Source organism: Lathyrus oleraceus, chromosome 1 (assembly GCF_024323335.1).
Source record: "Lathyrus oleraceus cultivar Zhongwan6 chromosome 1, CAAS_Psat_ZW6_1.0, whole genome shotgun sequence".
In the NCBI taxonomy this organism is placed as follows: Eukaryota; Viridiplantae; Streptophyta; class Magnoliopsida; order Fabales; family Fabaceae; genus Lathyrus; species Lathyrus oleraceus.
In genome coordinates this window covers 182,750,659-182,822,747 of record NC_066579.1, presented here as the reverse complement: position 1 = coordinate 182,822,747, position 72,089 = coordinate 182,750,659, and the positions used below count along the sequence as shown (strand labels likewise).

Here is a 72,089-nt window from a genome sequence, read left to right as displayed (position 1 = left end):
TGACAAATGTTGTTGAGGGACAAGTGCTCCCATTACCAGACATCTTCACTAGCATAGGACACCTTGTGGATGGACAAATAAGTGTGATGGAGGAAGAAGAAAATGATGTTGCTGACAAAGTAGGACTTGTTTATCAGAATCTGGAAGACTAGGAGCTTGCAAATTGGACATCGACAGAGATGCCCGAAGTTACCATGATCGAGAAGTAATTTTCCTTTGTTTGTTTTGCTTTGAAAAAAGTACCATGCTCTGCCCAAGGCATGATGAACCATTTGTAGGGACCCCTTTAAAATTTTCAAATCAATAATAATTAATGAAATCATCATTTTACATCCAAATTGTGCTCCTTGTCTTTCATTGTTTTTTACTTTTCATTTTACAAAAAAAATGGCAATGCTTTCTTATTCTCTTTTTAAATTTCCATTCATTATTCTTCTTCCTCATAAAAATAAAAGTATGAACCATGAATTGTGCATATTCCCCTTGATTTTCATAGATAACAGTACTGCTATGGCCCATTATGACTTTGAAAATCCTATCTTTCGGGCTGACAAAGACTGTGAATAATATTGTGAACTCCCAAAAGAGTTAGCCCGACTACTGCGGCAAGAGTCAAACGTTATCCAACCGTATCAAGAATCAGTAGAAGTTGTCAACCTTGGGACTGAGGAGGATCTAAAAGAGGTCAGAATAGGCACAACCCTAAGAGATTATGTGAAGGAAAATCTGATCAAGCTCCTACAAGAATACATGTATGTGTTTGCTTGGTCTTACCAAGATATACCCGACCTCGACATAGGAATTGTGGAGCATAGGCTACCCCTCAAAGAAGATTTCTCTCCAGTAAAGTAGAAATTGAGGAGAACTTGGCCCGATATGGCGATAAAAGTCAAGGAGGAGGTTCAAAAGCAGCTTGACACATGCTTTCTAGCAGTGGAAAACTACCCCCGGTGGATTGCAAACATCGTGCCCGTACCCAAGAAGGATGGAAATGTGTGTATGTGTATGGATTATAGATATTTGAATAGAGCTAGCCCAAAAGACGACTTCCCATTGCCCCACATTGATGTGCTAGTGGATAATACATCTCAATTCTCTGTATTCTCTTTCATGGATGGCTTCTCCAGCTACAACCAAATTAGAATGGCCATGAACGACATGGAGAAAACTACCTTCATCACCCCGTGGGGAACTTTTTTTCTATAAGGTTATGCCCTTTGGTCTAAAGAATGTTGGCACAACATACCAACATGCAATGGTGACACTCTTTCATGACATGATTTATAAAGAGATCGAAGTCTACGTTGACGATATGATTGCCAAATCCCAAACCAAAAAGGAGCATGTAGTCAATCTAGAGAAATTATTTGCATGCCTAAGGAAGTTTAGATTTAGGCTAAACCCCAGCAAATGCACATTTGGGGTAAGATCTGGCAAGTTTCTATGATTCATTGTCAGCCAACGAGGGATTAAAGTCGATCTTGAAAATGTTAAAGCCATACAAGTTATGCCCGTACAGAAAACTGAGAAAGAGGTCAGTGGATTTCTAGAGAGATTAAATTACATCGCCAGATTCATATCTCACCTCACGGCCACCTGTGAGCCAATCTTCAAGCTGCTTCACAAAGATCAGACAGTCGTGTGGCATGACAAATGCCAAAATGATTTTTAGAAGATCAAGGAGTACTTGCAAGAACCTCTAGTCTTGATGCCTCATGTTCCAGGCAAACCTCTAATGATGTAGTTGACGGTCCTCGAAGGGTCAATGGGATGTGTTCTAAGCCAACACGATGAAACTAGAAGGAAAGAGAATGTTGTATACTACTTAAGCAAGAAGTTTACCGATTGCGAGAGTAGATATTCAATGCTTGAAAAGGCATGTTGCACACTTGCTTGGGCTGCTAAACGCTTAAGGCAATACATGCTTACACCCATAACACTTTTAATCTCCAAAATTGCTCATGTCAAGTACATCTTTGAAAAACCTACTCTCACTAGAAGATTCGTCCATTGCAGATGGCCTTAACTGAGTATGACATTCAACATGTCACCCAAAAAGTTGTCAAAGGGAGTGTCTTGCCATACTATCTTGCCCATCAACCCTTGGAAGACTATCAGTCGATGCGCTTTGGATTCCCCGACGAGGATATCATATTTATAAGGGGTTGTAATATTCTTGGCCCCAAGGAAGGACCAGAACTTGGCTCACGTTGGACACTTGTATCCGATGGCGCTTCTAACGCTCAAGGCAATGGAATTGGGGCAGTTATTACATCCCCAACTGGTTTTCATCTACCCTTCACTATGAAGTTGTGCTTTGGTTGTACCAACAATATGGCGGAGTATGAGGCTTGTATCTTCGGCATTGAAGTTGATATTGATCTAAGGATCAAAATCCTCAAAGTTTATGGAAATTCAGCCTTGCTAAACATCCAAGTTAAAGGAGATTGGGAAGCTCATGGTCACAAACTGATCCCTTACAAGGAGCATGTCCTAAAGTTAATCCTATACTTAGATGAGATTACATTACATCACATCCCTCGAGAGGAGAATCAGTTGGCTGATGTCTTAGCTACTATACCATCCATGTTTAAGGTCAAGTAGAAAAATGAAGCACCATCTATCCGCATTGACTACTTGGACGAACCAACCTACTGTTTGGCATCCGAAGACGAGTCTGATAGCCATCCCTGGTTTTATGACATCATGAGGTACTTAGAAATCCAATAATACCTAGAAAATGCATCCATCACGGACAAAAATTATCTCCGAAAGCTATCAGCCAAGTTCTTTTTGAATGGAGGGGTACTGTACAAGAGAAATTATGATTTGGTCTTGCTCAGATGCATAGACAAACATGAAGCAAACTGAATTATAATGGAAATCCATGAGGGTTCCTTTGGGACGCATGCCAATCAACATACAATGGTCAAGAAAATCTTGAGGGCTGATTATTACTAGATGACTATGGAGGTTGATTGCTACCACCACGTCCAAACATGCTATAAATGCCATATTTATGCTGACAAAATACACGTACCATCAGTGCCACTTGATTTCTTAACATCACCTTGGCCTTTCTCGATGTGGGACATTGAAGTGATTGGGCGCATTGAGCCAATTGCCTTAAACAGACACCGTTTTGTTTTGGTAGCCATAGACTATTTCACCAAATGGGTGGAAGTTGTCTCATACGCAAACGTCACTAGGCAAGTGGTGGCTCGTTTCTTGAAGAAAGAAATCATATGTCATTATGGGGTCCCAAACAAAATCATTATTGATAATGGTTCCAACCTCAACAACAAAATGATGAAAGAGTTGTGCAAGAACTTCAAGATAGAACACCATAATTAATCATCGTATCGACCAAAGATAAATGACATTGTTGAGGCAGCCAATAAGAGTATCAAGAAGATCATTCAAAATATGGTGGAAACCTACAAGGATTAGCATGAGATGCTCTCATTTGCTTTTCATGGCTATCGTACTTCAGTACGTACCTCCACTGGGACAACCCCATTTTCTCTTGTTTATAGCATGGATGTAGTTCTGCCTGTTGAAGTATAGATTCCTTCCTTGAGGATATTGACTGATGTCAAGCTCGACGAAGCTGAGTGGGTACAAGCAAGACTTGATTAGTTGAACCTCATTGGCGAAAAGCGCTTGGCATCCATCTGCCACGACCAACTATACCAAAAGCGTCTCAAGAGGGCATTCGACAAAAAGGTCTTTCCTCGAAGTCTCAAGGATGAAGATTTGGTTTTGAGAAAGATTCTACTGATTCACACCGACCCAAGGGGAAAATATACGCCTAACTATGAGGGCATATAAGTTGTAAGGAAGGTTTTCTCTAGAGGAGCATTAATACTCTCAACTATGGATGGTGAAGATCTTCCCTCCCATGTGAATGCGGATGCAATCAAAAAATACTATGCTTGAAAAAAGAAGAAGAAGTCGATAAGTTGAAAACCCAAAAGGGAGGCTTAGGCAAGAAAGGGTATCCCGGTAGGCTGAAAACCCGAAAGAGCGGTCTAGGCAAAAATTATGGATTCATAAAAGCGAGAGGCTGCAGTCTGCAAAGAATATTTTGAATATATCCATCATAATTCCGAATGGAGAATCAATCCAATCACCTTCTTCTAAAGCAAGACCCGAGGACCTTATAAGACATGGGGATTATAGCAAAAATTGGAACTCAGTGGAAATTCAAGTTTTTCTCATTGTCATTATATTTTTCATTTATTTTTGCAATCACCTCTTTTAGGAATTGCTTCCTCTTGTAAATGACCCATTTAAGGGATTACCTTTTATCAATAAAATCCTTTTCATCAAATGTGCTCAATATTTTTATTTTCTCTGCTTTGTTTGTGAAATGTGAATTCCTTTAATAAATATTGCATGCGAAATTTTTGGGGTTTAATAAATAAAAACTTTCAAAGGGAAACATCGAAGTTACTCTCCTTTCAAAGTCTCTAAGGGTAACCACAATTATAATGACCTTGGTATACCAAAACACCGTAAAGCCACACAGTCCCTTGGACTTGGCCAAATCAAGGTCTCCTCATCAAGATGATCATTAGTCAGCAGTAAATAAACCAGATGCAGCCTGAGCGTCATCCGATCCAGATCAAGATGTTGGGAAGTTAGTCCACTCCCCCATGCAAACTTAAAGTCCAACCTTGTTTTGCACCATTTCAAATCCCAATCACCATTGGCACCCCTCCAAAGCCCAATCGTTATTTTCAATCCCAACAAATCTTTACCACAAAGCTCAATCATTTGGCATAATCCATAAACCATACATTTGCATATCCCCAGTAGTCCAAGCATACATCGGAGTTTTGCATACATAATATTGCATAATAATATATCCTTTAAAATTGGGCATGCATGCATAAGCCACATTCAAATCTCACTCATTCCCAGCTGTTGCTATGGGTCATCTTTAGAAGTCAGGTATTCCAGTCGTTGCTAGGAATCGTTATTAAACCTAAATTTCCCTAGCCGTTGATATGGCCAACACCTTTAGGAGCCAGGTATTCCATCCTTCGCTAGGAATCATCACTGAACCTAAATTTCCCTAGTCGTTGCTAGGGCCAACACTTTTAGGAGTCAGGTACTCCATTCTCGCTAGGAATCGTCACTGAACCTAAATTTTTTCTAGCAGAAGTCAGGTATTCCCAGTCATTACTAAGAATCATCACTGAACCTAAATTCCCCCCAACCGATTTTAGGACCAAACCTTTAGGAGTCAAGTATTCCAGTTGTCGCTAGGAATCGTCACTGAATCTAAATTCTCCCAGCAGAAGACAGGTATTCCTAGCCGTCACTAGGAATCGTCACTGAACCTAAATTTTCCCCAACTGTTGCTAAGGGACCACCACCATTAGAAGCCAGGTATTCCCAGTCGATGCTAGGAATCGTCACTGAACCTAAATTTTCCCCAGTCGTTGCTAAGGGACCATCACCATTAGAAGTCAGGTATTCTTAGACATTGCTAGGAATCGTCACTGAAGTTAAACCTCCCCAACCATTTTTAGGGGCCGTTATCATTTTTTTAACCTTCCCATTCGTTGTTAGGGATTTTTGTCGCTAAATTCCATATTTTCCCAGCCGTTGCTAGGGATTGTCTTTGTTAGATTCAGATCTTCCTAGCCATTGCTAAGGATTATCACCACCTGTTACATAAGAAACTCATCTCCAACAAAGTCTTTTTTCCTTGACCTTTTGTCATTGAAATTTTCTCTTTGTTTTTCCATTTAAAGAAATACTTATGTTGTGTAGTATGCATTGCATCTCATACATAACATCATGCAGCTAACCCATATCCTCCCCATAGAACACCATATTCAATTCCCCAGCATATGACTTCATATCAAGGTCATTTGCCATCCCATAAACACTTCCTCACAAATTCCCATCAACTCATATCACCTTCGTTCCTAGTAGGGCAACTTTCTGGATACTTTTAGTATTTAATCCTCTCCTACCTTGAATGCATGAAAATCGTTGTTATTCATACATTCAGGTCCGTGAAGATTAAATAGAGACAGTTGTCATACCCCAAAATTTACCTTACCTCATTATACAAATTCCACAACCCTAATGCATAAGCATACATTCATCATCTCATCATCTCATTTGCATTTACACTCATAACAAGAAAGCATAAGCTCAAGGCACATTGTTCATATCTAAGAACCATCAAGGTATCTTGATCATGATGGGGTGTGCCCAATTCCTTAAACCCTAATTTCTATCTTCAAGAATTGTTTGACCTTGTGGGACTACATAAGTCACCTCACTCGCCTCCAAAACACTAATTGAAGGGTGGGCCTTGGTGGGAAGTTTTTCTTATTCATCTGGTCATCCATGGCCCTCAACCCTAATCCCTTGGTCCTCTGTGGCTTGTACAAGTCATCATTTAACTTTGTGCTTTGGCCTTTCCTTTTAGGAATCCCTAATATTCAAACATTTATTAAGCATCAACCTTGTGAGACTACTCCAAGACACCTCATCCACCCCAAACCCTAGTTTGTTTGACCTTGGCCTTTGAGGAACCTTTTGGCCCAAAATAAAACCCTAAATGGTGCCCCTTGCTTATATGCATTTCCTTTTCACTTGATTACCTCATCCTCCATTGTTACATTCACATCCAAATCAATCTAATTTCAATCGTCATCCTCCAAATATCCATCCATTTCATCCATAATTAGCAAGACAAGCGAGGGTTTGATTTTGGACTTTAAACTTTGAATCAAATTGGTTTCATCTACAAAAATAGCCCATAATCATCCCACAAAGCATCAAGGCTTGGTTTCTATCGAGATTTTATCATTTGAGCTTCAAATAATCATCATGGTGCCTTGGAATTCAAGAAACTTCATAATTTCATTTTAGGGCATGTTGGTTGGTCAAGTTTTGGCAAAGTTTGGCCTACCATTTGATCCAAACCCCATAAATTTTTCATATTTTAACCTTTTCAGGATCTAATTTTAGCCAAATGTCCTAAATGAACCCCTATCCAATTTTGTTTAAAGGCCCAAGACCTAATTCAATGCATAAGGATCTCAAAATATGGATTGGCCAGGCTAGTCAAGTTGCATAGTCAAGACTAAAATCATTTTCATAACCTCCACTTTACATCGTTTCCATTTCTACATTACAACTCCTTTTTACATGATTCTTTCTGAAACATGTTAAGGGTATGGAAAAGTTCATTTGGCTTATTTTTTACTCAAAATTCATGAGCCAATTTTAAAAGGCCCAAGTGCAAAGTTCATGCCACACCATGCTGCACATAGCCAGACCAGATCAGCCAAAACATGCATATTCATTCACGAAGCCTCTAATCCATGTTATTTAATTTCCTTTTGAACCAAGAATATGCTGCAAGCACTTTGTGACACTAAAATGTAAGCCAAAATAAGAGGATCAAAAGGACATGAGCAAGCGAACCCGAAATTTCAAAAAGCAAAACATTACCTAAAATGGATACAAGTCAAAACCACCTCAGCATTGTTGGGACCACCATGGTTTCACCTAAAGCACGTTGTCTGTAGAACAAATTGGAGGGAAGAGAATTGCATACCAAATATGGACCACCATAAGCCAACAAGTTTAGCTTTTTGTCATTTTTCTGGGTCCCAACCATTTCTGAGATTTCAACCCTAAAACTCCAAATAAACCATTCCATCAGATTCCCTATAAATACACAACCATGCTCCCTTTAAAAGACAAGCTTCCAAGCCATTAAAACCTTGTTGAAATTACCCCCCCCCCCCCCCCACACACACACACACACACACACCTCTTTGAAAAACAGACCAATCGTGTTTGAACTTTGATTTATTTCTAGCACCATAAAAACACTCAAACACCTTCATCAAACATCCCTGAAGCTAACTGAAACCTTAGAAGTGTTTGAAACCACCTCACATGAGCTACTCAAACCCATCGGAACCATAAACTGAAAACGATTCCGACAAGGTAGTTACCCCCATTGTTTCCTTCCAAATAAGTTACCATTGTACTCCTCATGATTCACTGATGCTAAGCCCCATGTTTTGAGTTTAAATTATTGTGTATACACCATTTAATTTAATTTTTAGGTTTTAGTTTTCATTCGGGTACATGTGAAATATTGTTCGCGAATATTATGAGTTTGTTGTATTAACTAACTACAAGTGTATAGTCTATCACGTAGTTTTAAAAGATATCGATCCCACAGAGACCAATAGTCAAATCTATCGTTTCTAATTGTTACAATGTTTATTTAACGCGAATGAATTAAGAATGGGAAAAGATGAAATAATAAACTTTAATAAACTCGGACAAGTAATACTAGAACGTGATTTACATCAATTAACATCACTCTAGATTGTTTCTAATGGGATTAATGTATGGGGCAATATTTTCTATCTAGAAAAGAATTCAATTAAACAGGAACTGTCGCTTTCGCGTGTTTAGGACCGAATTTTACTCCTTAATATATATCGTCCATTGTCACATACGACCGGTGCTTTTTGCGTTAAAGTAGTAAATCCTATTTTAAGGAATTAGACTCTTTACTTAGTTGAAAAGTGATTTTGATTGGTAAGTTTAAATAAAAAAGGGTCCCTAACTTCCGCTCAGGTGATCGAGTCCTAACACTATAGGCGCGCGCGTTCGCAAATAGTTTTAAAACCACCTTCTAGAAATATTAAACCTCCTAGATAATTAATAAAGTGCTTTCGCGGTATTTACTAACAAAAAATAAACCAATTTTAATCTTTAATGTTAGACGGATTTCGATCTTACCCGACGTTATCACTATCCTACGTTAGTAGTAACATATTTGATTAAGTTTGGAAAAATTGCGTTAAAACCAAAATAACCCATAATTGTAATCCCAAAGAAATAACGGATAGAGTACCGTCAAATGATGGTCTTCACATTCTAGTACGAACAAATTAGCTAGACATGATTATGATAAATAAAAAGGCATTTGGTTTGGATTTAGAATTAAACAAAACGACGGTTTTAAATAAAGTGGTTTAAAGGCAAAGACGGGGAAATTAAATAAGGGGAAATAAAATGCGGTAAATAAAATGAGGGGAAAGTAAAGCGAGGAAACTAAATAGACAAGTCAGTTAAAGTGTAAATAAAGTTGAATAAAATAAGAACCTGCTCCAATCAGAGACTTGAATCTGATATAATGCGGTTAGATGAAAATAAACTTCAACAGAATGTAAATGTGGGAAAATAAATAACCTTAAAAATAAAAGTGCTCCAAGCTTGATACACGAACAAAATGCGACAACTCTTTGGTGTGAGGAGTTAAAGCTCTAATGATACTGAATTTATGGCTTATGTTGGTGCTAAGCTTGGATGCCCTAAAAAGAAAAGTAAAATGACTATTTATAATAATTATAAGCCCTAAAATGTTATGTGAAACCTTCTTAATTCTTGGGAGAAAAAATAGGGAAACATGGGAAGAGTGAAAGACCAAGCAATGCCCTTTTCCAACTACAACATAAAAACAAAGGATTGCGAACGACATCCCCTGCATGGCGAACACCATCTTCGTAACGTGAGCGTGACCAAGTATTTTGACAGTTGAAACGTGGGACACATCATTCTCCTGATGACTACCTCTATGGAGAGCGCCATGTAGGCCGCCTTGAGTGAAAATTTCCATTTTTCATTGTTTTGCATCCGGATTACTTCCTTTCTTCGCACATGGCCCATTTATGGTTAACTACCTAAAATATAGATAAAGTACCCACATAACACTGAAAATAGAGGTAAAATAATAATAAATCATGTACAAAATGAGTCAAAGTAATGGTATAATATGGTGTTATCAAACTTTCCCACGCTTGAACCTTTGTTTGTCCTCAAGCAAATATTTATAAGCATATGAAGGAAACGGTGGTGCTCTTGTAATTATTCTAGGCTAAGATTCTAATTCGCTCAAGGCTATGTTGATAGGTACTAACTCACAAACTAAGGATATCGTAACGACACATTCCGCTTGCGGTCATAAATCTCCTTCCTATACAAACCAATTCGCATCATGTTGTTATGCCCAAGCCTAACTTACTCATCCCATTTTTTGTCCCTTTTTCATTCAGGCGCAATCACATTAAGACTGTTATCTGTTCACATACGACAGTCGAACCTGTTAGTGACCATGATCCACATTATGTCAAAACAATTCTGGTGCATATCCGATATTCTTACAGGTTTCACAGTCGTTAGGCTAAATGACCGGGTGAGGGTCACCTAACTTAGAAGGCAGATTCCTTTTCTATTTCTTACTTTTCCATATTTTTTCTTTCTTTTTATTTTTCTTTTTCTTTAATAAGGGATCACACACCTATTTGCATCGGTTCGCTTACTCGATGGTAAATTAGATGGTGCTGACTGCTAGGATAAACTACTCAAAGACTTATTTAGGGGCGAGATTTTAAAGCCATGGTATAACAAGTATCCAAATTGATCTTTATAATCAGAAGACTTACGGTGTTAAGACAATGCCGATCTTTTAGAGGTTTTCCCAAGTCTCTATAACCTGTCCGTACTTTGTCTAGTAGCCTAAAATTTCAACTTAAGCACCTGTTTTCTTTTTCAATTTTTTTTATGGCTCATGAAATGAAATAATTAATAAACAGCAGAAAAACCATGCATAAAGACTCGACATCACATTAATTGACATAATGGACAAACTAAACTAGTGAATAATAAAAGTAAAACAGTAAATCTAACTAAAAAATGAAAGTAAATAAGAAAAATGAAAATAGTAAAGTTCTTGTCCCACACTTAAACTGAACATTATCCTCAATGTTTTGATAAATGTAAAATAAAGGAACATAGAAACCTGGAGGAGATGCTACTGATGGCCCCCACTTCCCTCTCCTGGCTGGTCGAAATGTCGGGGATGACAACTTTGGCTCTGGTGGCGTGAACCCTGGGAGATATGGAGTTACTGGACTCAGGCTGAGAGTGAGGTGTTGGACTCCTGTAGACTATGGAGGTTACTTATTATGGATGTCTGGTTTGCATGCACAAGAGGATAGTCGTGTGCATGTGAAGCTTGCAGGCGCATTTATTGGGCTGCCATGGTGGCTTAGGCCTCCTCCACTGATATGAGGGAGCGATTTGTTTGGCGTTATGATTCCCGCATGAACTCCATCATATCCTATTTTTTTCATACATGGCATAAAATAAGCCATCACGCTCTGCTTCCCGTGCCATATGATCCCTACACATATCCTTAGTGTAAATAAAATCGGAAGAGGTACCTACAAAGGGTTAGAACAACCAGTGCAATGTGTGCATGTGGCCGAGGGGCATAATGAATGGGAGATATGTGTCTCCGTTCATACTAATCACCGGTCCCATCATCCTTGGCATTGACATTCTGAGGAATGTCCATCTGCATCGGGTCGGTGTAAGGTGGGGCCTGCAAATCAAAAGTCCAGTTGACCCTTTGACGTACATCTGTACGGGTGGGCCATGGCAAAATAAAACTTCTATTATCATGATTTATGACCATAAGATGGGATCCTCCTTCTCTCCTTACCTTGCAAAGCCTCATATGCCTCAAAAGAGTGAGATCCAAAAGCATAGCTAGCTCAGTATCAAGCCTTATATCACGGGTGGTGGAGGCAATCAATCCTCCAAAAGAGATGGTCCCCTTATTCTTCATAATAGCACACATGTGGGCTATCATGAAAGGGACCGAATTTAGTCGCCACTGAGTCAGAGCTGCCTCGTGGAGAAAACTTCTCAGGTCATTAATTCTTGATATTTCTGCATCTGCCTGTTGCCGCCCCTTCCCTCACGAAAGATAATTCCTCTGTTTCCCATGACTGCCATTGTTGTGGATAAATTAGGGTATTTTGGTGAAAAACGAAGAATGGGGTTTTTATTTTAGTGAGAAAATGGGGAATTTTAGAATGAATAGTGGGTGGATGAGTGGGGAAGGTAGTGGGTATTAGAGTTTTTGTGATTAGTGTGAGTAAGTGGGATTTGATGTGGGTTAAAGAGGAGAGAAACTGAGTTGAAGGAGGTTGAAGATGAGTGAAAATTGGGAGAAATGGGGTCTGTTCAATTTTGTTCTGTGTTTTTACCTTCAGACCCCATGGCGAACGCCATCTTTAAGAATTGGGCCTTCTTGGGCTTTGACTGCAGATTTGGGCTTTTGGGGGGTGTTTTTCCATTTTGATTCGAACGATTGATTGGTTAGCATAAATTTACCTTAAAGTAGACATATTAAAAAATGACACATACTATAATAAAAAAAAATAAAAATATGCAATACGGTAAAAGCAATTGGAAGTAACAAAAAAAACTGAAAAGATAATAAGTATGAATAACATTAATAGTAATGATAACAGTAGAAGTAAATTGTGCTTCCATCATGAATAAGTCTGTAGTGAAGGCTATTGGCGGGATTGCATTGGGTGTCCCAGAATCTGGGGTGGTCTGAGTGTCTGAGCTGCAGTAATCTGGAGTTGAAGGTTATGGATCTCACTACATAAGAAATCTATCTCCGTAGTATGAGTGGCGTTAGCCACTTCCATCTGTGAAGTGAGGCCGCAAACTTCTTCATGAAGGGAAACAATCTCCTGGCACATGACATTAAGCTCATAGTCAATGTTTCACCTTTGTGTTGATCCTGTGGAGGAAAACTCAGTGGACCTATCTGAGAGAGGTGATGGGTGGTATTCTGGAGTTAGAGGGGTGGTGGGTCTGGGCGATGTCTCTCCTTGTCCTTCCAGATCATATTTCTAATTCTCCATATTATAAATGTTGGTTCTCTCGGGGTTCGACAAGGTAAAATGGTGAACTACTTCATTATTAATGAGTAACTTGTACTCATTAATCCTGAAGTACACACGTCATACTAGGCCATGGTCTAAGCAATATCCTATATTGAGGAGGGTGAATCCACAATACGGTACTAGGTGAGAGAGTTGGTTTTGGAGTTTCAAGGCATAGGCTATTTGCATTACGGTTCCTCCCACATGGATTGGGCCTTCCGTAGACCTAGCAACACCTTCAAGGTTAGCTATAAAGAAAGTTTCAGATTCATCTAGTTCCAACTCGGCGACACGATAGAGAAATAATAATTCTTCTGCACTAATAGGCTCACTACCCTCACTCCTACCAAAGAAGGTTTGGGCTAAAATCATTTGGAAGTACCTAAGTGTTGGTTTGTGGATGTAAGTGAAGAGATGGATGGATGGGTAGGGATTACCTTCTATGGTAATAGCTCCCCCAAAAGTATCAAGCTTATCATGTGTATCCTTATCATAAGATACCACGGCTACATCGGTCATGCCATACTGAAATCCTAGCAGTTTTATAAAATCCCTATGCTTAAAGGTATATTCAGGTCCAAATAATCTGAATGTGATGTTGCCTTTGTTAAATCCACGACCACTATAAGGCTCGTAGGTAAGTGAACTCAGGAACTCAAGAGTAAGGTTCCGGTACGTTTTTCTCTTTGAGTATTCATCCCAATCTAACTGGATACACATGGATTTGATGTTAGGCTCTATCCCTAGGGTATCTAGGAAGTGAGAGTCAGGGTATCTGGTAGGTAGCATGGGTCTCTTAGATAATGCCACATAGAATTTCTTCTGGGCTTCATCTCTGAAGTGGACGTGCATATCATCCAAGTTCTGCATCCTGCAAATATGGTTAGTAGGAACAAAGAGTGATGATACCTGGGGTGAAATCAACCAGAAATTAGTCTCGTTAGTAGGAAGAAAATAAATCACTGTTATATATAAAGAAAGAAAATATGCATAATAAAGAAGATGAAATTATGGGTTGCCTCCCACGCAGTGCTTTGTTTAATGTCGGTGGCTCGACAAAGCTGAGAGATGTAGATGCTCATGGGGGTTCTTTAGAGGAAATTCCTCGATTGAACTTTCAATAGTCTTTGGTTTCCATGGCCACTTATCGAGCCATCTCTCATATCCTTCACCTTTTCTTTTTCCTTTTCTGCAAGGTGGTTCAGGTATGATTATATGTATTAGCTTTTTGAGTTCAGATTTTTCTTTCCCTGCCTTAAAAGCTAAAAAAAAATTCTATTTTCATTCGTTTTATGATCCTTTATTTTTCTACTTTTGTGCAAGACCTTGGATAGAGGCAGATTAGTGTGGATAGTTTTTAAAGTCTCTATTCTTTTCTCATTTAAAATTTCTTTAACCTCATTATTGCTATCCTTAGGATTTTCGACGAGTTTTTCACTACCGGTTGCTACTCTAATCATGTGTGCCTCAAGGGAAGGGCCTAAAGGTGTTTGTGCAAGTAGTGAGATTTTAGTCTCCAATGCTTTGCTTCCTATGACCAAGGAGTTGACCAGTGTGTCCAATTTTTTTAGGTTTTCCTTTGTGTTAAAAATTTGGTTTATAAACTCTTTATTTCGCATGGTTTGTGTTGCCATAAATCTTCGCATGGTACAATCTAGATTGGATAGAAATAGCGTTTTAACGTAATTATCCCATATAATTTTAAGATTGGATTTATGAGACTCGTGCGGGACTTCAAAATATTGATAACGGTAATTTTAAGAATTTTTTTGATGATGCATAGTGATAGAGATATGATGCCTTAATCTAGACGATGTAACAACAAGTTATGAAATTTTGACGTAATTGGTCCCTGAAAACGGTGCCAAAAACCTGTTCGCGAATATTATGAGTTTGTCGAATTAACTAACTACAAGTGTATAGTCTATCATGTAGTATTAAAAGATATTGATCTCACAGAGACCAATTGTCCAATCTATTGTTTCTAATTGTTATGGTGTTTATCTAAGGCGAATGAATTAAGAATGGGAAAAAAATGAAATAATAAACTTTAATAAATTCAGACAAGTAATACTAGAATGTGATTTACATCAATTAACATCACTCTAGATTGTTTATAAGAGAATTACTGTACGGGGCAATATTTTCTACCTAGAAAAGAATTCAGTTAAATAGGAACTGCGCTTTCGCGTGTTCAGAACCGAATTTTACTCTTTAATTTATACCGTCCATTGTCACATATGACCTATGCTTATTGCGTTAAAGTAGTAAATCCTATTTTAAGAAATTAGACTCTTTACTCATTTGAAAAGTGATTTTGATTGGTAAATTTAAATAAAAAGGGTCCCCAGCTTCCGCTCAGGTGATCGGGTCCTAACCCTATAGGCGCGCGCATTCGCAAATAGTTTTAGAACCCCCTTATAGAAATATTAAACCTCCTAGGTAATTAATAAAGTGTTTTCATGGTATTTACAAACCAAAAATAAACCAATTTTAATCTCTAGTGTCAGACGGTTTTCAATCTTACCTGACGTTATCACTATCCTACGTTAGTAGTAACATATTTGATTAAGTTTGAAAAAATTATGTTAAAACCAAAACAACCCATAATTATAATCCCAAAGAAATAATGGACAGAGTACCGTCAAATGACGGTCTTCACATTCTAGTACGAACAAATTAGCTAGACATGATTACGGTAAATAAAAAGACATTTGGTTTGGATTTAGAGTTAAACATAACGACGATTTTAAATAAAGCAGTTTAAAGGCAAAGACGAGGAAATTAAATAAGAGGAAATAAAATGTGGTAAATAAAATACGGGGAAAGTAAAGCAAGGAAACTAAATAGACAAGGCACTTAAAGTGTAAATAAAGCTGAATAAAATAAGAACCTGCTCCAATTGGAGACTTGAATGTAAATGCAGGAAGATAAATAACCTAAAAAATGCGGGAAGATAAATAACCTCAAAAATAAAAGTGCTTCAAGCTTGATACACAAACAAAATGCGACAACCCTTTGATGTAAGGAGTTAATGCTCTAATGATACTGAATTTATGGCTTATGTTGGTGCTAAGCTTGGATGTCCTAAAAAGCAAAGTAAAATGACTATTTATAATATTTATAATCCCTAAAATGTTATGTGAAACCTTCTCAATTCGTGGGAGAAAAAATAGGGAAACATGGGAAGAGTGGAAGACCAATCAATGCCCTTTTCCAACTGCAGCGCAAAAACAAAGGATGGTGAACGCCATCCCCTGCATGGCAAACACCATTTTTGTAATGTGAGCGTGACCAAGTATTTCTACCGTTGAAACGTGGGACACGTCATTATCTTGATGGATACCTCTAATGAGAACGCCATGCAGGTCACATTGAGTGCAAATTTCCATTTTTTTCATTGTTTTACATCTGAATTGCTTCCTTTCTTCGCACATGACCCCCTTTATGGTTAAATACCTGAAATATAGACCAAGTACCCACATAACACTGAAAATACAGAGAGAACTATAATAAATCATGTACGAAACGAGTCAAAATGATGGTATAATCTGGTGTTATTAAATACTCCATACTCAGAGTCAATCAATTGCTCACGAGTATGAAGGAGGCGACGATGAACAAAGGCTGAGTGAAATCCACGTTTGATTCCACTTAAAACTGTGAGTTGCAGAGTTTGATTTTCAGAACTTTCAAGGTTGAAGACGATGAACATGTTCGTTGCTTCGCGCATGTTCTTTTTGTTTTAAATTTTAAAAAAAGTGTTATCTTGTTTCCGTTGGTTGTTGGATTTGTGTTGACTCCTGAGTGTATGTATGTGTGCCTTCAGTCAATGCGTGTGTGTGCCTCATGATCCGAGCCTTCCATTTTACTTACTTACTTTAAGTAATCTGATCATGTTGTTGGAATTGGCCCATTTGTTTTTTTTTAATTTAAGTTATATTATTTATTTTTATTAAGCATACTTATTAACACCAAGAGCACTTGCCTCAGTGGAAAATGGGGTTGACCCATGACCCCAAGGTCAGGGGTTCAACCCCTAGCACTCCCCCTTGTATTTAATGGTGGTTGATGAGATTCTATTGCTCATGGTAATTGATCTTATGGTTGACTTAATCTTCAACACTTCAAATATGTTAATAAATGATCAAGGGATCATTCATGACACTTTAAGGTGTTGATAGATTGCCCCTATTTAACCATGTTTGAACCATTTGATGCATAAATGAGACCTTCACTTGTATGAGCCTTACTTGTTGAATCTTACTTGTTGAATCTATTTGGTTGTATTATAACCATTAACACTTGGACTATTTGGTTTACACACACAAGACTTTCTCTTGTATTACCTTACAATGAGACCATTTACTTCTTGTTTTGTTTCCTTGTAAATATTCATGTATATCATCATATCAAAACCAAAAGTAATAAACCATTGATCCAACGTCAAATGACATTTTCTTAATGAAACTTAAAAATACAATTAAAATACGATTAGAATTGTACGCCACGATGTTTAAGTGGTAGGGAATGAGTAAGGATGGAGCTTTCCTACCCTTACTCTAAGTATTTTGCACACAAGACGCTTGACTTGTTTGTATAAAATATTCACCTCTGCCCATAGTCTTTCGTGCAACTCTAACAAAAAAAATCCTTTTCAAAAACCATTAAAACAACATCAACTCATCAAACCTTATTTTTACGCCTTAGGACATCACACCGGAAACCCATTTTCAAGGTAAAATCAACCAATACACAAACATTTTCTACTCCAAACTACGGAGCTCTGATTCCTCATTCCCCCGATGAATGATACGTAGGCACAAGGACCCCAATCATTGGCGAACATAATAATAAAAAACCAAATCTCATTTCTTTCCCCATTTTTTCCTAATAATAAGATAAATTTAAAAGATAAATACCCATGCACGTAGACAACTTAAATGGTTCCCATAGAGTACCATGGACATGAGGGGTGCTACTATCTTTCCTTTGGGTAATCGACTTCTGAACCTATATTTGGTTGCGAGATCAATCCTTTTCCATATATTCTTTTATATTCTTTTAAGGGTTTTATCGACTATTTTCCCTTTCCTCTCTTAGGAATAAATAAAATCCGATGACGACTTTGTGTCATTTTTCTTTTGATGTAGTCGGTCAGTTTTTTCGCGGTAGCGACATATACGCATGTCATTTTAGTGAGTTTTATTCCTATTTTATGGTTTTATGTTGGTATATTGTGTTTATTTCAGGTATTTTCCAAGAAAGAGCTTTCGTGTGAGAAATCGGGACAAAAATAACAAAGAACGGAGAAAAAGAATACATATTGCACTCATGATGTTCACCATGACGTTTTCCATCGCGTTGGCCATAACGTGGCAGTCAAAAGAAAAATACCTGAAACTAACCAAATTATCATGATGTTCACATTTCAATTTTCGTTTACTTAAGTTTTAAAAAACTTCTATCATTTTACATCCATTCTCAAACTAACCAAATTCGATTAGCCTTAGATTTACAAAGCGACAATATTTTAATGTGTGTCATTTGTTAAAGTGATTTGAGGGAATTTCTTTAAATGCATAAGTCAAATATTGTTGTTATAATTAGAATGGTGTGTTTGATGTAGCTATTGCAAATTTGATGATTAATCCGGAACTGACAATAACCATGGTTTGAATATAGTTTTGAACGACGAAGATTGTCATGATTGTGATGAGGATGTTTTTGGAGGTTTGGACAACAAGGATGATTCGAAGGTTGATATATAGTTTAGGGCTTCTGATGGTGTGAAAGATGGATACTATTTACAATTTTTTTTATCTAAGGTTTGAACTCATTAAAAATAGCTCATTAAAAATCACTTGAAGATTTGAATAGTTATTATTATTATTATTATTATTATTCTTTTCAATAATTTTACAAGAGAAAAATTGCATGATAGATATAAATTATCTGTGTTCAATTGAATGTTGTTGTTGATGCATGAATTTGATCCTTCAATTGGATGCATCTAAATAATGATTGGGGATATAGGATGACGGTGAGATATGCAATTATTTCAACATTTCATGGCTTGGAAATTTGGTGTTAATTTGATGGATTTAGCTTTTGTTTATGTGTATGTGAAATATTTTGAGGAAAATAATGTTTAAAATAGTTAGCTTATGAAAATTTTGAGTGGAAAGTAAGAATAAGATTTTAGTTATTGGAAGTTAACGAAATGGTTTCTTATCATTTTCCGAAAACCCTTTTTTCTTAGTATTTTTTTTTCTTTTGATTTCATGGATTTGACAATGATTACTAACTAATTGTAAATTCAAATTGATTCAATAATTAATTTTTAAGATCACTATTTTATATTATATTATTTTTATTTTTATTTTTTTAAACGCATTCTGGATTTTTAAGATTACTACCTTTGCAATTTCAACACTTGTTATTCTTTTACATCTATCAATATTTATTTACGAATTTATCATCTTTTTCTTCTTTTACATTTGTTTAAATTTTAAAGTTTTAAAATAGATGTGATTGCGTGCAATTGAGTAGAGATTTTGAGAGTATTTTAAAATATTTGATGTTACAATAAATATGATGTGATTTCATTTACGAAGACCATAATTACTTATTAGAAATATTAATTCAATAAATTTTATTTAAGCATATTTTATCTTTTTTTATTTATGTGCTATCATAACTTTATTTTCATACATGTATTTTAAATTCTCTTAAATTCAATGAAATTGAATCAATAGTTTTTAATATACTTGATTCACTCAATTATTATTAGTAAACTATATAAAATAATAATTATTAATTGAAATATATAATTTGCTTGAATGTTTCTTTCCTATGATTAAATAAAAACTTTTATTTTATAATATTTATTGTCTTAAATAGTTATAATTAAAACAATAATTTTATTAGATACCTTTTTCATATACATGTTAAAATAAATAGTATAAATTATACAAAATAATAAAAAATGATATTCAAAAAATATAAAAAAAATCAACCTAACTTTAAGATTTAGAATTTAAAAAACCATTTTATAATAAACTAGAAATAAATGAATAATTAAAAAATATTTATTGCAGATTTAAATATATTTAAAAATAATATTTATATAATTGGTGGAAGAAAAATAAAATGAAAAAAAAAGATGGGCTATTGATCGTGTAAACTATTTTCTTGACAACCATCTATCTTATCAAATAAGTCATTAAATTTTAAATTTTTAAAATTTAAATTATTTATATGATTTGACATCTTAAAATATTTTAAGTGAATATATATAATAGTTTTTTTTACATTGATAATGCATTATCGATAAACTCAAAAAAAATTATTATTGATTAAAATTCATATAATTAAAATAATAATTACAATTAAATATGAGAGAAATTAAAAGTTGTTTTTAATTTAATAAAATTAAATAGTAGAATTTAGCATGTCCCAACAGAGTTATTTCATTATTTCATATCTAAATAATTGAAAGTTCAACAAAATTATTAATAGTTTACTCAATTCAACTAAAATTGTTTCTGTTAATTTTTTTTCTTCTATTTTTTTAACCAATAAATTTGATTCACAACAACTTTGATTTTAAAAGTTACATAGTACTTTTTGCTTTTACTTTTCATCTTTACACAGTCCCGATCAATCAAGTTAAAAATTACATTTATTATTAAAAAATCCAGCAAATTGATTTTAGAAAGAGAGAGTTCAAGAAAGAGTTAAAAAAAATCTTATAGTATTACACGACTGAAATATTAAATATAATTTCAGTCGTATTGGAACAACTAATTCATAGGTTTAATAAAAAAATTGGAAAATCAATATAAAAAAAATAAAGATGAAATATTGATTTAAATATTTTTATAAATAATATTAAATCAAAAATAATATTTATATAAAAAAATATATTTTTAATATATACAATAAAAATTACAGACACGAACTTATGATTTTTTTAAAATAATAAATTATAATTAATTTTAATTTGTTTAAATATTTTAAAAATATACTGTTCATCCAATTATTTTTATATATAAAAAAATATATTTATAATTTAAATATAAATCAAAATAAATCTTTTTAAAAAATAATAAATTATTTTTATAAAATATTTTTATTTTTTTATTTTACATTCTTACTATATTTTAAAAATAAATTCGCTATCAGTGTCTCCTTTTCCTCCTGCTTTACATTATATAAGAAGACGTTTTAGACGAGTGCCGCCGCGTCTCTCTCAGCATTCATTTCACTCACTGCTCTCTCTCTCTCACTCTCTCATATTTCCATTTCAACTTCTTCTGAAGCTCCTTCTTTCCAGGTTCCTTCATTTCTTCAATTTCATTCATCATCATTTTTTTTATTTCTATTTTTATTTTCACTTTTTCCACAATCTACAATTTACACCATTTCATTGTTTATTTTTCGCAGATCGAGCTTCGGAAACAAAAATAAATTATTAATTTAGATTCAGTTTTCATTTTCTTCATTCATGGCAACAAGTTCGTTACATCTTCAATACTACGGAGTGAACGTGAAACCGAATCTTCTACCAGTGACGTTGCCGCTGAGAACGAAGCTTTTTATCAACAATCATGAAACGACGCCGTCGTCGTCGTTGAAGGTCACATGCAAGTCTTCGAGCGACGTGTTGGAGAAGCACGTGATCGAGAATGGGAAGCACGTGACGAGTGAAGATGAAAACAGAAAGAGTTACACTTGTGTGATGAAATTCGGTGGCTCTTCAGTTGCTTCTGCGGAGAGGATCATGGAAGTTGCTACTCTTGTTATGAGTTTTCCTCAAGAGATTCCTATTGTTGTTCTTTCTGCCATGGGAAAAACCACTAACAAGCTTTTGCTGGTATAGTATTTCATTTCTCTTCTTTTTGTTTTATTTTATTTATTTATTATTAATTCAATTTTTTTTTTATAAATTTTTTCCAATTTATGTTTAGTATCTGTGCTTTAATGTAATCAAATGTATTGGTGACTTTGAATGTAAACATGAGTATAAGTTATTTTTTTAAAAATTTATTTTAGTTATTATTACTGTTGGAGTAGATTATTAATTTCTTTCAAAATAGAAAGTTATGATTGTGTTGAATAAACAATTTAAGTGAAGGTTATGATTGTGTTGAATAAACAATTTAAGTGAAGGTTTATTTGATAAGCGTTTATTAAATAAGTGTTTATGTATAAGCACTTTTAGAATTAAAGAGGAGATGTGCTTCAACTTTTGAATATAAGTTGTAAGTTGTTTTTATAATTAGTTGTTGAAGGCGAGGGAGCAGAGTGAGCGTAGCGATCGTTAATGGACATTCTTGTAATCTAGACTGGAACTACGGTTGCTTTGTAGTCGCAGACATAGACACACTTTGTTTAACTGCGTAACGAAGCGAACGTGTTTAGTGTTTGCGATTTACGTTTCCATTTTCTCTCGTGTTACTAGTTGCCCTTCTAACATTTATTATATAGAGTTTGTTGAGATAAGCTTAAAATAACTTAAATGTGCTTAAACTGTTTTTATAACTATTATGTGGAGTTTATAAACATGTGATAAAATGTTTTAATAAGCTCTCACAAACACTTGCATAAGTTGTTGGATAAATTCCAATTAAGGGTAAATAAACTAGTCTTAAATCCTAATGCATCCTAACTGCTACGTAAATACTATATTTGTTAATGATTCCTTTGCTTTCTGATGTTGAAGAACTCTTTTCAGAGAAATGATGTTGGTTTTGTTTTTATTTTGTTATTAGGCTGGAGAAAAAGCTGTGAGTTGCGGTGTTACTAATGTCTCTTGTATTGAAGAGCTTAGCTTTATAAAAGATCTGCATCATAGGTTAGAGCAACGAGGTCCTTTTTTCTTTTTTGTTTTTGTTTTTGCAATTATGACATAAAAGTTATGAATGAAAAACAATGAATGTTCACTTCTTTATATATTTAAAAATTATAGTATTTTCTATTGATGATATGTTCTTACCTGCATCTCAGGACTGTGGATCAGCTTGGAGTGGACAGATCTGTTATTGAGAGTGAGTTATTTCTTTTGGTCACATTATTGATCATTTGATTGTTAGACTGGAAGATTTGTTTGTTTTTTGATTAAAATGTTCTTCTCAGATCATATCAGCTGGCATGCTCTACTGTCTGGAGCAATTTAACTTGTAGGCTTATAGATGCTGAAAATGCACTTGGTGTTTTCTTTGTTCAAAATACATACTTGCATATTTGTTATTGTTGTCATCATTTCTTTAATCTTGTTGAAAGGTCTCGTATTGAATGAAATGCAGATTGAAAAAGTGTTTCTAAGTGGGGGAGACATTCCTTGTCTTACAAACCATTTTTGCATGGTTAAATTAGGCCTAATCCAAATTTGAAAGTCGTATCATAGTTTATCCAAGATCTGTTGAACCACCCATTATCGAGCCACTAGGTTAGGATCCAGATGTCTAATTCTAGGCATGAGGGGTGGGTGTTGGGAGTTCTACTTTGTGGATGAAATATGATATGAAAATGTATCGGAAGTTCATATGTCATTTTTATAAAACCAAAAGCAGCAGCTACATTGCATATGCACTAGTTTCCATGATAAATTGAATTTCACCCTTGCATGAGTGACATGAAAGTATATATTCCATAATTCTGATTTCTGTCTCAGTAGATATTGAAGCTTATAGTATGAGCTTTGTTATGTTATACAGTTTCAAGATGGATTAAGACTCTATAAATGATCCAGAAAAATAAGTTATTGCCGATGGATGACACTGTAGATCATAGAAATAGGATTGCTTATGTTTACCTGGATTCAGTAAAATGAATCAACTATCAAATTAAAGGTTTTAATCGTATAAATCTAACTATTGACTTATACAATGTACATTCTGCTGAATTTTTTACCAGGAAAACTTGGAAGATTGTGTAGCTAGTGAAATTTTGATGCATATATTAGTTATAACTGCTTAGATAGTTATATATAGTTAGTTTGGGTTGTTATAATTGCTTTTGACAGTTATAAATAGTTAGAAATTAACCATTCCATGTATGCTTTTATTGAATAAGTGAAATTCTCCCTTCCTATCTCTACTCTCTATTCTCTCTCTCTCTCTCTCTCTCTCTCTCTACATTCTCCATCTTTTCCCTATCATTGGTATCTAGAGCCTGTCGACCTCGGCCACACCATTCATGGCAGAAGCGACGCGACTGCAGAACGCCATTCGTGAGGCGGAGGAACGCATCATGGCGACAGTGGAGCCATGTATCACGAGGCAAATTCGTGAATTGGAGAATCGTTTCGAAACTCAATTCACCAATGTGCAAGAAGCCATGCACGGAATTGGATTGCAGATGTCGGAGTTAACGGCGGCGCGTCGCCATGGCGGCGCCGGCGACGGTGCAACTCGACCAGCAACGCGATTAACACGTCTGGATTTTCCAAAATTCACTCGAGACGATGTGGAATCTTGGATCGCGAAATGCAAACGTTTTTTTCGCTGGATGGAACGCAAGAAGGGGACAAGGTCTCGGTTGCGAGTATCGCTCATGATGATAACTCTTTTTGTTGGTTCCAAAGTCTAGAACAGGGATCGAATGGCCGATTGACATGACCGAATTTCACCGAGGCATTGAAGATGCGATTTAGCCTCGAGTTCGATTCACCTATGGAAGAACTCAAGAAATTGGTGCAAACTGGTTCGCTGGAAGCATATCAGGAATCGTTCGACAATCTGGCGGGTAGAACAGCGTTGACAGAATCTCAAAAGCTCCAGTGCTATTTGGGAGGCCTTCAACAGGAATTGTGTAATGGTGTGAAGATGTTCACCCCGCGTACGGTGTTGGAAGCTACTCGTATTGCAAAGTTGCAAGAACGAAGCTTGGATTTGTTGCAGAAACGGTTGGTGCCTGCAAATCGAACCCAAAGTTCTTGGAGTGAGAAGAAGAATACAATTTCTAACACCTTTGACAAGAAAGTGATGCCTCAAGAGAAGAAAGGGGTTGTCGAAGGTTCTCAGAAGAGCATTTTGGGAAAGCCGACATATACGTTTCAGAAGAAACTTTCCCCTAAAGAAATGGATGAACATAGGGCTCAAAACTTGTGTTTTTTCTGTCATGACAAATTCTTTCCTGGACATGATTGTCCCCAGAGGAAAAAATGCAAGTTTTCCTTATGGAGGTTGGGGAGGAAAATCAATTAGACTCAATTGAAGTTGATTCTGTTTCTGAGGAAGTGTCTAATGAGCCTATTCAAAGTGTTGATCCTACTGTTTCTCTTAATGCCATTCAGGGAGACTCTTCTCATCCTATGATGAGATTGATTGGCTGGCTGGGTAAAAAGAGAGTTCATGTACTCATAGACACTGGCAGCACTCATAATTTCATTAGCCAGAAATTATGTAAGGAGGGGCTTAATATTCTACAACCGATGCATCCCTTGCGGATAACTGTAGCTGATGGCGGGCTTATACATGGTGCAGGACGGTGTGAAGGCATCAGGTTAAAGCTTCAAGGGTATGACTTTCTTACTGACGTTATTGCTATACCATTGTCTAGTTGTGATGTTATATTGGGCATGCAATGGTTAAGGCAATGGGGTGTCATACAATGGGATTTTACCAATATGGCTATGGAATTCTCTATGAATGGTATGAATGTGAAGTTGCAGGCTGTTAAAGAAAATAAAAGTAAGGTGGTTTCTGCTTCTAAATTGCATCAATTAGTGGTGGAAGATAGCTTCTGTTACATGCTACAGCTACTACCTTGTTCAACAGAGGCAGTGTGTTGTTCTGTGACCACTAAGGAGCTAGAGGATCCTGTGATGACGGCGCATAGAGAATCTATTTTACAGGTGTTCCAGGAGGTCTTTGAAACACCTACTGAGCTGCCACCCTTTAGGGGTATTCATGATCATCAAATTGTGCTAAAGGAGGGTTCTAACCCAGTTAGTTTAAGACCTTATAGATATCCACCAGCTCAGAAGGATATCATTGATGGTATGGTTAGGGAGCTCTTGGATTCCGGAGTAATTCAACCAAGTTCTTCCCCTTTTGCTTCTCCAGTTGTGTTAGTCAAAAAGAAAGATGGGAGTTGGCGAATGTGTGTGGATTATAGGAGGTTGAATGAAATGACGGTGAAGGCTAAATTTCCAATTCCCTTGGTGGAGGATTTATTGGATGAATTAGGTGGTGCAGTGGTGTTTTCGAAACTGGATCTTAGGGCTGGATATCACCAAATAAGGATGAAAAGTGAGGACGTACCTAAGACAGCTTTTCAAACGCATGGGGGGCAGTATGAATATGTGGTGATGCCTTTTGGATTGTCCAACGCACTAGCTACTTTTCAGGGCACAATGAACACTATTTTTTCGGGATTATTGAGGAAGTGTGTTCTTATTTTCTTTGATGATATATTAGTGTACAACCCATCTTTGGAGGCACATGTGGATTATCTCCGACAAGTGTTTCAGATCCTCAAAACTCACACTTTCTATGTTAAGGAAAGTAAGTGTGCATTCTTCACTACACGGATCGAATACTTAGGTCATTTCATTACACCTACAGGAGTCACTACTGATCCAATTAAAGTTCAAGCTGTGAGAGCTTGGCCGGCACCTCAAACAGTTAAGCAATTGAGGGGATTTTTGGGATTGACGGGTTACTACAGGCGGTTCATTAAAGGTTACAGTATTATTGCCTCTCCTCTTACTGATTTACTCAAGCGGGATTCTTTCCATTGGCCCGAAGAGGCACATACCGCCTTCACTACATTGAAAGATGCTTTGAGTAATTCCTCGGTGTTGGCCATCCCTGATATGCAAAAGCCATTTGTGGTTGAAACAGATGCTTCAAGCACTGGAATTGGTGCTGTGCTAATGCAGGACAGGCACCCTGTGGCTTTTATTAGCTAGGTTTTATCTCTTAAAAATAGGCTTTTGTCAGTTTATGACAGGGAATTATTGGCATTGGTTTACTGTAGAAATATATTGTATATTTCCTTATGTTTTATGAGAATTACATATGCTGTATTTATAGACTGCATAAGGCAGGATTTGAAAGAGAAATCTGACCTAAGAATCGGGGGAATTAATTTCCCATGAATGCTAATTCTAATTACAGAAAAGAACAGGAAATAATAGCTAATTAATTACATTAATCATAATCCTTAATGAGCTGTACAAACAGAATCATTTGATTCTGTATTGATTATTCCATACTCCCCCTCAATCTGGGTGGTAGATGTCTATCATACCCAGATTGGATTTGATATTCTCGTATATGTTCCTTGGAAGGGCTTTTGTTAGAATGTCTGCAGTTTGCTGGCATGATGGAATATGATTAACACTTATAATTTCATGATCAATTTTCTCCTTGATGAAGTGTCGGTCTATCTCCACATGCTTTGTTCTATCATGCTGTACCGGGTTCTTAGCAATGCTAATAGCAGCCTTGTTATCACATAATATCTTCATGGGGTGATTGGTAGGAATTTTGATCTCATCTAGCATTCGCTTAAGCCAAATTCCTTCACAAATACCTTGTGACATAGCTCTGAATTCTGCTTCTGCGCTACTCCTAGCCACAACAGATTGTTTCTTGCTTCTCCAAGTTACCATATTACCCCATACAAATGTGCAGTAGCCTGTAGTTGATTTCCTGTCAGATAAACATCCTGCCCAATCAGAATCGGTGTAGACTTCAATGCCTCTGTTTGAGTTCTTTTGAAAATAAAGTCCTCGGCCTGGCGTACCTTTCAGGTACTGGAGAATTCTGTTCACATTTCTCATGTCAGTTTCAGTTGGATTTGACATATAACGACTAGCCATGCTTACAGCAAAACCAATGTCTGGTCTGGTGTGAGTTAGATAGATTAGTTTTCCGACTAGACTTTGATATCTATCTTTATTAGCCAGTACATTCTCATCTTCACTCCTTTTTACTTGTTCTATGGGAGTATTGGCAGCTTTGCATCCAAGCATACCTGTTTCTTGAAGTAAATCCAGAGTGTACTTCCTTTGAGAAACTGAAATACCATTCTTTGTTCGTGCAATTTCCATCCCTAGAAAATACTTGAGTTGTCCCAAGTCTTTGACTTCAAATTCTTTTGCTAGAAGTTTCTTTAACTGGTTGACTTGTTCATCATCGTCTCCCGTAATAACGATATCATCAACATAGACAATAAACAAAGCTATCTTCCCATCCAAAGAGTGCTTGACAAACATGGTATGGTCTGTTTGACATTGAACAAAACCATCTTGCTTGACAACTTTTGTTAGTCTATCAAACCATGCCCTTGGTGATTGTTTGAGGCCATATAGAGATTTGCGAAGTCGACACACCATGTTGGCGGTTCCAGGTGATTCAAGTCCCGGAGGAATTTGCATATATACCTCTTCTTCTAACTCTCCATTTAGAAATGCATTCTTTATGTCTAGTTGGTGTAGGGGCCAATCTAGATTTGCTGACAAAGATAGTAGAACCCGGACAGAATTGAGCTTCGCAACAGGTGCAAAAGTCTCCTCATAATCCACCCCATATGATTGTGTGAACCCCTTTGCAACCAACCGAGCTTTGTACCTGTTTATACTCCCATCAGCATTGTGTTTAATTGAAAATATCCACTTGCATCCTACTGCTTTCTTCCCTTCTGGTATAGCAGTGATCTCCCATGTGTCATTTCTTACAAGTGCTTGAACTTCTTCTGTTACAGCTGCTGCCCATTCAGGTTTCTGCAATGCTTCTTGAATATTATTTGGAATTTCTAAGTTGTCAACAGCTGCTACAAAGGACCTGTAACTTTGTGATAGTTTTCCATAGGAGATATATTTTTCAATAGGGTGTTTAGTGCAAGTTCTAACCCCTTTTCTCATAGCAATAGGAATATCAATATCTATTGTATCAACATGTTTAGAGTTAGGAAGAATATTACCTGTGGGAACTTCATTTTCTAGAGTCTGGTTTGACTCATGGCCTTGCATTGGAGCTTTGCTTGACTCTACCTCCTTCCTTTTATAACAAAAACCCTTCCACTTGCCTGTTTTTGGATCACAATCCTGTTGAGATGTGGTTGAAACTATAATTGGTTCTGTTTCCGTCACAACTTCTGTTGTCCTTTCACTCGGCTGAATGTTTGAGGTCTGGTCTGGTAATTTTTCAGCTGGTGTAGGCATAGGTTCAGCTGATTGAGTGTTGCCGGTTTGGTTTGGTATGATTTTGTCATGTTCGGTTAGTTCAAGAGGCAAAAGTTGGTATTCTGAATTTTCTATATGCTCCCCCTGAATACCAGTTTTGGTGTAATAGGGTTGATTTTCAAAGAAGGTTACATCCATAGTGTGGTAAAATTTTTTGGTATGGGGAGAGTAACACCTATATCCCTTTTGGTGAGGAGAGTAACCAAGAAAAATGCATTTGATGGATTTTGGGTCTAATTTGCTTCGGTGAGGGTTGAGGTTATGGACAAAAGTTGAGCATCCAAATATTTTTAATGGAATAGAGGAAAAGATTTTGCTGGTTGGAAATAGGTTTTGAAGTGTGGAGAGTGGGGTCTTAAAGTTAAGGATACGGGAGGGTGTTCGATTTATAAGGTGAGTTGCTGAAAGGACAGCTTCTCCCCAAAAGTGTTGTGGGACATTTGTGGCTAACATGATTGATCTAGTCACTTCCAAAAGGTGTCTATTCTTCCTTTCCGCAACTCCATTTTGTTGGGGAGTGTCCACACACGAGCTTTGGTGAACAATTCCAACCTTTTGAAGATAGGAACTTAGAGCAAGGTTGTAATACTCACGGCCATTGTCAGTTCTGAGTATCTGAATATTGCTTTGGAATTGTGTTTGTACCATCTTATGATAAATTTCAAATATTCTCCCTACTTCTGATTTTTCCTTCATTAGAAACACCCAGGTAACACGTGTGTGATCATCAATAAAGGTGACAAACCATCTGGAGCCTGTAATGTTGTGGACTCGTGATGGTCCCCATACATCACTATGAATTAATGAAAAAGGTTTTGAGGGTTTATTAGATTGGGGTGAGTAATGGTTTCGAGTATGTTTAGACAATTGGCAAATTTCACACTGAAAATGTTCCTTGTTTTTATTGAATAAAGAGGGAAACATTTTTTCCAAGTATATGAAATTTGGGTGGCCTAATCTGTAGTGCCACATCATTACAGGATTATTATCACTTGAAACTGCAGCTGCAACATGACAATTATTCTTGAGTTTTTCTTCTGATTTTTCCACTTGAAGGAGGTAGAGTCCAGCACACTCTTCAGCATTGCCAATCGTCTTCCCCGACTCCAAAGTCTGAAATTCACACAAGTTAGGGAAGAATTTAGTAACACATTTCAAATCTCTTGTAATCTTGCTAATAGACAGCAAGTTACAATCCAGTTTAGGCACATACAAAACAGAGTCAAGTGTAATATTTGATGAAATGATAATTGATCCTTTACCCATGACCTTAAAATGTGTACCATCAGCTATTCGAACATTATAGTTATAGGGACATGGAGAATAACTACTAAACAAAGTAAAATCTCCAGTCATGTGATCTGAAGCCCCTGAGTCAACAATCCATGATTTTATTTTTTCCTTACTAGTGTTTAGAGCATGTAAGTAATTACCTCTTTGAGCCACTACAACAGTACCACATTTTTCTACAGTTAACATGGTTTGCTGAAGGAGTTTTTGAAGAGCCTCCATTTGTTCTTTGCTAAAAAGAGATGAGTTAGAGTATACCTCAGCTTCTTGATTGTTAAATGCTGTGTTACCTCTTCCCTCCTTGCCTTTGAAAAATTTGGTCTCTGAAGGTTTTCCATGTATGATCCAACATGTTTCCTTTGTGTGGCCTGGTCTCTTGCAGTGTTCACACCAGGGGCGGGTTTTCTTTTGTGGTGGCCGAGGTTGATTCCCTCTTGCTGCCATTGCAGAGCTCTCGCTGTACAGAACTGAGCTAGGTGTTCCCAACATGATTTTCTTCCTGCTTTCTTCCCTTCTCACTTCTGAAAAGGCTTCTCGAATTTTGAGAAGTGGTTTGGTTCCAAGGATCCTTCCACGAACTTCATCTAGGTCCTTGTTTAGCCCCAATAGGAACTTGTAAATCCTATCTTTTTCCACCAGCTCCTTATATTTCTTTTGATCTTCTGTACAACACCATGTAACCTCTTCATATATGTCGAGTTGCTGCCAGTGTTTGTTAAGTATATTAAAATACTCGGTAACAGAAGATTCTCCCTGTCGAAGGTCATGAAGAATACTTTTAATCTCAAATATGACAGATGTATTGTCAACATTTGAGTATGTTTCCTTCACTGCATCCCATATCTCTTTTGCAGTGTCATAGAACATGAAATTTTCACCAATTTCGTTTGTCATGGTATTGAGCAGCCATGACATTACTTGGCTGTTCTCAAGTTTCCATTTCTGAAAGTTTTTGTCTCCTTTTTCGGGACATTTAGAATCCCCCGTTGTGTAGCCTTCCCTTCCTTTTCCTTCGAGGAAGATCTTGACTGACCTTACCCATTGGGTATAGTTTTGACCATTTAATTTATGGCCTGTGATGAGGTGAGTGAGCCCTTCGTGTGAACTGGTCGGAAATGATCCAGTCTCCACTTTGAGCGATTCATCAGATTTGGGATCCACCATAGTTTGGCGGCGCTAGGTTAGGGATGGTTCAGATCGTGCTCTGATACCATGTTAAGAATGTGTGATTGGGCCTAACTCAACCCTACAAAACCGGTTTTGGTAGAGTGAGGACTGCCCCCACTTATAAACACATGTTCAGGTCATATATTGTCCGATGTGGGACTCTTAACACACACCCTCACGTCCAGGACTGGACATCTGGAGTGTGGAAATAAATGGTGGGTGGCCCGATAGCGGAAACCATAGTAGGTGGCCCATTGGATCTTAAACGAGGCTCTGATACCATGTTAACTGTAGAAAAAGGTGGTACTGCTGTAGTGGCTCAAAGAGGTAATTACTTACATGCTCTAAACACTAGTAAGGAAAAAATAAAATCATGGATTGTTGACTCAGGGGCTTCAGATCACATGACTGGAGATTTTACTTTGTTTAGTAGTTATTCTCCATGTCCCTATAACTATAATGTTCGAATAGCTGATGGTACACATTCTAAGATCATGGGTAAAGGATCAATTATCATTTCATCAAAATATTACACTTGACTCTGTTTTGTATGTGCCTAAACTGGATTGTAACTTGCTGTCTATTAGCAAGATTACAAGAGATTTGAAATGTGTTACTAAATTCTTCCCTAACTTGTGTGAATTTCAGACTTTGGAGTCGGACGGTCAAAGCGAAGTCTTGAACCGTTGCTTAGAACATTACTTGCGGGCTATGACATGGCAGCAGCCTAAGGAATGGGTCAATTGGTTACCTTTGGCTGAGTGGTGGTACAATACCACTTACCATTCAGCTATTCAAGCTACCCCTTATGAGATTGTGTATGGCCAAGCACCACCACTGCATCTTCCTTATTGCCCTTAAAGTACCAAGGTCGAGGCGGTCGATCGAAGCTTCATTGTAAGGGAAGAAATGATCCAGAAATTACAGGGTAATTTGGTCCGGGCTCAAGCACGTATGAAGCGGCAGGCTGATAAACATCGCAGTGATCGGGAATTTAAGGAAGGAGATTGGATTTTCCTAAAGTTACAGCCCTATAGACAAGCTTCTGCTCAATATCGTGCTTCCGAAAAGCTTTCTCCTCGGTTTTATGGTCCTTATCAGGTGCTGCATAGGGTGGGAAAAGTTGCATACACCTTGATTCTTCCATCTACTTCGCGGATTCATCCTACGTTCCATGTATCTCTTTTGAAACCGTGTCCTGATGAGAACATTCCCGTGGTTGCACTTCCTGAGGAGTGGGGCAGTTTGGATGATCCTAAGGAACCATTTAAGATTTTGAAGAGGCGCTCCATTCAGAGGCACAATAGGGCGGTTACTGAGGTTTTGATTCAGTGGAAAGGAGAGGCTATGGAAGAGGCTACTTGGGAGTTGCTATACAAACTCAAACTCCAGTTTCCTTATTTTGATGTTACAGCTGTTCCTTGAGGACAAGGAAGATTTTAAGGGGCGGGATATGATGCATATATTAGTTATAACTGCTTAGACAGTTATATATAGTTAGTTTGAGTTGTTATAACTGCTTTTGACAATTATAAATAGTTAGAAACTAACCATTCCATGTATGCTTTTATTGAATAAATGAAATTCTCCCTTCCTATCTCTACTCTCTATTCTCTCTCTCTCTCTATTCTCCATCTTTTCCCTATCAAATTTGTAATAGATATTGTAAGAAAGTCGCGCAGACATCTGGGAATCTGTTAGACCTCTCATAAAGAATACTTATAAGAGGAAGGGGCACCAATAAAGCAAGATAAACGCTATCCAATGAAGAATACATATAAACAGTCATTTTCATGGTATCTATAGCAGTTACAGATTCTAAGGGGCAGCAATTATTATTATTACTAGAGTAACAATTATTATTAAGAATAGTTACAGAACTTAGGCAATATAAGAAGGGAAACAGAACTGTGTTTTGATCATCCTGCAGTTGTGAGTGTTAGACACTTTGGAGGGAGAGAACCAAGCTCTCGAATCTTGGTGTGTGTCCTAATATTTTGTACTATTTTCCTATAACTATTGTAAGCATAATATTCTGGTCTTTGAACTTCAACCAGAATTATTATCATTAAAGTATTCCTATTCTCTAAATTATTCTGTTCAGAGCCGGTTTCTATCAGAATCCATCTATCATTATGTATCTCTCAAACCAAGAAAAATCATACACTCAGTTTTTTATTAAAATTGCAACCTTAACAAGTTGCCAGCTTTTCATTTTGTTTTATTAATTTTGGACCTTCTTTATTCTCAATATGTCTGCTCTGTAATTTTCACATATTTTTATTCCTTTTTGTTGGTAACTTGGTTTATGCACGTCAAAATATTTTCAGAGCACCTCGAAGAATTGGAGCTACTTTTGAATGGGATAGCGATGATGAAAGAGCTAACTAAACGAACTCAAGACTATTTAGTTTCTTTTGGAGAATGCATGTCTACTAGGATCTTTGCTGCATATCTTAATAAATTGGGTGTTAAGGCCCGCCAAGTACGTGTTTTTATTGTTTATTTAAATTTAAATCTAATACATGCTGTACTGTAACTAAAAGGTTGTTAGTATTTATTTGTATTGCTGTTCATGATCATAGTTTGATGCTAATTTATTGGTCTGGCAGTATGACGCATTTGAGATTGGTTTTATAACAACCGATGACTTCACAAATGCGGATATTTTAGAAGCAACTTATCCAGCTGTTGCAAAGAGATTGAATGGTGACTGGCTCTCTGATCCTGCAATTGCAATTGTTACTGGCTTCCTCGGAAAGGTAATTATGATATCATGCTTTTCCAATGCTTCTTTTAACTTCTTCAGGATTTTGTGTAACAAAAATGATAATTTTCTGATGAAAATAAATGGAACTTGTTTTTCTTCTTGAAGGCCCAAAAATCATGTGCAGTGACAACACTAGGTAGAGGTGGTAGTGATTTGACAGCTACAACAATTGGGAAAGCGCTTGGCTTACCTGAGATTCAGGTTTGTGCATAATAACCCAGTTCTACATTTCAAAATTGAGACAAGAAAGACAAATTTAATTTCAATCACATACACAGGTATGGAAGGATGTCGATGGTGTCTTAACCTGTGACCCGAATATATACCCGAAGGCTGAACCTGTCCCCTTTTTGACCTTTGACGAGGCTGCTGAGCTAGCTTACTTTGGTGCTCAGGTATCATTACACTCACCTAGCTGCTCTTATTTATGACAAAAAGCCATACAATCTCTCTCTTATGGTTTGAAAATTTTTAGATTCTTATTCTAGCGTTCATTCTTGGATCTGCTTTTGTTTTGAATCATGTTTCTATGATGTTACTTCATAGGTGATGCTGTGCTTTTTTTATAAGCTTCATAAATGCTATGTGGTTTTATTGATTTTCTTGATAGAAGGAAAAACTTACTATTGAGGGGAAAAATTCAGTTGCACAACAACATGGTTCACTTACCTTTTTGTTCCACATTAGAGAACCACATAAAGTACAGGAATAAATTCTTTGAATCCATATTGATCTAAAGTCTTTCAATGTGCTAGAAGAGGAGGTTATTCCAAGGTGAAAGTGAAATCAATGTTACCCAAACAAGTTATTCTAATGTAGTTGCAAACAATGTGAAAGTAAGGGGATCATTGTTTTGAAGCTACACTTGTTCATAAATATTCATAAAAAGACCAGCTGTACTTTTTTGGTATGCTGTTGTCGACAAAAAGACATTATTTTGGGCTCCGACATAAGCATTCAGTAATATAAGATTTTTTCTTCTGTTAATAAAAATTGTATATGTCAATATTTCAATGTTATCATCTAATTTATTAGTGAGCGAGCCCGGTACAAAGGATGTTATCTCTGATAATCACCTTTCGTGCTGTGGCGAGGAGCTTGACTGTTGTGGATCAAATGGATAGACTAGCAAGTTGGGTTATCAGAATTATTTTATTTAGGCCGAGTCTAAATCATTTATTCTCTGATTAACAGGTTCTGCATCCGCAGTCTATGAGACCTGCTAGAGAAGGTGATATTCCAGTTAGGGTTAAAAATTCCTACAATCCTAAAGCTCCTGGTACTCTCATTACCAAGGAAAGGGATATGAGCAAGGTTTGTAGAATTTTGTTTTGCAATAAAAAGTAACTCATTATGTTGAGTAAGACTTGCACAATATTTAAGTTTTCCATTTTCAACCTACAGGCAATATTAACAAGCATTGTTTTAAAACGTAATGTGACCATGTTGGATATAGTGAGCACTCGCATGCTTGGTCAGTATGGTTTCCTTGCTAAGGTGAGAGTTCATGCCTTTCAGACCTGTCATCCTTGTCATTGAATGCCTTCTGTTTTTCATATTTTACATGTATACAACAGGTGTTTTCAATCTTTGAAGATTTAGGCATATCAGTTGATGTTGTTGCTACAAGCGAAGTCAGTGTTTCCTTGACTTTGGATCCATCAAAGTTATGGAGCAGGGAGCTAATACAGCAGGCAAGTGTAAGGCATTTCTATATCTTTGATCAGTTTGTTCACTGAGTGCAAATTTCCCTGATGAACTTATGTAGACAAATGCCTGCTCCATAAGGTGTTAGTCACAATATGGTGTTTTTTGTCCCCCAACAATGGCTTGTCTTTTGTTTTTAAGCAGGAACTTGACCATGTTGTTGAAGAACTAGAGAAAATTGCTGTGGTGAATCTCCTACAAAATAGATCCATCATCTCTCTCATTGGAAATGTTCAGCAATCATCATTGATTTTGGAGAAGGTTCTGTATTATTTGTTTAACTAGTTTAGTTGGTCACATAAGAAAACCACTGATTAACATTCTACTACAGGCATTTTGTGTTCTTCGAAGACTTGGTGTTACTGTTCAAATGATCTCTCAGGGTGCATCTAAGGTATGTATACACTTAATCAACTATATTATTCTTCCTAATATTTGATTCACTCTTTTCTTTTTGTGCTTCAAAGGTGGTGATGATGAAACATATTATCTTGGATTATAGGATAAACTTTCCTCCTCCATCAATATTATTTTGGCTTTCGAACACTGTCAGTTCAGGCATTTGACATACAAGACATCAAAATAGTTTCATTCTCATGTATTCTATCTGTTCTCTGTTTTGTTTTTGCCAGGTGAACATCTCATTGGTAGTAAATGATACTGAAGCAGATGAGTGTGTAAGAGCTCTCCATGAAGCTTTCTTCGAAACCAAGTTACAGAGGGATTACACAAATGGAAATGGTTATGTAGCTAAATCATCTTAGGAACACTTTTGAGCTTCAATTCTGTCCGGAATATATATATATCCAATCTTAAAATGCTTTGTCAACCAAGCAATTTTCTTCTCATAATCTTGTTCGATTGAGATGTTGCGATGGCAAAGCATAATAAGTGTACACTAGTCGAGTATTGCTAGAGAGTAGACTTGTAGTTGGCCTATATTTTAATAAACCATGACACGCCAGAAGCTCCTGAAGTTTTCTTCATGTTTTTTAACGAGTATGTATTATAGGGTTCTATTTGAGATTTTAACATTATTGATGTAGCCTATGTTATTGAACTGAAAAAGTTTATTTTTCAGGTTCAACTAGTTGGATATTTATTGTAATGATTCTTAGAATGTATTGATGGTGCTGGTGCTGGTGCATCTAAGTAATTCTTCCTCACAGTTTAAGTCGACAGCATGCAATGATCATACAAACATATTAGTAGTGACAACGGGTGAGAGAGAAAGTCTCACCCCTTTCAATTGTCTCTTTCTTCCGTTCATTCAACTTCACCATGCAATTAGTATTGTATTCAAAAATCGTGTAACTCTTATACAAGGATTGACATCTCAATCAGGTGCTTCTTAATTAGTACAAGTAGGGTTGGTATCTCAATCATTTGTACAGAGATTTTTGTTCCGTCATCTCACATATATGACACCATACAACTTTTTATAATATCCAAAATTTTAAATATTCGTACTTTTGATATGTTGCTTAGAAAAATGGGGTTGAACGTTTTATAAGTGAAAGGATTCATATATCTATCATCTTAAAATTTTGGGTGAATATTTGGTGTCTCTTTCACCTGTGTGTTACTTTTGACCTAATGTTGATGCTCCTCATGATGACTTCATAGTGGTATTAGAGTTGATGGTTCAATTAAGGGATCGACTTCTTGTATCGAAAGTCTTTCTGATAATATGGTGGTCAAGCGACGTATTCTGTTGTAGTGCCAGTGACGGTGCAAACGTATGTAGATGAAACAACTTCTCTTGAAACAACTTCTCTTTGAGGATAAATATAATGAGTGAACTCAAATTTGAGGGAAGAATGTTGTGTGAGTTGGAAGTCCCACATTGCTTAGAAAAGTGGAGGTCGAACACTTTATAAGTGAGAGGACCTATACACCTTAAGGTTTTAGGTGAATATGTGGTGTCTCTCTCACGTGTGTGTTGCTCTTGACCCAATGTTGATGCTTCTCATGATGACCTCATATTTTTATTTTTTTAAAAAACCGGAGTGTGAAAAATGTAATCTTTGACCTCGAGTGTTACATCTACTTTCCGTCCTCTTTGGTCTCACTGATACCACTATAACAATGATAACTTATGCCCTAGGGGCATCAGATAAGACACTTATTTGTAGAAAGTTTATATTGAAAAAAATAATTATAAAATTAATTTTATATCTTTATTAAAATTAATTCACAATTTTTAATATAAAATTACTTTATTTAGTTCTTATCTTGTGCTCCCTAGGATATAAGTTAACATTAATTTATTGATCTTATTGTTATTTTATTATCGTGAATATAAGATCAATATAATTTATAGTTTAACATTTCCAAATTAACACGTCAACGCATACACCATACTACATAGAATTATAAAAAAATATATTTAGGATGTTCTAGGTAATGAACAAAGACCGGTAGGAGAAAATGTATTTAGGAATGTAAAATCAATGGCATGTATGAGCAAGTGCGCCATTGTTGTTAATGTAAAAAATATTATCGTATGTAATAATATTTAAATTAAATATTAATATTTATTATTATTATTATTATTTTTTATATAATTTATTATTTTAATTAAAAAATTATTACACTATCAAATGTATTATCGTCTCCTCCTGAGTATCATATATAGACGCCAATTAAATTTGTTAGATTTATAAGAGACATTAATTCAATTGATGCTATTATAAGTTATCGATTTTTTTCGAATACTTTAAAAAGTATTGAAGAAAATTTATTATTTAAAAAATTAATTTGAAATTTTTGGTTTTTTTAATAAAGAAATTTCTTATTCATTCATATGATTAACTAAACAATACGAAAAAGAAATATACTATGTAATCACCATCATATATTCTATAAAATTAATTTAATAATTTTAAATTAATTATATAACATTAAATCAAGTGATTGAGACCGAATTATATAGCTTGGTCATTGACTTTTCTTGTGTATGGCAAAAAGTCCGTATAGTGGGGTGTTTGGAAAAACAATAAGAAATGCAAAAAGGGTATGTCGACAAAACCATTGTCTTTTAAGTCTGCCCACGCGGTTTTCGTGGCTTCAAAACAACAAGACATGATTAGACACTTTTTGAAATTTCATTAATCATAAACAAAAGCTTTTTAATTTCCATTTATTACAAATTAATCGATTTGTTCGTAAAAAATTGTTTTTTCTTAGAGGATTGACTTTTTTCATTTTTTAAATATGACTAGTTTTTTATAATTGACATTTTAATACTATTTACAGTATTAAAAGTTTTGAATGAGAATTGTGTCATTTTTATTATTCTCTTTAATTTAAGAAATCAATTTCTACATATGCACGTAGAGAAGTTTTACATTGTCATCCAATAGAAATATATCATTTTGTCATATTATATAAGTATTTTAAAATTTTCAGTTATAAATTAAATAAAAATAATTTATGAATATTATTTATAAATTTAATTATATAACTAACTTTTATTATATAATATCGAGTAAATTACCCACAATTTTTCGAAGACAACCTAAATCTTAGCCAAAAATATTATTTTTTCATAAATATATAAAATTTATTTACTTTTTAATCACTGTAATTTTATTAATTGTTTTTTATTTAAAGTTTAATTGAAATACACTAACAGTTTAAAAAGATTTTACACCGTCAGTTAATCATAGACGTCGGATGGTAAAAGAAGTTTGACTTTTATTTTAAAAATCTATAAAGTGTTGGTGCAAAGGTAGAATGAATGATGAATGGAAATATTCTATTAAGAGAATGACGGCTACAAAACATGATGATAAAAATTACAATGATTGTCACCCTATTTATAAGCTAAAACTAGGGTTACTAGAATAGGATAAAATACTAAAATACCCTCTAACAAACTTAGGGGCTAAGAAAATAGTACAACTAATAAATATGAATTACTTCTAATACCATCCCTTAATTCATATTCCATCAAAACTTGTAACACCAATTCCATCCCTTAATCTGAGAAATTGATCAGTCTTGATAGCTTTCGTCAGAACATCTGCCAATTGTTTCTGAGTGCTGCAGTGTACAACTTCTAACACTCCCCTCTGAACTTGATGTCTCAGAAAATGATACTTGGTCTCAATGTGCTTGCTTCTCCCATGCAACACTGGGTTTCTGGCAAGATTGATTGCAGACTTGTTGTCAATCATCAGCTTCAGAGGTTTGTTTACTTTAATCTTCAGATCCTGCAATAGATTCAGAATCCACACAGCTTGGCATGCAGTAACAACACCTGCAATGTATTCAGCTTCACAAGTTGACAACGCCACAACAGGTTGCTTCTTGGAACACCAAGAAATGGGACCTCCCAAAAATTTGAATAAGTACCCAGACGTACTTCTTCTGTCAACTCTATCTCCACACCAATCAGAATCTGAATAACTCAGAAGTTCTGACTCATCCTTTCTTCCAGAAGGAAATAATACTCCATACTTCAGAGTTCCCTTGATATACCTCAGAATCCTGACTGCAGCTTGGTAATGGGACCACTTAGGTTTACTCATGAACCTACTAACCATCCCAACTGAATAGCAAATATCAGGTCTGGTATTGCACAAATACCTCAGAGAACCAACCAACTGTTTGAAGGTTGTAGCGTCCACATCCTTTCCATCAGAGTCAGAATCCAGTTTCTGATTTGTATCAGAAGGTGTGACAACAATCTTACAATTCTTTTGATTAAATCTCTTCAGAATTTCTAATTCATACTTGAGCTGATGCAAAATAATACCTTTCTCAGAGTATCTGAATTCCATCCCTAGAAAGTATGTCATTTTGCCTAGATCAGTCATTTCGAATTCATTCATCAGAACTTTCTTGAACTTGGCTATCTCCTGTTCAGAACTTCCAGTCAGCAGTATATCATCAACATATAAACATACCAGAGTCATATTTCCTTCAGAAGTATGCTGAACATAGACACCGTACTCCATCTCACATTTCTGAAAGCATTGCTTCTTGAAAAATGAATCAATCTTCTGATTCCAAGCTCTGGGCGCTTGTTTCAATCCATATAGAGCTTTGTATAATCTGTACACCATCTCTTCCTGATTCTTTTTCACAAATCCAGGAGGTTGTGACACGTAAACTTCTTCTTCTAATGGACCGTTCAGAAATGCAGATTTTACATCTAAATGCATCAGAGTCCAATTCCTGTTAGCAGCTATTGCAATCACCATTCTGATTGTTTCATGTCTTGCTACAGGTGCAAACACTTCAGAGTAATCCAGCCCAGGTTTCTGTAGAAATCCTCTGGCTACCAACCTTGCTTTATGTTTGCCAATTGAACCATCTGGCTTTAACTTCTGCTTGAAAACCCATCTGACGCTGATGGCTTTCTTGTCTTTTGGAAGTTCTGTCAGCTTCCAAGTCTTGTTTCTCTCTATAGCATCAAGTTCTTCTTTCATGGCCTTCAGCCAGAGCTTCTGCTTAAGAGCCTCTTCTGTACTTATGGGTTCAGAGTCTACTAACATGACACACTGAATAACTTCTCCTTCAGAGTCTACTTCAGTGTCTTGCAGCATGTCAAATTCTGCATATCTTCTGGGAATGTTTCTGATTCTTTGTGGTCTCTGAACTTGTTCAGAGTCTTGAGCTTCAGAGTTTCTAGCTTCAGATGGTTGACTTCCTCCAGAGCTTTGACCATCTTCAGGGGCTGGCATATTTCCAGAGTCTGAATTGCCACCAGAATCTGGATTACCATCAGAGTCTGGGTCATCAGAGTCTGGATCATCAGAGTCACCTTCATCTTCTGAGTCTTCTCCAGAGTCAGAATCACTATCAAAATCAGAATCAACGTCAGAGTTTACTCCAACTTCAGAAATTCTTAACTCTGACCTTTCTTCAGAAGTTCTAACATCAGAATCGGATTGAGACTTATCCCAATTCCAAAATTCTGATTCCTTCACAATCACATCTCTGCTGAATTCAATTTTGTTGGTTTCTGGACAATATAGCTTGTATGCACCTGTACTGTGGTACCCTATCAGAATCATCACTTTGCTTCTATCATCCAGCTTCTGTCTTCTGGCTTCTGGAACATGTTTATAGCAAACAGAACCAAACACCTTCAGATGACTAACACTTTGCTTATCTCTAGTCCACTTCTGTATTGGAACTATTTCCTTCAACTTCTTCGTAGGACATCGGTTGAGTACATACGTTGCAGTGGCAACAGCTTCTCCCCAGAGCTTCTGAGGAAGTTTCTTCTCCTTTAGCATGCTTCTCACCATATCAAGCAAAGTGCGGTTTCTTCTTTCAGCAAGACCATTGTGTTGAGGGGTATAAGGAGCAGTAACCTCATGCTCAATTCCATTCTCCTCACAGAACTTCTGGAACTCTTTGGAGTTATACTCACCTCCACCGTCAGTTCTAAGAATCTTCAACTTCTGACCACTCTGATTCTCAGCCTTCATTCTGAACTTCTTGAATTCATCAAACACCTCGTGTTTAAACTTAATAAGGGATACCCATGTCATTCTTGTGAATTCATCAACAAATAACACAAAGTATTTATTCCCTCCAATCGATGCTACTGGAAATGGACCACACACATCAGAATGTACAACTCCCAAGGCATGTTTTGCTCTTGGAGCAGTTTCTGACGCAAATGGCAATCGTGGTTGTTTTCCTTCCATGCAAACTTTGCATGACTTTTCAGGCTTCTTAATTGCAGGAATTCCATGTACCAACTTCTTTGAATTCAGATGTTTTAAGCTTCTGAAATTCAAATGACCAAATCTTCTGTGCCACAACTCACTCTCCTTCTCAGCACTTGTTGCACTAAGACATTCTGAGTCTGTAGTTCTGACATTCACCTTGAATGTTCTATTCCTTCCCTGTTCTGACTCCATAATCAGCTTCTGATTGCAGTCATACAGCTTCAAAAGATTGTCCTTCATGGTAACTGAAAAACCTTTCTCAATTAATTGTCCCACACTCATCAGATTGCTTCTGATGCCAGGTACATACCACACGTTCTGAATCAATGCTGTTTTCCCATTGTTCAGAATCACTCTGACATTTCCCATACCTTCTGCATTAAGATATTTGTCATCAGCACATCTGATCTTTGTCCTCTTTTCAGAGTCAAAGTCAACCAGCCATTTCTTGTTTCCAGTAAGATGATTTGAACAACCAGTGTCCATATACCACCAGTTTATCAGATCCATATCATCAGATTCAGAGGCCATCAATAGCACAGATTCGTCATCAGAACTTCTGGCTATATTTGCTTCTTCTGATTTTCTCTCCTTGTTTGACCAACAGTCTCTAGCAAAGTGACCAAACTTCTTACAACAGTAACATTGGATCTTCTTCTTGTCATACTTCTCTTTTCCCTTTTGAGCATTCTTTTGTCTATCAGAGTTTGAGCTTTCTGACTTCTGACCACCATCAGATCTTCTCCTGGCTTCTGACTGCTTCTGATACCTCCTATCAGAAGTTGCTTTCAGAGCCTGCTGCTCTACTTCCCTTTCAGAAGTTCTCTCAGTCAAACGCAACTCTTGCGCTTCTAGACTGCTCTGCAGCTCTTCAATTCTCATGGTGCTCAGATCTTTGGAATGTTCTATTGCTACCACAATGTAATCAAATTGAGAGGTAAGGGATCTCAATACCTTCTCCATGATTGTTTCTTCAGAAAGAGTTTCTCCACACGCTTTCATCTCATTAGTGATCAGAATCACTCTGGAGATGTATTCAGAAACTTTCTCATTATTCTTCATGTTGAGATTCTCATATTGCTTTCTCAAGGACTGAAGCTTCACCTTCTTCACTGATGCGTCACCACCATAACATCTAACCAGTGTGTCCCACGCAGCCTTTGCTTTCGTTGAATCTGCAATCTTCTCAAACACATTTACATCAACACATTGATGAATGAAGAACAATGCTTTCTAATCCTTCTTCCTTACTTCCTTCTACGCGTTTTTCTGTTCATCCGTCGCATCTGCTGCTACCGGAACATAACCATCAGTGACAAGATCTAGAACATCTTGAGCACCGAACAGTACACGCATTTGGATCATCCAACGATTCCAGTTTTTACCGTCAAATACTGGAAGTTTGGTGTTCATGTTGCCGTTTCCGTTCATCTTTCTACCTTGCACAGTACACTCAGATTTCTCACACAGTGTTTCCCAACCCACAGAATTAAAATTCTGATCAGATTTTGTTCAAGATTCAACACGAATCTAAGAATCAAAATCAAACACACAAGACCTCACGTTCACTCGTGTTTCCCGTGTTTCCCAATGAATCCGAACCGGAGCTCTAGATACCAATTGTTGGTGCAAAGGTAGAATGAATGATGAATGGAAATATTCTATTAAGAGAATGACGGCTACAAAACATGATGATAAAAATTACAATGATTGTCACCCTATTTATAAGCTAAAACTAGGGTTACTAGAATAGGATAAAATACTAAAATACCCTCTAACAAACTTAGGGGCTAAGAAAATAGTACAACTAATAAATATGAATTACTTCTAATATAAAGTAATATAAACGGATGATGATGATTAATCGACAGTGTGAAATTTTTTACACTGACAGTGTATAGTAATTAATCTCTTTTATTATTGTAAATATACTACTATTTGCTTTTATTATCTCACATTTTATTTTACTTTTTGTAAAGTTTGTTTATATTAAAATTAGTTATGCAATACTTATTTTTAATTCTTATTTTAAAATGTCAAAACAAATATTATATATATTATAAAGTCAAAATCTAATATGGTTATTTTTGCAAGAATTAGAAAAAAGTAAGATATTTTTTAAAATTATTTTCTTGAATATATATCACCATTAAATTCATATATATATATATATATATATATATATATATATATATATATATATATATATATATATATATATATATATATATATATATATATATATATATTAAATATTCTCTACATGCATATGTAGAAATTGATTTCTTAAATTAAAGAGAATAACAAAAATGATAAAATTCTCATTCAAAACTTTTAATTAAGAGAAAAATTATCTTTATCATCTCACTTAAATAGTCTTAAGTCAATAAAAATCTTTACAAAAAAAATTTAAATATATTTTTAATTGGGTAAAAAAAATGTGGTTTTTTCTAGTCATCCTTAAGAATTATGGATTATATATTCTCTATTCAACAAAAAAAGTAGTAATATAAGTAAACTTATAAATAAAATAAAAAAAATTTATGAATATTATTTATAAATTTAATTATATAACTAACTTTTATTATATATGTTGGTCAAAATAAAAGAGAGATAAAGAGAGTATGAAGGAGAAACAAGAAAAATAATAGTAAAAAGAAATAATAATGGTTATGAGAACTTTGAGGAGATGTTAAATAATAATCATTCATCTTTCTTGTTTTATTGGCTATAAAAGCCTTATATCTTTCATTTGTAATCATCAAAACATAATTTCAATAAATTCCTTTAGTGTAATTGAGTTGTGAAATTTTCATGTGAGGAGAGGTTAACGAATTTATATATTTTATTTTCATTAAGTTTGTGTGCTTCCGCGTTAATTTGTTCTTCCACAAATCTGATAATATGGGGAAATTTTGCGTAGTTTCCTAACAACTGGTATCAGAGCCAGTTGGTTGATTTTTCTAATTTTTCTAGTAAAGAAATTTTTAGAGACGATCCTGAGAAAATCAGATTTAAGTGGGAGTGATGGCTGCAGACGAAGGAAAAATGAAAATTGAAAAGTTCGATGGTGTGGACTTTAGCTTTTGGAAGATGCAGATTGAAGATTATCTATATCAGAAAAAGCTACATCAACCTCTCATGGAATCGAAGCCAGATTCGATGAAGGAAGATGAGTGGAACCTTCTCGATAGGCAAGCACTTGGCGTTATCCGATTGTCGTTATCTCGAAATGTTGCTTTTAACATTGCGAAGGAGAAGACAACCGCTGGTCTTTTGAAGGCTCTTTCAAGCATGTATGAAAAGCCTTCAGCATCAAATAAAGTATATTTGATGAGACGGTTATTTATACTTCGGATGACAGAAGACACATCAATTGCACAACATATCAATGAACTCAATATTGTAACAACCCAATTGAGTTCAGTTGGAATTGAGTTTGACGATGAAGTACGAGCATTGATACTTTTGTCTTCCTTACCAGATAGTTGGAGTGCTACTGTCACGGCAGTGAGTAGCTCGTCAGGAAGTACAAAGATGAAATTTGATGATGTTCGTGATCTGGTTCTTAGTGAAGAGATCAGGCGAAGAGAGTTGGGTGAATCATCATCCTCTTCAGTATTACATACAGAGGAAAGAGGAAGAAATTCAACCAGGGGATATGGACGTGGTAAATCAAAGGACCGACGATCCAAATCCAGAAATCATCGTAGTTTCAATAATTCGAAGACTATCGAATGTTGGAATTGTGGAAAGAAAGGGCATTACAAAAATCAATGTAGACTCCCACCAAAGAATCAAGAGGTAAAGGATGAAGCAAATGTTGCTTCCACTTCAAGAGGAGAAGACGCGTTGATATGCTCTTTGGAGAATAAGGAAGAGTCTTCGGTGTTAGACTCTGGAGCATCCTTCCATGCCACTTCCCAGAAAGAATTCTTTAATAATTATGTCTCTGGAAACCTCGGTAAAGTTTACCTCGGTAATGAGCAATCATGTGAGATTGCAGGTAAAGGTGTAGTGAAGATTAAGTTAGGTGGGTCTAAATGGGAATTGAAAAATGTAAGACATATTCCCGACCTGACAAAGAACTTAATCTCAGTAGGCCAGTTGGCTAATGAAGGCTACGCAACAGTCTTTCATGGTGATCAATGGAAGATTTCAAAGGATGCAATGATAGTTGCTCGCGGTAAAAAGAGTGGTACTCTTTACAAGACAGCGGGAACTTGTCACTTGATTGCCGTTGCGAAAAATGAAAGTCCCAATCTATGACACCAAAGATTAGGCCATATGAGTGAGAAAGGGATGAAGATCATGCACTCAAACGGAAAACTACAAGGTCTTAGGTCAATAGAAATTGACATGTGTGAAGACTGTATACTTGGAAAACAAAAGCGAGTCAGCTTTCAGACAAATGGGAGAACCCCAAAGAAGGAAAGGCTTGAGCTTATTCACTCTGATGTTTGGGGTCCAACTACCGTCTCATCTATTGGCGGGAAGAAATACTTCGTGACTTTTATTGATGACCATTCCAGAAAGGTATGGGTATACTTTCTGAAATATAAGTCTGACGTATTTGAGGCTTTCAAGGTGTGGAAAGCGATGGTAGAAAACGAGACCGGATTGAAGATCAAAAAGCTCCGAACTGACAATGGTGGTGAATATATAGACACCAAGTTCAAGAATCTATGTTATGAGCACGGAATCAGAATGGAGAGGACTGTGCCAGGTACGCCTCAACAGAATGGTGTAGCTGAGCGTATGAATCGAACTTTGACTGAAAGATCCAGAAGCTTACGTGTGCAGTCAGGCTTACCGAAGCAGTTCTGGGCAGAGGCAGTCAACACATCAGCTTATTTAATCAACCGAGGTCCATCGGTACCATTGGAGCATAGAATACCAGAAGAGGTATGGAGCGAAAAAGAGGTAAAACTCTCACATCTTAGAGTTTTCGGATGTGTAGCATATGTGCACATTAGTGATCATGGCAGGAATAAGCTTGATCCCAAATCAAAGAAATGCATTTTCCTTGGTTATGGTGAGGATGAGTCTGGCTATCGACTATGGGATGATGAAAACAAGAAAATGATCCGCAGTAGAGATATGGTCTTTAATGAAAGAGTTATGTACAAAGATAGGCATAACAGAAGCACCAATGAATCAAAATTAAATGACCCAGTTTATGCAGAGGTTGATGATATCCCAGAAAGTCCTATAATTGAAAATCCTCAATTAGAGGAATCAACTGAACAAAGCAGTGAGCAACAATATGACGCATCAGAGACTTATACTCCAACTTCTATATTGAGAAGGTCTTCTCGACCTCATGTTCCCAATAGGAGATACATGGACTACATGTTGCTAACTGATGGAGGTGAGCCTGAAGACTATGCAGAAGCATGTCAGACCACAGATGCTAGTAAGTGGGAGCTTGCAATGAAAGATGAGATGAAGTTTTTAATCTCCAACCAGACATGGGAACTAGTTGAGTTACCTAGTGGAAAGAAGGCACTTCACAACAAATGGGTGTATCGAGTAAAAGAGGATCATGATGGTTCTAAGCGATACAAAGCTCGACTAGTTGTCAAAGGATTTCAGCAAAAAGAAGGAGTTGATTACACTGAAATCTTTGCTCCAGTTGTGAAACTCAATACTATCAGATCAATTTTAAGTATTATGGCCAGCAAAGAGCTCTACCTTGAGCAATTGGACGTGAAGACTGCATTTCTTCACGGAGACTTAGATGAGGAGATCTACATGCACCAACCTGAAGGTTTCTTAGAGGAAGGGAAACAGAATATGGTGTGCAGATTAAAGAAGAGCTTGTATGGCCTGAAACAAGCTCCAAGACAGTGGTATATGAAGTTTGAAAGCTTTATGCACAAGGAAGGTTTCCAGAAGTGCAATGCCGATCACTGTTGTTTCTTCAAGAGATATAAGTCCAATTACATCATTTTGCTACTCTATATTGATGATATGTTAGTAGCAGGTCCAAATATGGATGAAATCAGAAACTTGAAGATGCAGTTATCAAAGGAGTTTAACATGAAGGATTTCGGTCCAACAAAGAAGATTCTTGGAATGCAAATCATGAGAGATAAGCAAAGAGGAATTTTGCAGTTATCTCAGGAAGAGTACATCAATCGTATTTTGCAAAGGTTCAACATGGGCAATGCCAAACCGGTTAGCACACCTTTGGCAAGTCATTTTCACCTATCCAAGGACCAGTCTCCTCAGACGGAGGAAGAAATAGAATTCATGGATAAGATTCCGTATGCTTCAGCCATAGGAAGTTTGATGTACGCAATGGTATGTGCTAGGCCAGACATTGGCCATGCAATGGGAGTTGTAAGCAGGTTTATGGCAAATCCAGGAAAAGCTCATTGGGAAGCAGTCAAGTGGATTTTGCGGTATCTACGAGGCACTAAAAAGAAATGTCTATACTTTGGCAAAGGAGAAATAAAAGTACAAGGATACGTTGATGTAGACTTTGCCGGTGAAGTTGATCACCGAAGAAGTACGACTGGCTATATATTTACTGTTGGTACTGGAGCAGTTAGTTGGATATCGCGAATACAAAAGATTGTCGCTTTATCCACTATTGAGGCTGAGTATGTAGCAGTCACAGAAGCTACTAAGGAATTAATATGGCTTCAAGGATTGTTAACAGAGTTGGGTTTCATGCAGGAGAAGAGTGTTTTGTATAGTGACAGTCAAAGTGCAATACATCTAGCAAAGAATTCTGTATTTCATTCAAGAACAAAACACATTGGTCTTCGTTATCACTTCATTAGATCTCTTTTTGAGGATGAGGTACTAACATTGAGCAAGATACAAGGAAGTGAGAATCCAGCTGACATGTTAACAAATGTGGTGAGAATTGATAAACTGAAGTTGTGCTCTTCTTCAGTTGGTCTGCTAGAATAATAAATTGATAAACGTTGTTGTTTGACCAAGGTGTGAAGACTGATTAAAATCACTCTTCAAGTGAGAGATTGCTGGTCAAAATAAAAGAGAGATAAAGAGAGTATGAAGGAGAAACAAGAAAAATAATAGTAAAAAGAAACAATAATGGTTATGAGAACTTTGAGGAGATGTTAAATAATAACCATTCATCTTTCTTGTTTTATTGGCTATAAAAGCCTTATATCTTTAATTTGTAATCATCAGAACATAATTTCAATAAATTCTTTTAGTGTAATTGAGTTGTAAAATTTTCATGTGAGGAGAGGTTAATGAATTTATATATTTTATTTTCATTAAGTTTGTGTGCTTCCGCGTTAATTTGTTCTTCCACAAATCTGATAATATGGGGAAATTTTGCGTAGTTTCCTAACAATATAATATCGAGTAAATTACCCATAATTTTTCAAAGACAACCTAAATCTTAGCCAAAAATATTATTTTTTCATAAATATATAAAATTTATTTACTTTTTAATCACTGTAATTTTATTGATTGTTTTTTATTTATTGTAAATATACTACTATTTGCTTTTGTTATCTCACATTTTATTTTACTTTTTGTAAAGTTTGTTTATATTAAAATTAGTTTTGCAATACTTATTTTTAATTCTTATTTTAAAATGTCAAAACAAATATTATATATATTATAAAGTCAAAATCTAATATGGTTATTTTTGCAAGAATTAGAGAAAAGTAAGATATTTTTTAAAATTATTTTCTACAGAAAGGAGGAAAAGTGAGAACTTTGAAGGAGGAAAATAGGTAGAAATTGTAAAAATAATTTTTAATAAAATATTTATGTAGACACTAACAAATAAATATTTATTATCATTGTACTTTTACTTTTAAGAATATTATAGTAATTTTGAATTAAATTTGAAGTATTTATTGAAACTCTTCAGTGTATTAATATTTCTCAAACAAAACATTCAAGGTCAATCCATATGTGAAAATGCTAAGATATCGACAGTAGGCTTCACTTAAAAACCATAATTATTTAACATATTAAAAGTGTTTCTTTAACATTAAAAATAATTAATAAATATCACTTCTTAAAATACAAATTAAGTGGGAAACGGTTAAGACCACATATATGGGGCAAAAATCATAGGCCTTAGGAATTCTTATAAATGCATTATTCCTCAAGGGGATAAAGGAAGATTCTTAAGTCATACACATCTACAATTGCTCATAGAGTACTACGCTCCTATCATCCCTAACACCGTCACTCTAACTGCCCACTTGCAACCCAGCAATGCGGGCCACCAACAAGACATCTCACCTCACATGAGTTGGTCCCCCAAACTACCTTAAAAACCACCGTACAAGGCTACTCGCTACCAAGAGCTAGCCCTCACTCCCCCCCACCAAAATTATAATATACCTACTAAGACCTTTGAGTCTCTCTGCCTTTGCAGGGAGAACATGCACACCTTGTACTTTTTAGATAGTATAGTGGCGCCCACCATGGGCCCCCGATAAAACTAACTTGTCCCACACCCCTTTTTAATAACCATCACTTTTCCTGCCATACCCTAAACTCCATCACCTAACTATTATCGGCCATGGTGAACAGAAGAGCTCCATACCCTACTCTTGAGGGTATTAGCAGTACAGGCGATGCCAAGGCTATGACAGAGATGCGAGCCACCATGGATGAATTATGACGCCATAACCGGATGTTGGATAACGACGTCCAAAATATTAGGCAGCGCCAAAAGGAGGTCAATCCCCTGGAAGGGGTGGAACCGTAATCCTTAACCACTCTCGGATAAAATATGGGGGCCCCTGTCCCCGAAGGTTTCAAACCCCTGTCTTTGGCCAAGTTTGATAGGCACATTTATCCCTACGAACATGTTGCATCCATTTACACTCAGATGATCATCATAGGAGCACCAAACTCCCTAAAATGTAAGTTATTGTTAGGCACCTTCAGGAAGGCCACACTCATATGTTACATGGGACTTCCCCTTGCCTTTATTAACAACTATCAAGAATTGGTGAGAAAGTTGGTACAACAGTTCACTGTTAATCGTCACAGGAAGATGTCTACCACGATCCTATTCAACATCCTTCAAGGTCCATCAGAATCGATGAGGGACTATCTCGCCAGATTCAATGAGGCCACCATCAAGGTTTTCCATTCGAACCAAGAAATATTTATGGGGGAATTCCCAAATGAATTCAAGGTGTGACACTTTGATGAATCCCTCGCCCAAAAGCCACCGCTCATGCTAGCTGAGGTAGTTGTTAGGGCGGAGTGCTACATTAAAGGCGAAGAAAGTTATGCTAAAAAGAAGGCCCACGACGTCAATGAGCTCGTTCTCGGTGCCGAGATCTCTCATCCCTCAAGGAAAAATATTTATACCTCGTCCGTAAAGGATAAATCCACGTTCAAAGGGGTGGGGAAGGAGACATAGAGTTTCATGCTTTTGAACATCCTCCGAGAACAGATATGGCATTAGGTACTTGTCGCGACGCAAAAAATATATGAGCGTAAGGAACACTCGGAATATAATAAAAACAGAGTCGCCATCAAACTTTATTTATTCCCAAAGAGGGAAAATATCGATAAAACCAACAAAAAACAAAAGAAATGGTTGCCGCAACCAAATCAGATTTGGGAGTAGGTTATACAAGGGGAAGATATTAACACCCCTCACATCCGTTGTACTCAACGAGACCCATTTAATTAGTTTTATGTAAGAGTGTTAGCGTGATATTGTTTATGATCTTCTACTTATCGAGTGAGAAAAGAGAGAAGAAGGACATTTTTTTATTAAAGGGGTGCCTAAAAAGATTTCTCAATCCTGCTCCTACGTATCTCCAAGTGCTATGGAGAACTCAAGGCTACATAGCTCTATTCTGAAAGAACTACTGGGTTGATTACTTTTAAGGAGTGATCGTTTAGACATATCAAGTGATTAAACCTTTACTTACTGCTCGCTCTTGAAGGTGGAAGTCTTTGTTTGTTTCACGTCGAATATGGATAAAGCATACTCATTTCTGAAACAATTTTTGAAGGCGCATAAGGGCGAAAAACAAGTTTGATTTGTTTAAGTTGATTTTAAGTGGATACATGCATCCAAACAAGGAGATCTACTGCAGTACTCAAATGTCCGAAAAGGAAGAGGCCTAAGCCTAATCACTCTTTTTTCATCCAAAATCTTTTTCATGAAAAATGTATGGCGAATTAGGTCAAAGTTCTTTTAACATAAGACAATTATTCACACAGGAAGCTCTACTGCAATGCCCAAATAATTGGGAAAGACAAGGTCAGTAGCCAATCAATATTTTTCTTCTATAAGAGAAATGACCTTAATTCAGATAATTAATTTATTTTAAAATGGAAGTCGAAAGTTCAAACATGGAGCTCTACAACAATATCATAACATTCGAGAAAGAGAAAGTCTAAACCTAATCAAATTCTTCCATTTTTATTGTGAAAAAGCTTTAAAAAAGGAACGAGTTGAAGTTGTATCAAGTGCCTAAAGTCTACTTATGAAAATAATTTGGATTAATTGGGGGTGATGCTAGAGTTTTCTTTCAATTTGGATTTGATTTGGGAAAAAGATTTGACGTTGGATCGAGTGTTTTTTTGTTCTTTTCCGAAAAGGGATTATTTTAATCTTTGGTTAACAATCAACTAATACAATAAGAATAAGTAAAAGCGATAAACTTATTACACTTTACGGGGATGGGGGTACAATTTTGTCGAATGGGGATACAATACAACAATTAATAACGCAAGCTCAATAAACAATTGTAAATAACAAAAATCTCATTGTAAGAAGGCCCAAGAGAAAGCCAAAGGCCAAAATAAAAATCATAAATTTGAATTACAAAATTTAGCGCTATGTGTAGCGGTAAATTCATGACCATCGAGCTATTGATTAACTCGACGTCAATAAAACCAGAGTCGCCACCGTGATTTTAATGTTTCCAAAGGAAAAGGGCAAAAGTACGAACAAAACCCAAAGATAAGAAGTTTTCAAATCAAAACTAATAAAATGTCAGAGATTACAGGTAAGGGGGTTGGTTACACATGGGGAAGGTGTTAGCACCCAAAGTGTCCTAGGTACTCCTAGGGATCCCTTTTTTTTGTGCAAGTGTTTTGGTCAAAATGATGTTTGGTAAAAATATAGAGTGGGGGGTGAGGAAATAATTCATTAATTATATTTTTGTGTTTGACAAGACCTTCGGTCTTATGCCTACGTACCAACATAAAAAAATAAGGGATAAAAACCCCGTAGTTCGTGGTAAAAATTTCAAAGAAGTCGGTGAATTGATTTTAATCAAAAGTTTAAATGAAAATGCACAAAAGGCCAAAGATTTGAATGGGATTTTTAGTTATTTTTGTCTTTTTGAATTTAAAGTCAATATCATTAAGTTTGTTCACCAGTTTGATTTAAGAAAAAGTTTTTAAAAATTCAATGGCATAAGGCCAAAGTTTCTAGTCATTAAAACATGTCTAAATTTGAAATCACAAGCAAAGAAGGTTTTTGAAAAAAGGGAGGGATTTTAAAATTAAATAAGTGGGGGGAGATGAAAGGACTATCCTAAACAAAAATTAAAAGTTAAGAGTTGAAAAGATATGACCAATGGGATGCAATACACAAGACAAGAATGTCAGATAGAAACCCAATTTCCTTTGGACTTTAGCAAGCAACAAACATAAGCAATATCCAAGAAAACCATATGAAGAACAAGGAATCAAATAAAGATAGCCATAATATCCAAGCAAGCACTCCAATAGCTAACGGTCTTCAATGTCTTCCAATATATCAGATGAAATATTTCTTGGGGTAAACTCAGAAACAATCATCAGACATAAACAATAATAACAACATAATAAATTGAGCACATAGACAAAGTGACAGATGAACCAAGGGCACTTAAGGTCTACATCAGATGAAAGGAACAATAAAGGATACCTCAATCTCAGATGGTGACATTGACCAAGTCCTTAAAGCATAGGGAAGTTGCCTACTTCTAAGTCCAAAAGTTCAGATCAAGTCCATCGCTAACCATGATAGTTTTTAGGGTTTTTGTTGTTATTAGGTATTTTAAGGTCCTAAGACCACAAACAGAACAAAATCATAAGTACACAATATATACAATCACAAGATATGGCTCAAGTGAGTAAAGTAAAAAGGACTTGAAATATAAACAAGTTGCATAAAATTTAAATGGTAATGAATAATAAAGGTACTGGAATTTAAAGTGCATTAAGTAAATGACTTGAAAGTAAAGCAAAAATTAATAAAATAAGTTAGTCAAATGTTAGTGAAGAGTTCAATTGTTTAAGTCATTCCTTGGAGAGTACTCAACCAACCATTCACAAGTATGGATACATGAACCAAGACACCATCCATGAGAACGGATTCAACTTGGATAAATCAATAAGTATGCCACTAGCTCCCATGAAAGGAAAAAAGGTCAAGTTTTCACACAATGCCATGAAGAATGGGAGACTTACAATCTCACTTATAAGAATGTTGTGCCGTTTTGGATAAATTTAGCTCTATGTTAAGCAATCGTAATTGGACTTATGTAGAAGTCACAACTATCTGAGTCCGGGCAATAACAATACAGATGTTAATGCATGTTAGAGATTTGGTACAAAGAACCAAACTCCTAAAACATACGACAAAAAAAAAGGAGAGACCTATCTCAGTCAGGCTCATGTTGATTCATCTGACACAAGGTCATTGATGAATCAACTAGCATTAGACATGACGAGAACTCATTGGTCAAAGATGGATTTGGGAAGAATAGGGATGGAAATAAAGAGGGAAGAGGAAATAGAAACCCAAATTGACCATAGGAGGAATTTCATCTGATCAATACTATCCATTCATTTTGGGGGATGAAATGTACATTTCATCAACCCCCTAAATTCAATAGTATTACTGGTCAAACAAAAGTCAAATCAACCATGACCAAGGCTAAACAGAAAGTCAAACATCACAAGATCAATTAAATGGCTCAACACAATTTTCAAATAATTATTCAATAAAAAAACAAATTTAAAATGAATTAAAATACAATTTTAAATGGACAAATCCTCAAATCCCTTCAAAACACCAAATAAATGGCAAGGGATTTATCCTAGGTCAAACAAGGTCAAAGGACCTTAGACAATTTTTTTTCGAATTTTTGGAAAGTCAGAAGTATTTTAAAATATTTAAAAACAAGTCCAAAATCATTTAATTCACAAGAAATCTCAAAATTAATCCCAAAAATGATTTTAATTCAGAATATGGAAGAGAAAAATATTTTAAGATTTTTGGTGAAAGTTCCATATTTTTTTGGATTAAAAATGAAATTTATATGAATTAAATAAAATGGAGCAATCAAAATAAAATAAGAAATTAAAAAAAAAAATAAGGGCCAGATCTCCCTCATTAATTGATGTGACATATTTGAAGGCCACGCGTTTAAGGACCACCATATGTTAGGTCAAACGCGTGGGAACTATGGTAATTCAAATCGAGGGTCAAGATTAAAACGTAAGCCAAAGATCAGATGGCTGGGACTGATGCCAACACAGCACCAGAGCTAGGGCTCCAGTCATCTTCTCCGGTGGACCTCGCCAGACTGGTCCATCCACCAACTTCCATAAAAATGGCAAATGAATACACTATTTGAAAGGAAAAATGCTCAGGAGCTCGAATTTGACCTCAATTTCTCCCAATTCCAAGTATATTAAAAGATACGTGGATTTGAAATTTGAGTTGCATGATGTGAGTTGCTTCGATTTGGCCTCAAAGAAACTCAATCTTGTTGCCTACATTGGTAGGTCTTCAGACAACCAAAGATCAAGCAAAATAGTTGAGAAATGAGGGAGAATCGAAGAAGAGAAAATCCACCTTCGGTTTGCTTCAACTGAGCTTGATATTGCTTCCAATTTGCTTTGGCTCGTCTCTAACAACTTACAGGAAGTGAAATGGATGATTAAGAAGCTTGGATTCTTGGAGTTTCAATTCCAAAACAGAATGAGAATTGAAACTCGATTTCAAATAAAATCTTCAAATTTATCCTTTAATGGAGGTTAGGGAAGCAGCAATACAAAGCTTGGGCCAGAAGGATCCCCTTTCTGATCAGCAAGGGCATGTATTTATAGTCTACACATTGCTTTCCACACCTTTCCTAAAAAATTTCAAAAATAGAAACTCTTGGTTGCATGCTTGCATGGGCGTGTGATAAGCCCATTAAAGGATGCCAAAAGGCCCAACATTATGTGCTAATCAACCTGAAATGATAACATGTGATCATGCATTAGGGAAATGGAAATTGGACATTGAACTTACCAAATGAGGCCAAACATTACACCCATGCGCAAGCCACTCAGAAATGCTCTAAATGCCATGATCTTGGATGTTTTGGAAAGCTAACATGTAGGGGAGCAACTTTTCTGTTGAAGACTTTTCCATTTGGAACTTGGATCGTGATGAATTTTGAGGTGGACGATGGAGAAATCAAAAATGGTTGAAAAGTTTCTAAGTATAAAGTTAAATGACCACTTCTCCCACCTTGAATAACTTTTGCCATGAGCTTCAAATGAAAATGGTTTCTTCACCAAAGTTGTAGCCCTTTCATTCCTCGTGAATTTGGTGACAAATTTGACACCATTTGAATCTTGCATGGGGGGAGTTATGGATTTTAGAAGTTGAGGAAAATTTTTTATTCATGGTAATGGCCCAAAATAACCTATAATGTTTCCTCTTGGCACATGCCCTTGAAAGTAGATTTTTGAAGTAGAATAGCGATCCAAAACGCAGCGGAAATTAAAAATTTCTCCTTTAGTGATCCTTACGAATAGGCATGATCAGTGATAGAATGGTTACCTCTTGTGGAGATTGAAACCTTTGATGCATATCGAAGGAGTGATCACGAAAGTTGAATGGTGACAACGCCTCTACTCAGTCCACACGAACGAATTCCTTCGGTCTTAGTGCTAGCTGCTACGAATGAAGGCTTTGAGTGAGAGAGAGAGAGAGAGAGAAACGAAAGTTTCATCTGGTCAAATGCTTCTGCAAAAGGGTTATATTTATAGAACCACTTGTGTGGGTTGTAAGCTAAAAATCCCACTTAAGTGTATGTGGCCCATATCTTATGATATACTAAAATCACTTAAGCGCGTGGTACCTTACCATATTTCGTATTCTACTTAAGTGCACTGTACCTTACGATGTTCTACAATTCACTTAAGTGCATTGTACCTTACGATGTTCCTTATTTACTCTATCTCTCATCAATACGTCCTTTTGTATGTGACCCTGTAGGTTTTTGCGACATTGGCAATTATATTAAATCACGTATTTAACATAATAAACAGTGAGCAGTATCTAGCAACACATCATTGCTACCCAAGACACGAATATGTCATGTGATATGACAAATCCTTTTATGATAATACTTATGTGTATAATTACCCTTTTGCCCTTATGTCTATATTGAACACAAGGCATAAACCGTGTCATCCTTGTCCAATTCAATATTGGGCCCTTAGACATTCATCCTGTTACGCAGGATGAGCAAATTTCGTCTAGGTCACTCATATCCCTCAGCATGCTTCGTTGAGTACCCATAAACTGTCTTTATGGTCATCCAGTTACGGACAATGCTTGATTAGCAATAAGACACTCAACTCTACATCTAGGGTCCATAGTGGTTTCAGGTCGAAGGGTAGTATATACCACTATCACCATGAGAATAACATATGACACTTTGCATAAAATTCTATATAGTATTCTCATAGCGGGTCAATCTAGTATAAATATTACTCCTAATATTCATACCTATGTTTAAGACTTGATAACTCCTTATCCATGATCCATGAGATGTGATCATCAGTCTATATACATAATAGTCTTAATGCTTTAATGTTATTCCACTTCACAACAAAGCTCGACTACGGATACTTTAAGAATAATGTTCGTATGTTTAATGGGATCTCATGATTAAGTCACACTTGATACATTAAACGAACTAGCTATTCTAGGGACTTTATCAAACAAACATAATAAAGAAAAAGAATTTTATTATTAATAAGTAATTCGACATAAGTACCAAAAGTATTGGCCTCTAGGGCTTACACCAACAATCTCCCACTAGCACTAGAGCCAATTAGGCATACCCCTAATGCCCATAGATCTAGTATGTCCATTATGCTTCTGCTGCGTAAGAGGCTTTATCGGTGGGTCAACAATATTGTCAAGTGTAGGCACTCTGCATATTTTCACATCTCCTGTATCTGTTATCTCTCGAATGAGGTGATAACGCCTAAGTATGTGTTTGGATCGTTGGTAAGATCTAGGCTCTTTAGTTTGTGCGATAGCACCATTGTTATCACAATAGAGACCAACGAGATCCATAATACTAGGAACTATGCCAAGTTCACTAATGAACTTTTTGATCCAAACAACTTCCTTTTCTGCACTTGAGGCAACAATATACTCGATCTCGGTTGTAGAATCAGCAACTGTATCTTGCTTTGAACTTTTCCAGCTCACAGCGCCACCGTTTAAGCAAAACACATAACCAAATTGCGATCTGAAGTCATCCTTATCTGTCTGGAAGCTAGCATCGGTGTATCCAATTACAACAAGCTCTTCCTAACCTCAATATATCAAGAATGAGTCCTTAGTCCTTCTCAAATATTTAAGGATATTCTTGACAGCTACCCAATGAGCATCACCTGGATCAGATTGGTACCTACTCATTGCACTTAAAGCATACGAGACATCTGGTCGAGTACATAACATGGCATACATGATAGATCCTATTGCAGATGCATACGGAATCTTATTCATGTGATCCATTTCTTCCTTAGTTGAAGGGGATTATGTTTTTGATAGACACATGCCATGTTGCATAGGTATGAGTCCTTTCTTGGAATCATGCATATTAAAGCGTCTCAACACTTTGTCTATGTATGTACTCTGACTTAGGCCAAACAGTTTTTGTGATCTATCTCTATAGATCCTAATTCCTAATATATAGGTTGCTTCACCTAGGTCCTTCATAGAAAAGCATTTCCCCAACCAAGACTTTACTTGTTGCAGGGTAGGGACATCGTTCCCAATGAGTAATATGTCATCTATATATAATACCAGGAAGACGATCATGCTCCCACTAACCTTCTTGTAGACACAAGGCTCATCTTCATTCTTGATGAATCCATATTGATTTACTATTTCATCAAAACAAAGATTCCAGCTTCTGGAAGCTTGCTTCAATCCATAAATTGATCTTTGTAACTTACATATCTTTTGGGCTTCTTCTGGTATGTCAAATCCTTCAGGATGTATCATGTACACATCCTCAAGAAGATTCCCATTAAGGAAAGCAGTTTTGACATCCATCTGCCATATTTCATAATCATGATATGTAGCGATAGTAAGTAAAATCCGAACAGATTTAAGCATTGCAACTGGTGAAAAGGTTTCATCATAGTCAACCCTATGAATTTGTTTATATCCTTTTGCAACCAGTTTTTCCTTATAGGTATGTACCTTACCATCCATGTCAGTCTTATTTTTGAAGACCTACTTGCATCCTATAGGGTTAACTCCTTCATGAGGCTCTACCAAGGTCCAAACCTGATTTGTGTACATGGAATCCATTTTAGATTTCATGGCTTCTAGCCACTTCTCAGACTCGGGACCAGTTATGGCCTCTTGGTAGGTCACAGGCTCATCTTGATCCAAGAGTAATACATCACCTTGATCAGTTATGAGATATCCACATCTCTCAGGTAGGTGACGTATCCTGCTTGACCTACGCTGGTCTTGTTCTACTTGAGCATGTTGCTCTTCCACAGCTACTTGTGTTTCTTGCTCTAATTCCTCCATAGGTGTATCAATGCTTTGTGATTCTTGAATTTCTTCAAGCGCTACTTTCCTCCCACTGATTCTTTTGGAAATAAAATCCTTTTCTAGGAAAACTCCAGTTCGAGCGACAAACACTTTGCCCTCAGAAGGATTGTAGAAGTAATACCCTCTTGTTTCTTTAGGATACCCCACAAATAAGCATTTTTCAGATTTGGGCTCAAGCTTAGTTAAAATTTATCGTTTCACATAAACTTCGCAAACCTAAATCTTCATGTAAGACATATGTGGTTTCTTACCAATCCATATCTCATATGGTGTCTTCTCAACCTTTTTGGATGGAACACGGTTAAGTGTGTAAGCTGATGTCAATAGTGCATGTCCCCAAAAGGAGTTTAGAATATCGGCGTGACTCATCATGGATCGGACCATGTCTAACAAGGTTCGATTTCTTCTCTCAGATACACCATTCTATTGGGGTGTTCCAGAAGGAATAAGTTGGGATAGAATCCCACACTCTTTCAGATGGTCATCAAACTCTAGGCTTAAATATTCACCACCTCGATCTGATCGAAGAGTTTTAATATTCTTACCTATTTGGTTTTGTACTTCATTCTTGAATTCCTTGAACTTTTCAAAGGACTCTGCTTTGTGTTTCATTAAATACACATAACCATATCTACTAAAATCATCAGTAAATGTGATGAAGTACTGAAAACTTCATCTGGATGGTATGGTACAATCAAAAGGGCTTGGTGATCTCTCCTAATGCGAACCCAATGAATGAAGGGTGAGGAGGATACCAAGGTGTGATTCCAAAGCCAATGCAAATGATGAGATATCATGAGGGATCTTAGGGTCAAAATTGGGGTCTTACAGCTGCCCATATTTAAGGACATTCTAGCTGAGGATGTGAAGGTTAAAATCTTCATATTAACTCAGTAGAATGGACTTGAATAACAACATGAAGAAACAAATTTTGGTCCCTAAGAAACCTCATGATGCATATGATATGAATGTAAAAATAATCTTTACATAGAATATACTGCCACAAAGGAAAAGAATCCGGAGAGACTGAAAGTCCACAGGAGCGTAATGCATTCCATAAGGAAAACTCACTAGGGAGACAAAGACTCTGGGGATAAAAGCTATGCGTAGGCCAGGCTATGACTTGAAAACTGATGGAGACACGAGGTGATTTTCCATGAAAATAAATCAATGGAAAAACTCGGTTTGGGAAAAAGGAAATCTGCATGTATTGGGATAACACCAATACAACAAGAAACACCCACTAGGGAAATGCGTAAATTAGAAGGAGACTGAAATACTCAAACGCAAAAGGGAATTTGGTTTCTCAAAGAAATACGAAACCAAACTCAATTGGGGAAGAAAAACTTCAACACAGGAGTAAAAGAGATATATTATTTACTATCGGTTACTGGGTAATCACATAATACACTCGGACAGAGGAACATCTGTTACTGGTTAGGGTAAACATATCAAGGATGTCTCGCTGAGAAAAATGAGGCATATTCATTACCAGTTACTAGGTAAGAATGACCTACTGGGGAAAAGAAACCAAATAGGATTTACAACTACCTGCTACTGGGAAGAAGACCAAAGAGAGAGTATCCGTTACTGGTTAAAATGAACATATCAAGGATAAACTCAAATGGAAGAATATTTGTCACCGGTTATGATGAACATATCAAGGATAGACTGTCGGGTAAAATAAGAATTACAACTAATGATTACTAGGTAGAATACCAAAGAAAGAGAAAATCTGTCACCGGTTAAAGTGAACATATCAAGGATAGACTCGGAGGGGAAAGTAGGAGTTACAACTACCTTTTTACTGGGTAAAATACTACAAATAGGAATTACAACTACCGACTACTATGTAGAATACCAAAGAAAGAGAAAATTCGTCACTGGTTAAAGTGAACATATCAAGGACGAACTCTTCTGGGAAAAGTATGAATTACAACTACCTTTTTACTAGGTAGAATACTGAACAGGAAGAATATCCGTCACCGGTTAAGATGAACATATCAAGGATAAACTTGCTGGGGAAATGACAAAACGAATCCGCTGGAGAAAAACAAAGAAGTAAATTATCTTTTACCGGTTACTGGGTAAATTAACACATGTAAAGTACTCAACATCAAGAAGAATATTACTAGTTACTGGGTAATAAACTCTTGGGGGACCAAAAGATCTATCTAGGTAAAAACTAGAAAGAAACGGTAAAATAAGACTCAATCCAATGAGGATATAACTCAAGGGGAGTGATTCTATCCAGATAATGAATTGGGGAGGAAACTGAAATAATAATCGTCCATGAGGTAATAACTCAGTGGGGAAGGAGAAAAAATAAACTTTTTCTGCTTAAAGGGGCTGACACTCTACACTTGAAGGAGGATAGACATACAAAATCTGCATGAGGGAATAATATCACCAAAGCAGGCGATCAGAAGAAAGGTCAATGCGATAAAAATGCACAATGAAATATAAAATGTTGTGTTTTATGCATGTATATGCATGAATATGTATATGATTATACTGACAAATGAGCACAAAGGATACAAATGATGAAGATTTGAATCATCACAACTAGATACTCAACTAATCTCAAAAAGATGGAAACACCAACTGGAGAACCTGCTAAGGATGAAAATAAATCACCGAGGATATAAATCCTAACTCAAAATAATATTCAAATCAACTTTGGCTGGGAAAAGGCATGGAAAACATGCATCCAACCTTAAGTACTATGGACAAAGAGGAATCTGTTGAGGATCCTTATCAGAGTAACAAGTCATCACTGTGGAGAATTTTAAGTCAACACCATATCAAATGGGAGTCAACCTTGTAGGGGGCACCATCAATACTGCTCAGAACCAAATACTGCCCGAAGGAAGAAATCTTCTATCAGAAAATGGAATTCCTTTGGGGTCTCAAGTCACAATAAGAGGTAAAACTATGAGTGAGGAGAACCAGATGATCTACTGGGGATTCCATCCAAAAACATCTTTATGGGGCTTCACTGAGAGGATATAACAACTTGCCAGGACAAATCAAAGACCACAGGAGGATACAAAGATCAACAAAAACTTCCTCAGAAGGAAAGTAATAGTCATCAGACTCTTCTTGGAGATTGAGAAATAAACCAATTCCAAGGTACCAAAATATCAACCGGATCTGTAGACTCACACAGGGGAGAAACTGTCACGGCTATGCAACACACAAATAAATGTGTTGGGGATCTGGAGACCAAATAAAGGTCTCAAGATAATCTAGGGTTCATTCACCAATACACAAACTGAGAAAAATGCAAAAACATGAAAGCCTTAGCTGGGAAAAGATGAATTGTAAAGGGAACAATACATCAGCTCATTCGGGGATGAAACCCCATCAATCATGCCCGGGATGAATAACAAAGTGTTGTGGAGGTAAAGCCACCAAACCACTGCTCGGGGAATACCAACAATGCTTCACATATCAAGACTTACCTTCCTTAAGATTACTGTTGACTTTCCTTTTTTGTAAATGATCATTCTTAAAGTAAATGCCTTATTATTTTAAGAAAAATGATTGTTCATTGATTTATTTATTTTAAAATTATCATAATAAAAATTCAATTTTAAAACAGAAACAAATAAGAATACAAAATAATTGGATAAAAGCTCAACTTTATTTAATAAAATGGTAGTCCGCAAATGGCGAGACTCCATGGATCTTTACAAAGTTTGAAAATGGTAATTTACATGGAAAAGGGCTACATTGAATACAATGACCACTACTCTTCCTACCAACTTCGAAATCCACTGTGCTTGTCTTCGGTTGAGAATGATGAATTAGAACCAAATGACTACTTAAAACTGCTTTAAAGATCGGGACCATCCGAATGCAGTTACTTGCCATAATCCTTAATTTTTGCCTAGATTTCCCCAAGATGGGGTACTCAATCTACCAGGATAAATTTTCTGTTTTATGTCTCTAACTTTTGTCTGGATCTCCCTTTCAGGTTTTCAATCCACCGAGATGCTCATTTTTTCCTAAGCTTCCCTTTCGGATTTTCAACTTAGCGAACTGTTCTTTTCTTTTTAGGCGAAGTATTTCTTGACTGCATTGGTATTCACAAGACGCGTGAACTCCTCACCATCCATAGTTGTAAGAATCAAACCAGCGCCTAAAAATGCTCTCTTAACAACATATGAGCCTTCATAATTAGGAGTCCATTTTCCCCTAGAACTAGGTCTGAAAGATAAAATCTTCTTGAGCCTGAGGTCACCTTCTCTGAACACACGAGGCTTGACCTTCTTATCAAAATCTTTCTTCATTCTCTACTGATATAACTGACCATGACATATGGCAGTCAATCTCTTCTCTTTAATCAAATTAAGCTGGTCAAACCTGGTCTGACACCATTCAGCCTCTGTCAACTTGGCTTCCATCAATACATGCAAAGATGAGATCTCAATCTCTACGGGGAGCATAACTTCCATGGCATAAACAAGAGAGAAAGGGGTTACCCCTGTTGAAGTGTGGATGGATATACGGTACCCATGTAAAGCAAATGGTAGCATCTCATGCCAATCTTTGAACGTCACAACCATCTTCTGAATAATCTTCTTAATGTTCTTGTTCGCAGCTTCAACAACCCCATTTGGGCCTGTAGGGAGAAGAATTATGATATGCAATCTTGAAGTCCTTGCAAAGAGCTTCCACCATATTGTTGTTCAAGTTTGATCCATTTTCAGTAATTATCTTACTTAGCACACCATAACGATATATAATATGATTCTTGATAAACCTCACCACAACCTGCTTGGTCACATTTGCATACGATGTCGCTTCAACCCACTTTGTGAAGTAATCAATGGCCACTCAAATGAAACGATGCCCGTTCGATGCTTTGGGCTCAATCATGTCAATCATATCAATTCCCCACACGGGGAAGGGCCATGGAGAGGAAATGATATTCAACAGTGTCGGAGGAACATGAATCTTATCTACATAAATTTGACACTTGTGGAATTTCTTCACAAACTTGCAATAGTCAGATTCCATTGTCAGCCAATAGTAACTTGCTATCAACGTCTTCTTCGCCATAACATGTCCATTGGAATGAGTACCAAAGGAACCTTCATGGACTTCAGTCATCAACATGTCTGCTTCGTGTCTATCCATGCATATGAGTATAACCATATCAAAATTCCTCTTATAAAGCACATCACCGTTCAGGTAAAAGTTTCCAACTAGTCTTCTCAAAGTCTTCTTATCTTTCAAAGATGCCCCAGACGGGTAAATCTGACTTTGAATGAAACCATTGATGTTGTAATACCATGGCTTTTCATATTTGACTTCTTCAACAGTGAATACATGAGCTGGCCTATCAAGACGTATCACAGTCAAATTGGGAACTTCATTCCAAAATTTCACCACAATCATGGAAGCCAGCCAGAGTTGCAAGAGCATCTCCCATCCGGTTTTCATCTCGAGGGATATGATAAAACTCAACCTTTGTGAAAAAAGTTGATATCCTCCTCGCATAATCTCTATACGGTATCAAATCGGGTTGATTTGTCTCCCATTCACCTTTGATATGATTCACAATCAAAGCTGAATCTTCATATACGTCAAGATATTTAGTTTTGAAATCAATGGCCTCTTCAAGCCCCATAATGCAAGCTTCATACTCAGCCATATTATTTGTACATTTGAAGGTCAACCTAGCTGTAAATGGAAATGATTCCTTGAGGAGTAATAATCACTGCCTCAATGCCATTACCATATGAATTAACAGCTTCATCAAATACCATGCCCCAATGGGAACCATGTTTTGGCCATTCTTCAAGCAATGGTTCATCGCAATCTTTCATCTTCAAGTACAAGATCTCTTCGTCAGGAAAATCATACTGCACTGCCTGATAATATTTAATAGGTTGGTGAGACAAATGGTTAGCCAAGACACTACCTTTCATAACTTTTTGAGACCATTATTCAATATCATACTCAAATAACAACATCTGCCAACGAGCGATCCTCCCAGTTAAAGCAGGCTTCTAAAAAATGTACTTGATTGGATCCATTTTGGATATCAACCAAGAAGTATGATTCAACATATACTGGCGCAGACGCTTAGCAGCCCAAGCCAATGCGCAACATGTCTTCTCAAGCATGGATACCGAGTCTCAAAGTCGGTGAACTTCTTATTGAGGTAGTAAATTGCATATTTTTTCTTCCCATATTCATCTTGATGACCAAGAACATATCCCATACTTTCTTCCAGCGCGGTCGAATAAATGATCAACGGTCTTCCTTCCATAGGCGAAGACAAAATCGGAGGCTCAAGCAGATATTCCTTGATACTGTCAAAAGCTTTCTGGAAATCTTGGTCCAATCACAAGAATGATCTTCCCAAAGAAGCTTGAATATAGGCGCACATGTGGCATTCATATGCGATATAAATCTTGAGATATAGTTCAAGCAGCCGAGAAAACCTCTGACTTGCTTCTCAGTTTTGGGCGCAAACATCTCTTGTATTGCTTTGACCTTGGCAGGATCAACTTCAATACCCTTCTCATTGATAATAAAGCCCAACAACTTACCAGAGTGAACACCAAAAGTACACTTATTGGGATTCAAGCGGAGTTTATATTTCCTCAAACGCTGGAATAACTTCAACAAATGCTCAACATGTTCTCCTTCTTCACTTTATTTAGCAATCATATCATTAACATTGACTTCAATCTCTTTATGTATCATATCATGAAAAAGAGGGCCATAGCTCTCTGGTACGTTGCACCAACATTCTTTAAACCGAAAGGCATCACTCGATAACAGAATGTTCCCCAATGTGTAATGAACGTGGTCTTCTCCATATCTTCGGGTTCCGTCTTGATCTGATTATAATCGGAAAATCCATCCATAAACGAAAAGACTTTGAATTTAGTTGTATTGTCTACCAACATATTAATGTATGGCAGAGGGAAACCATCTTTTGGATTGGATTTATTCAAATATCTATAATCAACACACATACAGACTTTTCCATCCTTCTTAGGAACAAACACAATATTGGCACCCATTGCGGATACTCAGAGGTAACAGGGAACCTAGCATCAATCTGTTTCTGGAGTTCCTCCTTAATCTTCACTGCCATATCAGGATGAGTTCTTCTCAATTTTTGCTTGACCGACGGGCATTCTGGCTTCAAAGGAAATCTATGCTCCACAATCTCAGAATCTAAACCAGGCATATCTTGATAGGACCAAGAAAATACGTCAGAATACTCTCGAAAAAGATCAACCAGCCCCTTCTTAGCTTCTGGACATAGTTGAGACCCAATCTTGACTCCCTTCACATCATCATCAGAACCCAAGTTGACTAATTCAATATGCCCTTCAAACGGCTGAATGAATTTTTCCTCATGCTCAAGCAAACAGGATAACTCATCAGATACTTCATTATCATCATTCTCTTCCTCAGCTTCAAACACAGGGAAATAAAAGTTTGGAGAGGGAGTAGGATCATTACATTCAATGGGTTTGAGAATCAACCTGCATAATAATTTGATATTTTGATTTTAGAGAAGTGAAGTGCAAAAACATATTATGCAGATGGAAAGATTATTATTTATTTATGTTTTTTTTGTGATTACCATTTTCAGAAAAAGCAAAAAAGTAAAAACAAACATCATAGATGTGGATGAATAAAATTGTATTTTATTGATGATAATATTGAAAACCACCCAACAATGTTTCACTTCTCCCTTAGGCATAGAAGAAAGATTTTTCTTAAAATAATAAAAACAAATTACTTCGAACAGTTCATAATAACAGGAACATCAACAACAATCCAGTTGTTACAAGTCTGGCCGTATGTTACAAAGTTGGCACAAACTTCGTCTTCATCACTGTCTTCAATAATGGCAGCTGAGTGTTGATCATCCTTGTGAATGAACGCTCCACTGCAGAAAACTTCTTGCATAGCCTTGACATTGGCATTGAATGGCCCTTGCTAAAATCCCAGACCGACTATATTCTTGTTCTCAATAACTTCTATGATGCGACCCCATATGTCAGTGCTACCAACCTGAACAACCTCTTTGGCATCCTTCAGAGAAGACATGGGTGCCCCAACCTTCTTCAATTCATCAGAAATGGTCAAAGCTTGGAATGACGTTCCAACTTCTTCTTCAGCGTCCACATAGGTGAAGGACGAAAAATGGCTTACTAACAGCGCTTTCCCTCCACTAACAACAACAAGCTTGCCGTTCTTAACAAATTTCAACTTCTGGTGCAAAGTAGACGTCACTGTGCGAGCTTCATGGAATCACGACCTTCCCAACAAACAGCTGTAGGCCGGATGAATATCCATTACTTGAAAAGTAATTTGAAAATCACTTTGAACTATCTTAACCGGAAGGTCCACTTCTCCAATGACAGTTTTTCGAGAACCGTCAAACGCTTTAACCACTACGCCACTGTACCTAATCGGGGCGCCTTGATGAGAAAGTCTTGCTAGAGTTGACTTGGGCAACACATTCAATGATGATCTAGTATCAACCAACACATTGGACAGAGCGTCCTCCTTGCAGTTCATTGAATATGAAGCGCCAAGTTGTGATTTCTACCTTCCTCAGGAAGTTATTCATCACAAAAAGGTCAGGTTATTACAAGAAGTGATGTTGGTAACAATATGGTCAAACTGATCCATAGTAACATCGTGTTCCACGTAGGCTTGTTCTAATACTCTCTGCAAATCCTCTTTATGTGCCTCATAATTCATCAATAACAAACGGAAATATTTGACGGTGTTTGAATCAATTGCGTGACAATGTTAAATTCACTTCTTTTAATCAGGCGTAACACCTTATCATCATCATTAGCCTTCAACCCACTGGATTCACTAGACTGACAAGTTGGAGTACTAACCGGATCAACTACAGGAACTTCTACCTTCTTACCCACTGAAACATCCTCCACAACTTTAGGAAATACCGGGTTGAACACACGACCACTACGACTCACCTGCACTACATATGCGATACTCACCACTGAATCTGCAACTAGGAGAGGAACCTCTTGACCATTCTCAATCATGGTGGTATCATACTTATACGACACATCTTTATCGGATTAGTAGGGGACGGGGCCCGCTAACCATATAACCAACGACGATACCGATCTGTTTTCTTTCTTGCTGCTGCTATCAAATTTAATAACTACCCGCTAATGGGTTTTGAACACTAGTATAATAACGTTCACATCATTTCCCATATCCCTTAACTGTTGAACCTCAATAACATTCTCATCCATCAATTTTTGAATATCCCTCTTAACGCTACAAATAACACAACCATCATGGTCATGTTCACAATGGCTTACCAGGCACAAGTCTCTGTGAGTCTCCACCAAGGACCTACGAATATGACAAACATCAAAGACCTTGAAATTCCCAAGACATTCGTCTACCATGTTCACAGAAGCGTTTCCATGAGTAGATAGCGAGTTAGCTTTAACATTTGGCGTTTTGTCCTCAAAGGATACCATACCGCTTTTGACCAACTTCTGAACCTCGTACTTCAAAGGATAACAATTTTCAAAGTCATGACCAGGAGCTCCCTGGTGAAAAGAACAATGTAAGTCAGGTTTGAACCACCATGGTAACAGTTCAGGAATTTGTGGAGGACTCCTTGGTTGGATAAGATTTTTGACTACCAAGGAAGGGTACAATTTTGCATATGTCATAGGAATAGGATCAAAAGAGACCTTCTTCCTTTCAAAGTTCTGATGATGATTGTTGTTGTTGTATTTGGTACGTTGTTGCGGTTGTTGTTGATGTTGTTGATGTTGTTGCTGAATAGGAACGACTAGATTTGTTGAATTATTATTAGAAGATTATCACCCTAGTGATGACAAGAAATCTCAAATGCAAGTGCATCCAACGAATCTAGCAAATCACAACTGAAAAATAGCTCTCTCCCTCTCTCTCTCTCTCTCTCATACTTACATAGGACCTCCGAAAACTTAGGACCCCTATTTATTTTCTGCACTTAAATCATGATAAACCTACATAGGACCTCCGAAAACTTAAGATAACCTTGATATATATATATATATATATATATATATATATATATATATATATATATATATATATATATATATATATATATATATATATATATATATATATATAAAGCAAATTGATAACAAGTCTTAAATTCAATTTCATTTCACTCTTTTTTCTCATATTGTAACTTGAACGTTGAAGTGATAATCTTATAGGTCTTCCTACTCCACTATAACTATATCGGAAGCGGCAATTCGCGTCTTTCCTCTTTTCATTTCTGATTCTAGAATGAAATAAGAATATTATAAACTATTTATAACATTTTAATTTTCTAATAGTGTTGCAATGAACATCAATATTTATATATAAACTTACTTGATGGATCACTTGAGTTGGTGACATGGGGTTTGCTTCACAAGTTGTATAGCTGCGATATATTCTCCTTCCTTTAGCCCCATTGCTCCGAGATAGGTGGTATACTCTATTCACTCAGAATGATCTCCTTGTCGCTAAGAATTGTACAAACACCTCAATGCTTATAAATATCTTATTAATAGGTGTGTCAGTTATACGGGTTACCTTTGAAATGAAAAATGGTGTTGTGTTATCCTATATTGTCGAGTTGGACATCGGGATAAGTATCTTTGTGCCTCGGTATTGAGTTGTTATGCACTAGTACGAAGTATGGACTATGGACTTCTTTGATGGATGGTTGTGACAATTTTTATTTGTTTTCTTACACTTTATTGTCTTCTTTATAAAGTGAATAAAAGCCTAACGAATGACAAATGTTATGCAGAAGAATGTTTTAAAATTATTAAAAGTTGATATAAAATTACATCAAAGATACATACTCTATTTTTGTTTTGTTTGTGTGTCTAAAGAACGATGCGTGTTGTTTAAACTCGCGAAGTACATGGATGATATTTAAAGCATATATTATGGTTTCATTGAAATGGCTTGTTCCTCACTTTAAATTTGAAGAGCAGATGCATGAAACTGGACAAGACAGAGAGAATAATGGCCGCAAAGGTTGACATATTTGAACGTGATCATGCAGCCGAAACTATTTATTAATAATGTTTGTCGGATCATAGAATATCGATTTGGTTGTTTATTTATTATAGAGATTAGTAAATATTAAATTATTATTTATGGTATTATATTATTAATATATATTGTGTTATTTCTTGTTGTCTCTTTGATTTCGTGAATAGGTGTTTGACATAAGAGATTAGTATTCAAAAGCAAGGAAATTCTCTAACTCTTTTTCTTTTTCGCTCATGAAAAAACTTAGTGTTTATTTGAAAAAGACGGTTTCAATTGATATCTTCTAGGGGTTCGAGGTTGATATGGAAGGGTTAGAGGTGTCTCATCTTCAGTATGCTGATGATAATGTGTTGGTGGAGGTTCTGATGATTGAAAACCTTTTGACCATTAAGGCGGTTCGTAGGAGTTTCGAACTTGTCTCGAGAGTCAAAGTGAATTTTTTGCATTGAAAGGTGGATTCCTTTCCTTTTAAATATTTAGGACTCCCTTTATGTGAAAGCCAAGAAGTCAAGGACTTTGAGAT

General features: G+C 36.3%; 2 protein-coding genes across 4 annotated transcripts; both read left to right on the top strand.

Annotated features, from left to right (window-relative positions):
* The first annotated feature begins 2,016 nt into the window (after nt 1-2,016).
* LOC127098369 (uncharacterized) lies at nt 2,017-2,604 on the top strand. Its single transcript, XM_051036956.1, has one exon. It carries the CDS (start codon nt 2,017-2,019, stop codon nt 2,602-2,604), a length of 588 nt encoding a protein of 195 aa, XP_050892913.1.
* An 18,404-nt stretch (nt 2,605-21,008) lies between these two features.
* On the top strand, nt 21,009-37,112 carry LOC127126380 (aspartokinase 2, chloroplastic). 3 transcript variants are annotated; one of them, XM_051055319.1, is made up of 14 exons: nt 21,009-21,147; nt 21,258-21,687; nt 22,586-22,668; nt 22,821-22,861; nt 33,798-33,952; nt 34,080-34,229; nt 34,343-34,438; nt 34,516-34,632; nt 35,432-35,551; nt 35,642-35,734; nt 35,815-35,931; nt 36,089-36,205; nt 36,276-36,338; nt 36,577-37,112. In XM_051055319.1, the coding sequence occupies exons 2-14, from the start codon at nt 21,319-21,321 to the stop codon at nt 36,706-36,708; spliced, it is 1,653 nt and encodes a 550-aa protein (XP_050911276.1). In that variant the 5' UTR covers nt 21,009-21,147; nt 21,258-21,318; the 3' UTR covers nt 36,709-37,112. The 3 variants fall into 3 exon arrangements, with proteins under 3 accessions (XP_050911276.1, XP_050911268.1, XP_050911261.1); XM_051055311.1 differs by having other exon boundaries at nt 35,815-35,937; XM_051055304.1 differs by having other exon boundaries at nt 35,815-35,937; nt 36,086-36,205.
* The last annotated feature ends 34,977 nt before the right edge of the window (nt 37,113-72,089 follow it).

Bases quoted from the DNA above. Each gene is read 5' to 3' on its own strand.
- LOC127098369 (XM_051036956.1), top strand. From the start codon at position 2,017: ATGGCCTTAACTGAGTATGACATTCAACATGTCACCCAAAAAGTTGTC.
- LOC127126380 (XM_051055304.1), top strand. From the start codon at position 21,319: ATGGCAACAAGTTCGTTACATCTTCAATACTACGGAGTGAACGTGAAA. The intron at 35,552-35,641 runs GTTTGTAGAATT...TTCAACCTACAG, and splicing joins AGGAAAGGGATATGAGCAAG to GCAATATTAACAAGCATTGT. The intron at 36,339-36,576 runs GTATGTATACAC...TGTTTTTGCCAG, and splicing joins TCTCTCAGGGTGCATCTAAG to GTGAACATCTCATTGGTAGT.